General features: G+C 43.2%; 2 protein-coding genes across 6 annotated transcripts in view; both read left to right on the forward strand.

Annotated features, from left to right (window-relative positions):
* Positions 1–6,909, forward strand: part of Cpne4 (copine IV) — a 467,844-nt gene extending 460,935 nt beyond the window's left edge. For all 3 annotated transcript variants that reach the window (NM_001357439.2, NM_028719.3, NM_001378996.1), the window contains exon 16: positions 5,110–6,909. In NM_001357439.2, coding sequence (NP_001344368.1) covers positions 5,110–5,244 — 135 coding nt within the window. In that variant the 3' untranslated portion in view covers positions 5,245–6,909. The remainder of the gene's footprint in view (positions 1–5,109) is intronic.
* Positions 6,910–25,632: 18,723 nt separating this feature from the next.
* Mrpl3 (mitochondrial ribosomal protein L3) lies at positions 25,633–49,831 on the forward strand. Of its 3 annotated transcripts, none has more exons than NM_053159.4 (10): positions 25,633–25,877; positions 26,786–26,970; positions 27,960–28,051; positions 29,390–29,488; positions 34,264–34,363; positions 36,429–36,489; positions 43,741–43,849; positions 46,140–46,217; positions 47,527–47,604; positions 49,358–49,831. In NM_053159.4, exons 1-10 carry the CDS (start codon positions 25,786–25,788, stop codon positions 49,508–49,510), a joined length of 1,047 nt encoding a protein of 348 aa, NP_444389.2. In that variant the 5' UTR covers positions 25,633–25,785; the 3' UTR covers positions 49,511–49,831. The 3 variants fall into 3 exon arrangements, with proteins under 3 accessions (NP_444389.2, NP_001351441.1, NP_001351442.1); NM_001364512.1 differs by having other exon boundaries at positions 26,880–26,970; NM_001364513.1 differs by lacking the exon at positions 49,358–49,831 and having other exon boundaries at positions 47,527–48,832.
* Positions 49,832–72,089: the final 22,258 nt, after the last annotated feature.

The following is a 72,089-nucleotide window of genomic DNA, read 5'->3' on the forward strand; positions in this document are numbered from 1 at the left end:
CAAGCAAACACTCAAGATAATTGCCTAGTATGATATTGAGAAGATTCTCATAACACTCTTACATTCTGGGGATAATCACTAAGCCCATAGAGTCAGAAGGAGATTGAGATTGCCACAAACCCCACCCCAACACAGATTGTGATATCCAACATTAAGACTTTCTTGGGTTCATTTAAGGCCTTTCAGAGATGCCCAGGATATGTCTGGGAGACCATTGAAGTATAGTAGGTAGACATATAGACTGCAAAGGACTGTATTCTTTAGTTTGCAGGCCCTTGTAAGCATCATTGAACAACAGAGCACATCTATAGCCCTTGCTCTCCACTAAAGCCCTGGATTCTCTTCTGCTGCTGTTGCCACTATTGAGGGTGGGGAGGGGTGTCTAAACATGAGCTCCTAGCAGAAGGAAATATGCAAGTCTTCAGTGTCCTTTGCTTTGTCTCCTCAGTACAGGTTACCATGAATGCACAAATGCATGTGTCCTTCTGGAAAGAGCCCTGTTAGCTTCTACAGCAGCTCCTCCCTATGTGGGTAGGGCTCCATTACTCTTGAGATACAAGAGAGGGAGGCATGGTGCCATGCAATCCAGTGCAGGCTTTTCCACAGCACCGTGTAATCCAATGCAGACTCTCTCCACTAGATGCATAGTTGGAAAAGCCATTTTGCTCCAAAGACTCTCCCTCAAGTGAACTTCCAACATTCTTCACAGCCAACTTACTGGTTGTGTCCAAGAACATCAAATCCAATTTGGGCTCACCCTGGGACCTAGCCACACTAAGTAGTGACAATCTCAGCAACAGAGCTATTCTCAGTTGTCCTATTTTCTGCATGTGCTCTCCAGGCATGGCTCCCTGCACCTCTGTCTTTCTGTGACAGGCAGAATGACAGTGTCATTCTCTTCTAGCACCAGCCAAATAGCCTCAGCTGAACCTTCGGTCCTATGACCTGTCCAACTTCTAAAAGAAGAGACTGTACACTCCAGGCCTCCCCAAGTCTCTTCCTTGCCATACTGCCACGTGATCACTCTTCTCTTTTTAAAGAGGGCCTCGGTGTAATTAAAATCATCAAACAAGCAGGAAATCAATCCGCTGCTGCAGATCTGAGTGTAGAGGGCATTTTCAAGTGGCAGGGGAAGCTGATCTCACCATGAGATCTAAGGTCAGTGCTATAGGAAAGAATAACTGCCCAGCATCCCATCTTCCACTTTCCCATGGAGAGAGTTTCTAAAGAAAGGTATCTGAGGCTCGTCCAAAATTTCAAGTTGTCTGCTACAGACAGCAAAGTATGGCATCAAAAAGGTCTAGCATTGTTCACATGGAAGGGTATCCTGGGGCCGACTCAATCTGCTGCAGCTATGTCACGTGGCATTCTTCTTCCTAACACCCCTAGGGGAGAGGGAAGGCTGATCTCACAGGGTTTGCTGGTCTTCCATCAGCCATGCCAAATCCCATGGGGCTGAAGCACTGGGGTTCTTTGCATGGCCACACCCATGCCAACAATGCACATTGACTCAGGACTTTACACACTCAGGTTCCGCTGCTCTGCACCCACTGGGACCCAAGTGAGATAAGAAAGCATGAGTCCAGGCTTTGGAGAATTTTCTGGAGACTTGCAAAAAATCCATATGCTAAGCAGCCCATGGGTGGATAATAACCTACAGTTATTCCCAGCGTATATGTGTGTATAGTATGTGATGTATATATGTATGTATGTGTACATATGTGCATGTGTGTAGGTTGGTATGCCTATGTCTATGGAGGCCAGTCACTGACATTAGGAATCTTCTTCTATCACTTTCCACCTTAAATTTTAAGAGAGTCTCTGACTGAACCCAAGCTTATTTGCCAAGCTGGCCAAGGAGCTCCAAGAATCTGCATATCTCCCTCCCCACCCAGCACACCACAGCCCAGCATTGCAATTACAGGTGCACAGGAATGCATACCGCACTATTTACATGAGGGCTGGGGATACAAATTCAGATCCCTGTGCTGGCCTGGCAAGCACGTTGTTGACTGAGACATCCCTCCAGCTCTGTGTCCAACGTTCTGACATTGCAGCATGATATAGAGTTTATGTCTGAGAACCATGCAGTGGAATTCCAAAAACTGCAAAGGAAACCCTCATGATTTGAAGTTTATTACCTTAGCTTGATTGCCTTCATCCCCATCCTCAGCTACATGCAGCTACACGTCGCTGCTGTGACCTGCAGCTCGCGGGTCCTACACCCCTGAAATGACTTCAGAGCAGAGACAGACCCCCAGACAACACCTTCCAGTTTAAGCTAGGCATTGACAAAAAAAAATGGAAGATTGTTGACAAGAACTAAAGGGGGACTGGAAACAAAAGAATTGTCCCAAGGGAGAACTGCCCCAAGCAGGACAAGGACACGGTGCCCATCTTATACTCTGCGCTGTATGTGCATTTGCAGTCTCCCTGGGGTGACACAGGCAGAGTGACAGGAGGATTTTCACCTACCTTATCTTCATGGGTTTCAAATTAGATTTTGAAAAACATTTCATTATCCAAACTAATCTACTCAGAATTCAATAAGCCATAAATAAAAGGGAGGCGAGGAGCTGATATTTCATAGACACCAGTAACCCATGAGTTGCCTTTCTTTTGTTGCTCTGTGTGCTAACATGGTGCGTTAAAGTGCATAGGGACAGGCTCTGAACTATGTGGTTCTGGGCAGATTGCTTAACTTCTCAGTGACACAGACTTTTAGTGAGATGAGGCAAATGCTACAGATGCATTGGATGGTAGAAGGTGGAGTTTCTTCTGTACAATGGTTAGTGTATACTGCCCATATTACTGCTATTAATTGCCAACTGATTTTGTGTTTTTGCCTTTTTTTTCCTATCCAACTCATGTTCCTACACCAAGCACCCATGCCAACACAGATATACAAGGGGCTCCATTAGGCCCAGAGCTTTCCAATGAGCTAGCCACTAACCACAAGTGGATCTTTGCATTCAGATTCATTAAAATTGGAGCTGGAGAAATGACACAGTCTGTAAAGTGCTTGGTGTGCAAATGTTAGGACCTAGTTCAATCTCTAGCACTCATGTACATGTATTTAGGGCAGAGCACACAGGACTGGGGAGCTCCCTGGAGAAAACCATCCCTCTCAACAGCCATCAATGTCCAGTAGTTTTTCATCTAGGGACAGGGTCTTCTGAGATTCCACCTATCTGCACTGGCATGTCAACTGGTGTTATTCATCAGCTCTTGTTTAGGTGACCATATTGTTGAGCTCTAAGGAGTACAGCTCCCCTCTCATGTATGAACGACACTATCTCAGCAGACCTCCTGGTCATCTGTCTCTTATAATCTGACCACCCCTCTTCTGAGATCTGGGTGTAGGGATTGTGCTGTGATTACATCAACTGGGGCTGGCCGTTGACTGTTCTTTGCATTTTGACCAGTTATGACTAGAAAGCAACTGTCACAGAAGGTTATAGGGGAAAAAATGTCTTTGATGAGGAGTGAGCAAACCTATTCTTATGAAGCTAAATATTAGCAATGATGGCTCAGACCACTCCTTTCTTGGTTAATTCCAGGGTGTGGAAATCAGTGCTGTATGGCCTCCTTTGATGGGTCTTCATGATGATAATAGGGAAGTCTGTTTCCAAGAATTATCATTCTCATTGAAGGGAAAAAAGAAAAGGAAGAGGAAAACAGAGACAACTAAGTCTGTTCCCCTGAAGCAGGAAGAAAGGAGTTCTAAAATTCATCTAGGAAAAGTCCTCTTATATCTCATAGGGAAAATTAGGTCATGTGGCGTCGATCCCTAGATGTAGAAAAAGCTGGGAAACCAAGTTGGGTTTTGGCCTTCTAAACTTTGTAATCAAGGAGAGGATGGAGATGAATTCTGCTCCTGCCTCCATGCGTGCGTGACCATTAGAAACCAAAACTCTTCATGATGCTTCTGGGCTTCTCAGCTACCAGGTTTTTTCATTTGTTTGTTTGTTTTGTTGGGTTTTTTTTCATACTCCATTAGACAGCATGGCTTCTGTTTCCTTCTTATTTTGCTTCTGAGATTAGAGCTAGGTGTTGAATAGTTTAAGAAAGAGAAGATTAGAAGCACAGTCCCTAGGCCAGCTCTCCTTTCTTGAAAGTCTCAAATATTTGTTAAATGGTCACTCTGCCAACCTTCCAATTCCTTCAATAGCTAACATGGTGGCTCAGACCATTGAAGCAAATTGAACAGGGGTTATGAAGTCAATACCAAGGGTCAGATCCAAGAGTCAGGCCAGCTATCTATGACCCTAGAGTCCACTATGCTCTTGACCTCAATCATTCTCTGCTACAGAATCAATACTACAAGGGCATTCAAGATCCTCACCCCAATCTCACTTTCTAATTGAATGACTACCCAAACTGAGTACCTACTACCACTACCACAACCACCAACCACCACCACCACCACCACAATCACCTTCACAGTCCACCCCACCTTCCACCACCACCCCTCACATAGGAACGAGCATTCTTTCTTCAGATGCATTTCTTCATTAGATGCTTTGCTGTCTCTAGAATCCTCAAATCCCACACCCAACTCCCCAAAATTTTAAATACGTGTCCAAGCTAAATATTGGAGGCATGCTGGCATTTCTTCTGTGATGACTTGGTCTCACAGTGTTTGTGAATTTCTATAACAGCACATCTCAGATTTCAGTAGGAATCACCAGAGCATTGTGTTAGAAATACAGATCCCCATCCAGGGGCATCTGACTGTTTGGAAGTATCTGTCTGATGCGATAACACTGGTGGGCAGTGTGTACAACCTGACACCTCATAGATGGGTTGAACTTGGCCATGCCAAGTCACCTTCACACGACTTTTACTCATTCCAGAGTTCCACCACTTCTGGCATAGCAACCGGAACATAGGTATCTAAAAATGAATGCAAATTTTAAAACAAAGCAAAACCCTGCAGGACAGTTCATCCTCAGATGTGGGTTTACATTTGCAGACACAGAGCGTGAACACTGAGTGGGTGATAGTTGGATGACTGAGGGAAGGAAGGTGGCCGCTCAGGGCAGGGCTCAGATCTTTGCATCTGTGTCTCATCCGCTTCAAATGATGGTTGTTTCTTCTTCCCTGCAGGCATCGCCAGCTGCCCTTGCCAAGAGTGTGTTGGCTGAAGTCCCAAATCAAGTCGTAGACTATTACAATGGTAAAGGGATTAAACCAAAGTGCTCATCGGAAGTATATGAATCGTCCCGGACACTGGCACCGTGAACTACACTTTTACAGAATTCTGAAGCACTGTTTATCTATTCCTGTACTTTAAATAACAACAAAAACAAAACAAAAAAAAACAATAATATACATTTAAAGATAGCACGTTTTGGTGATTTTTAATTAACTGACTTTTTATTTTATTTTATTTTTTGCATGTGTAGCCCAAGGCCTGGATCTGTTAAACCCTTGAATTGTTAAAGACTTTTTACAATGAAATACAGTTATAACACACTCTTTACAGCATGTCGCCTTGAAATTAAAATGGTATATGTATCCATTTTTATACCGGTTTGTTGAAATTTTGCTAAATTTCTTATTATCTTTACACTGTAAAGCATTTTGAAACATTTCGTGAATGTCGATAGCCAAAACGTATATTTGGCTTAATCTCCTATAGGATGAGAGACTTTTCAAAATGGCAGATGCATGGACTGTATTTTGCATGTTTAAAATAATTATAATAAAAATAACCTTACACTGTTTTTGCAGTTGTTATCTATAATCTCTCCCTGCTGAGAATGGTCTCTCTCTACTAAATAAATTTATGTACCTAGAGGTAGTCTTTTTTGAAGCGGGCCTGGGTTATTTATCCCAGTACCCATCTTTACACACTCCCATTGACACAAATTCCTGGACAATCTTGTTCTAATGAAGCTTTCTAATGCGGGGCCTGAGGTTCTGCACATCTCACAAGGTCCTCAATGATGCTAGTGCATCCCTTGCATGGCATGAGGACTAATGGGGCTCTGAACTTGAGGCTTTCACCTCAGAGATCATGCCAAACAGAACAGCTCCTAGCCTGCTTGCCCATGGCACCTCTTCCACCCACCAGGCTCCCCAGTAGCTTAGAGGACCAGCCTGTCTCCAAGATGAGACTAGAAAGTAAGGAGACTGATTCCAGAAGCTGTCCACCCGACATCCCGGCCTCGCTGTTTTATAGCCCCACCTCTTCCTCATCCGGACTGAGGAGCACGCCTTCTGGTTTGCTCCTGCTTGGCTAAAAGGGGCAGCACAGCTCTCTGGATGGGTGGTTCCATTTTTTATGCCAGTTCCTAGAAATTATTTCCCAAGATTCCTCCCTTGGATCTTTGAGTGGGATCCTCTTCATGCCAAATAGCAACATGGCTGTCCAACTTTCCGTTCTAATCGCTTGGTCTTTGAGCTCACTGTGGGGGCCTTTTTTGACCTCTTTTGTATCACTCCTGAGTACAATTTCCATAAGCAGAAGTGCCCTGGAATTGTGTAGGGTGGAGATATTTTGTCTGAATCTAAGGAAGTCTAAAACCAAAATAATGACTTCCTCTTCTCTTATGATATTCTCTCCGAGAAATGGACAAATGTTTTATAAGCTATAAAAGGCACAAAATGTAACTTATTTTTGGTCAGAAAAATAGAGAAGTGTATCCAAAGCAAAAGAAATCTGTTGTTGGGGTAGTTTGGGTTCTTTTTCTTTTTTTTTGAAGCGGAAACAATAATAATTAATTAAGCAAATCAAATGTCTTGTACAATTTCCAGAGTTATAATTATAGATTATCTTGCAAATACATGTCAACCAAATGCATAACATTTTGGGAATGATGGTTTAAAAAATGTACGACAGAAAAAAACAGTCACAAATGTTTAAATTGTATTGTTTTCTGAATAAATTGGGTACTTACAGAATCTTTCTAGGAGTTGTGGTCTTCTTGCTCTTTTTGAAGCAATTTCCTGTCAGTGAGTTGTGTATGTCACATGCTTGAGGGGCCATCAGGGGACACTGGTGCTTCACCATTGCTTCTAACTTGAAATAGTTAAGCTCTATATTACAGAAATACCTAACGACTGTTTCTAACCCCAAGCCTGTGTGAGAACAGTCATGTCTATGTACCTGGTATGTAGGAAGTACTCAGCTAGTTAGGCAATGCAGAGGTGAACAATAAAATGAATGAATAAACAATTAGACTTGTCAATGCCGCCTCTGATCTATATATCTGACCTGTGATAGATTTAATATGTGGGATGAGTGTTTGTGACTGTCCTAAAGTGGCGGCGTGCCATGTTGTCCCATGATATCCTCCAATATCTCCTGGGATGTCTTCACTCAGTGTAGACTCCCTGGGATGTCGAATTAGTAAGGACAGAGTCCAATTTGCCTGACAGACATTTAGGAAGTTTACTTCCCTTTACATAGCCAGACTCAAGTTCAGGCCCCTTCCCTGCCCCCAAATAGTAAAAATAGTACTGAACGATCATTTAAGGGTATCTCATCCCAGATTTCTACAGCAAAATAACACACAGTAGCTTGAATAGCAGAATTTTATTTTTCATGGTTTAGGAGTCTAGGAAGACCAAGATCAAGGTGTCAGCCATTTGGATTCTAATGGGACCTCTCTTTCTTTCTTTTTTTTTAAATTAGGTATTTATTTCATTTACATTTCCAATGCTATCCCAAAAGTCCCCCACATGCTCCCCCACCTACTCCCCCACCCACCCACTCCCACTTCTTGGCCCTGGCGTTCCCCTGTACTGGGACATATAAAGTTTACAAGACCAATGGGCCTCTCTTTCCACTGATGGCCGACTAGGACATCTTCTGATACATATGCAGCTAGAGACACGAGCTCCAGGGGAGTACTGGTTAGTTCATTTTGTTGTTCCATCTATAGGGTTGCAGTTCCCTTTAGCTCCTTGGGTACTTTCTCTAGCTCCTCCACTGGGGGCCCTGTGATCCATCCAATAGCTGACTGTGAGCATCCACTTCTGTGTTTGCTAGGCCCCGGCATAGCCTCACAAGAGACAGCTATATCAGGGTCCTTTCAGCAAAATCTTGCTAGTGTGTGCAATGGTGTCAGCGTTTGGAGGCTGATTATGGGATGGATCCCCGGATATGGCAGTCTCTAGATGGTCCATCCTTTCGTCTCAGCTCCAAACTTTGTCTCTGTAACTCTCTTTCTAACTCACAGTTAGACATTTAACTTTGCCTTAGCTTCCATGATATAGAAAAAAAAAAGAGTTCTCTGTTTTTACAAGAACACTAATCCCCCCACAAGAATGTCTTCCTCATTACCTAGCCATCTCACAAAGCGTCTACCTGCTAATAGTATCACAGTGGGTACCAGGTCTCCCATATGTGAACTGTGGAAGGGCACAAACATGGTCAGTAACAAGAGGTGACTGTGAAACTGATGTCACTCTAAGTTCTTTTTTTTTTCCTTTTTTTTTTAAATTAGGTATTTTCCTCGTTTACATTTTCAATGCTATCCCAAAGGTCCCCCATACCCATCCCCCAATCCCCTACCCACCCACTCCCCCCTTTTGGCCCTGGCGTTCCCCTGTACTGGGGCATATAAAGTTTGCAAGTCCAATGGGCCTCTCTTTGCAGTGATGGCCGACTAGGCCATCTTTTGATACATATGCAGCTAAAGACAAGAGCTCCCGGGTACTGGTTAGTTCATATTGTTGTTCCACCTATAGGGTTGCAGTTCCCTTTAGCTCCTTGGGTAATTTCTCTAGCTAGGGCTCCATTGGGGGCCCTGTGACCCATCCAATAGCTGACTGTGATCATCCACTTCTGTGTTTGCTAGGCCCCCGCATAGTCTCACAAGAGAGAGCTATATCTGGGTCCTTTCAGCAAAATCTTGCTAGTGTATGCAATGGTGTCAGCATTTGGAAGCTGATTATGGGATGGATCCCTGCATATGGCAATCACTAGATGGTCCATCCTTTCGTCACAGCTCCAAATTTTGTCTCTGTAACTCCTTCCATGGGTGTTTTGTTCCCATTTCTAAGAAAGGGTAAAGTGTCCACACTTTGGTCTTTGTTCTTCTTGAATTTAATGCGTTTGGCAAGTTGTATCTTATATCTTGGGTATCCTAAGTTTCTGGGCTAATATCCACTTATCAGTGAGTACATATTGTGTGAGTTCCTTTGTGATTGGGTTACTTCACTCAGGATGATACCCTCCAGGTCCATCCATTTGCCTAGGAATTTCATAAATTCATTTTTTTAATAGCTGAGTAGTATTCCATTGTGTAAATATACCACATTTTCTGTATCCATTCCTCTGTTGAGGGGCATCTGGGTTCTTTCCAGCTTCTGGCTATTATAAACAAGGCTGCTATGAACATAGTGGAGCATGTGTTCTTCTTACCGGTTGGGACATCTTCTGGATATATGCCCAGGAGAGGAATTGCGGGATCCTCCGGTAGTACTATGTCCAATTTTCTGAGGGACTGCCAGACTGATTTGCAGAGTGGTTGTACAAGCTTGCAATCCCACCAACAATGGAGGAGTGTTCCCCTTTCTCCACATCCTCGCCAGCATCTGCTGTCACCTGAATTTTTGATCTTAGCCATTCTGACTGGAGTGAAGTGGAATCTCAGGGTTGTTTTGATTTGCATTTCCCTGATGATTAAGGCTGTTCTTGTTGCGTATGACTCACTTATTTCTCTGGAGTTTCGGGGATCATAGTATCAGGTTCTCTATGAGGAGTGGAAATTGGATTTTACCCACTTGCCACCCATCTCCCAGGGCAGGCTTCTCAATCCATATCTTCTAAATAGAGAACTCACAGGCAAACCCTCTACTGAAACTGGGTGGGACAGAGTCAGCTTTTCAGGCCCTGGTAGCAATTTGGCTAAATCTTGTCTTCTGGAGTGAGTGCTCAGAGGAGTCTGGGGAGCCGAGCCCTCCATGCTGTAAGCCAACTACTGTTCTCTTCGACAACAGTGCTCCAAAATCAGATATAAAAGCCAGACACCATTGATGTCTTTGGTTCTCTTCTTAAACCTTAGATATTGAAGGCTGTCTCTTTTTTTGTGACCAGTTTTAGCAGGCAAAAAGAAACCAAAGAAATACATATGTGTGTAGTTCATATAAGTAACATGTGAACATATTTTATACTCACATGCGCACACACACACTTGGGGGTAGGGGTAAAGGGGGTATGCAAATCTAAAGAGTTATCACGTGACCCCAAAGAAAGGTGGCATCCACAACACATATACAGCCAGAACAAAAAGGGCACCTGTTTAATATCTGAATATTCCTTACTAATTTGTTTGGCAGAGGGGAAGCTATCCCCAGGTCTCTGCCCTTGTCAGCTAAGCAGACTGATATCAGTTAAAAACAGTTTTTGCTCTAAGTTGAGCCCCACCCCCTTTTAACTGAAATCAGCTGGCTTCTGGCAGTCACGTGCTTCTGACTACCCAGAATGGAAGCCTTGGCTTTAAGGCAAATGTGGAAGCAAAGGATTTCCACCGACACTATGAAGTACATAGAGTCAAAGGAAGAAGTCTAGCAAAGACTGGAAAGACATGTACTGCAGGCAAAACTGAGGCAGAAAAGCTCCCTCTGAATACAGTGCCCACGTGTTTTTCACATGGTGCTCTAAAACAGCAAAACAAGGCAAAACTGTTCCCTTGATTGACAGGCAGCAGCACAATGAGGAAAAATTTTAGTGAAATGAGATAGATCAAAAAAGAATGAGCAAGAACTCAGGAAAAACAAGGTTTTAGGGAGAAATAGCTTAAATGGAGGAATGCTGTCACTAGATTGGAAATGTCCATGGCTTCCTTAGTGAAGCAAGAATCTGAATGGCTACTCTGGATCCTGAATCCAAATTCACGTAGAAATCTCCATCTCTACCCTCTTGGCACTGTACTCAGCCCTGCTTATATTAATAACAGACCCTTAGGAAATCTGTAAGAAAGTGGGTTAAATTGCTTGTCATGCATCAAAGCCTCGAATTCAAATCCACAGAACCTAATTGAAGTGATACATGACAGCTTGTGTCTGTAATCATGACACTTCTACTGTGACATGGAAGGTGGAGACGAGAGACTCCTGGGGGTTCACAGTCTAGCTATCCTGCTTTACACATCAGCAAACTCTGGAAGACAGCCTCTGAGTAGAAGATGATGACGGACATCCAGAATTGTCTCCAATGTTGTGTGCACACACCTGCATTCATCGATACAAACATATATACGTACACATGCACACGCCAAACACACACATAAAGACCTTTGCCCCCAATTTTGGAACATCTCTCTCATCTGAGGATTGCCATCTTCCTCTCATGGGCTCTTCTCTTTCCCCCAGCATGGGAGCAGCAGATCCTCAGGACACTGCCAGGTCTTTCCACCATCTAGGCACTAAGGGTACCATATAGACCAGACACTACATATGTGGATGCTTCAGGGATCTGAGCAAGCCATATGAGTAATGCAGGACCAGAGGGTAGGAACGGAGGGCCAAGGGAAAGCCTGTGCCCAAAAGGCGGCAGCCACAGCTCAGGGGACCAAGCAGAAATGTGGACCCAGTGCAGACTGTCTATCTTCTTTTCAGCAAAATCGTAAACTCTGTGGCTTTGCATGAAACCCGTTAATATTACCTATTAGAAACAGGATAGGAGTCAAACAATGCCAGTCAAAAGAGAACTAACACTAGGTTTAAGTTGACTCTGGGGGCTAGTATGACAACAAGGGGTCATCTGGCCTCCTCCCCATCGGGTCTCATGACTCTCGAAGACTACTAGTGTTCTTTTCTGAGTTTGTGTCTCTTGATATTTGTATTAGAAAGAGAAACTGGAAGTCAAGCATGGCGCTGCCCACTTGTCTAGAGACAGACCCATGAAGCCTATCTAGCAAGTTGGAGATTAGTCTGTGTTACATGAGAGCTTTGTGTCAGAAGAATGGGGAAGTTGAAATTGAAAATGTAGTAAGTAACAAAAGTCAACTCATTATATCTTTTTTTAAAATTTTTTTAGTATGGAATAGAGTTTATTTAGGGCATGGGGAGGGGAATTAAGAGAGTATTAGAGGCAAAGAAAGGCAGAGAGAAGGAGAGAGTAGAGAAGTAGAGGCTGGCCATGGCCACATGGAGAGAGGGGGAAAGGGAATTCAGAGAGAAGGGACACAAGGGGGAAAGAGGCAAGAAAGCATCAAGAGTGTAAGAGGGTAAGAGCAACTCATTATGTCTTATCAGCAATAAATACTTAAGAGACTGGAGAGATGGGTCAGTGGTTAAAGAGTAAAGCAAGGGCCATGTAAGTTTGAGGACCAGAGTTCAGATCCCCAGAACCAATATCAATGCCAGGTAGACATGACACCCCACCTGTATCTCTACTCTCTGAAAGTGGAGAAGAGAGATCCCCCGAGCAGGCTGGCTAGTGAGACTAGCCATATTGGGTTTGATGGCGAAACTCTGCCTCAAAGAACAGGATGGGAGGGCTATCAAGAGTGATGCCTAGCTAGCATCGACCTCAGCTTTCCACAAGCATGCTCACACACATGTTGTGAGCACCCCCCAACACACACACACACACACACACACATACACATGCCCACACACATGCAACACACATACACATAAAAATGGAAAAAGAAATAAATATTATAATTTTATTTTAAAACTATTTTCAAAAGATAAGAGGAATTAGACTGATAGTCTTCAAATTTGGCAAATCTTCAGTGATGTTCTCATTTCTACTTTGCATTCAACCTCTTGTTGGGTTTTTGTTGTTGTTGTTGTTGTTGTTGTTGTTGTTTTATATTTATAAGCACATATTAGTGGAACATATTTATATGGTGCAGGGAGATGTTTCAATACATTTTTCTATGATTAAATCATGGTAAATGTTGTTCCAGGAAGCATTTGTGAACCCCAAAGACCACCAAGGAGCCATCTCTGATGTAATAGCATTAGGGTCTCTATTACAAGCTCAGGCTTGTGCTCTCCTCCAACTCAACCCTGACACAGCAGAATAGGAAGGGAAGGCAGAGCAGCCTTGAACACTCAGCAGAACAAGGTTGTATAGGGAATGGGAGCAAGTGAGGGGGTGTCCATCCTGCCAAGCATCTAACTGGATGTCTATTGTAAGCAGACAGGTGGGTGCTCTGAAGCAAGAACATGAACTAATTACATCTGAAAGAGTCAGACTAATCTGTTGCTAGAAAGTAGCTATGGAGTAACTCTTTGGTATAGACCAAGGACAAGTCATGGGGTCCTTCCTGGTAGTTAGGTGCAGCTTGGGTTCTGTTGCAGGTCAAGTTCTCAGGGTTTTTAATTTTTCTTTAAGATGGAGGCCAGTCCCAAGATGGTATAGGTTTGGCCTCTCATGATGAGCATATCCATCACTTTCAATGGTTATTCTGTACTGCAATAATTCAGTCAAAAATTTTAATTCTATTCTTTGAGGTAAGATAGGTGAACCCTGAGGACACTGTGTTAACTGACATAGGCCAGGCACAGAAAGACAAGGGCTACATGATCTCCAGTGACTGTGGAGTCTAACACAGGCGGTCTTCCAGAAGGAAGGAATAGAACGTGATTACCCAAAGCTGGGGCTGTAGAAAGGTGTAGCAGATAGGATAGACAGCAAGAGACATGATGCTCTGTGTGAACTCCAACACTGAAAGTCACAAACCACGTGTGTCTCGGGCTTTCTAGTGCTGTGACAGAACACCATGACCAGAAGCAACTTGGAAAGGAACAGGTTTATTTCAGATGATAATCCTCAAGTCACACTCTTCACTGAGAGAAGTTGGTGTAGAAACTTCTGGCAGGAACCTGGAGGCAGGAACTGAGGTAGAGACCATGGAGGAATGCTGTTTTCTGGCTTGTTCTCTGTGGCTTGCCCAGCCTGCTTTCTTATAGAACCCAGGAACATCTCTCCAGGGGTGGCACTGTCCTCATGCTTGCCCACATCAGTCATGAACCAAGAAAATGCCCCCAAAGAGTGCCTGAAAGGTGAGTCAGTCTGGTGAAGGCAATTTCTTAACTGATGGTCCTATTTTTAGCTTTTGGTTGTAATCAATCACATTATGTTTCCATCTCATTCAAAGTCAATCCAGCGCAGGATTGTAAATGTCGAACAGGAGATCATAGCAATAAAATTTACCTGGCATTTGTCAATAGCTTCTTTGCTTATGAAGGATTTTGTAATGTCATGCATTGGTAATCTAGAAAATGTTAGTTCACTCAGATGTATCAGATAGTCTAAACGCTTACACAGTTGATTTAACAACATCAAAACATCGCATGACCTACTGCTGTCTAATAGCACTTTATCTCATCAAGAAAGTATTGAGAATCTGTCAAATATTGGCAGCACATTTAATTTTTTTAAATCCTAATCCTTGCTAGAAAGCTCAAATGTTACCATTGGCAATAAGCCCTGTCGGATGTTCTTCTTGGAGCGACAGGCTCACTTCACTCAACTTCAAGAAAAATGTATCCAAACATTCATGTCTGGATAATCTGTCAATCCTTCTTTTAAAAATGTTTTTTGGAAGAGTGATGTTCTGTGGGGGAAATCCACTATCCCAATCCCAATACAATCGTGGGCTTACTTTTCCTGTGGGGATCGTTTTAGGTAGAAATGAAATCCAAGTACTTATGTGTGTTTTGCAATTTATCACCAAGCCTATTAAATGGACATGGACTTGGGAACACCAATACTTAAAGAAATTGTTGTGTGAGAAGATGTTTCCTGGGTAAATGCTTCACAGATCCACTTATACCAAACAGGGAGCCTATGAGAGACCAACATGTAGATACCACACAAGTCTGACTTGGTGAACCGTGAGTTTTCCTGAGGTTACTGATGGGAATATGAGCAAGAGATTACTTGCAGGAGCAGAAATGACTCAAAGATATCTGCACCACCAAAACCCACCCCAGCATGGTGACAGCTCACAGACGCTGGGAACCTGGAGAACACCGGTGGCAAAGCCTGTAGGCAGCTCAATAGGTTAGAGAGTGTCCTTTCCAAGGGATTTAGGACACCTCTTCTGGGCAGCTCTTAGGCATATGCCCCACCTACCTCTTGTGTGTGAAGGTCACAGCAAAGCATCAGAGCTTGTAGGGAAATGATGCACACAAGGTAAAATGAAAACTAGAAACTCTTAGTTGGGCTGGTTCAACCTGCTAGAGTCTGACACCAGATGGTTCATGTTAGACATACTTTAAGTACACTATTACTTTGGGGGAAAAGTTTCCTGGTAATAATTATCAATCTTATCTGCACAATAAGGCTTAAGGCGTGTGAGCACATGGAAACTCTTCTGAAAAATGCATGAGATGGTGAAGATGTGTTCCATAGTTTAAGAACCTAGGATCTGATGTGCTCTCTGTGCGAGATAGTGTAGTAGCCAGCAGGCTATGAAGTACACGTGACATCTCCCCTAAGGATGAGTTATACTGACTATAAAACAAAGATAAAGATAAAGATCTAGGGAGGGAGAGTCTGGGATACACATTCTGGAGGATTTGGGTGAAGTCTGGTCCTACAGATAGCAAAGGTCACCAGGTCATTAAAAACATCCACTTCCATCTTCTGAGTGGAAAACAGCTATACATTTCCTCCATTGAGGAGACAGCCCTGATAACTAATGGGGTGGTTTCTCAAGTACTTAACTGTGAACACCTGTGTCCTCTACACTTGGGTGCCTGCCCCACCTATCCCTTGGTTATGTGATGCTGTTATTTTCTTAGCAAACCCCATTTATGTGACCCTTCTGAAATTCTTTCCTGTGGTACACTGTCCTTGCTACACCTCGGAGGAGAAAAGGGTGTCTCCTTGGTATGTTTAATGATAGGGCCAGGTTCTGTTTTTCTAGCTTGTCTGTGACAGGATGCTTACCTGAGCTTCCTTGAAAACCTAGGATAGATGAAAAAAAATTATGATACATCAAAATAACGTTAAAACTGGACACTGTGCTTATTGTAAATAGTTATGGTTCGTTAGGTGCACTGTCAGTAAATCCTGGGAGAAAAGTAAAATTTCCATAAAACCTTTACTTATTTATCTTATATTTTCTGATAACATACATTTATCCCCAAAATTCTATCCTCCTATGTCAGTGTCAAAATGAATTGTATTAGTCAGCATTCTCTAGAGTCATAGAACTTATGGAAGATTTTCTATATATATTAAGGGAGTTTATTGTGATGACTTACAGTCCATAGTCCAACTAAACACAACAATGGGCAGCTGTGGATGGGTATTCAAAAAATCTAGTAGTTGCTCAGTCCCACGAGGCTAGATGTCTCAGCTGGTCTTCTGTAGAAGTAGGTTCCAACAGATGTGCTGGCAGGTAAGTGCAAGCAGTTGAAGAAGAGTGAATCTTCCTTCTTCCAATGTCTTTATGTAGGTCCCCAGTAGAAGGTGTGGCCCAGATTAATGTGTGTACCACCACACCTGAATCAGGGACTTGTTTTGTCCCAGGCTGATCTTGAACTCAGAGATCTCCTTGTCTCAGTCTCCTGGAATTAAAGGAGCGTGCATACTACCTTCCCTGGGCCTAAGCTTTCCATAGCCACTGTGCCTCAAAAATCTCCATGTCAAGATTCAGGTCAAAAACTTGTGTCTTCCAACCTCAAGTTCTCGATCACAGGTGTGCCTTCCAACTCTGGATTGGAGTTCGTTCCAGACATAGTCAAGATGACAACCAGGAATAGCCACCACATGAACCTAAGTGGGTTTTGTAAAGAACATTTTCTCTTTTTTTATGCATAGGCGTGTTTTGCTTGAGTGTTTGTAAGTGCATTCATATACTGTGGTTGGTGCAGGCACCATGTGGGTGCTGGGAATTGAACCTGCATCCTCTGAAAGAATATGTGTTCTTAACTGCTGAGCCATTTCTCCATTCCACACCCTCTCCAACCTCACAAGTGTTCTTCCTATAGTAAATGCAAAGGTTCTGACCCAGGGGCAATTGAGATCCCCTTTGGGGATTCTTAGCCTCATAAATAAAAGCCTTTAAACAGGGACACAGATACAAACTCGAGGACAATTTTATTAGTGCTTAAAAGAAATACCCCAGGGCAGGCAAACTCTAAAACTTAGCAGCTACCTGGAGGAAAAGAGAAAAGAAGAGATGCAAACACCACACCATTTTAAGGTGGAATAGATATGAGATACAGACACAACTCAGGATCTCAATGAAGGACTTAGTTATTCCGTCCACCTCTTCAGCATGGTAAGTCCTACCCTGGCCAAGTGAACGACCTGACCCAGCTGGAGTAGATCTCCACTCAGACTGGACAGTCTGCTCTCTTGACCAGGAGATTTTTACTCACGTTCTATAGCCTTCTGTAGTTAAGCGGATCACCATACAAAAAGTTGAAACATAGAACTATATTCCATACCCTTTACTTGGGGTGGGGGGTCTTTAGAATGGGTAATGTAATTCTGAACCTCTCCCAGGTTCACTGAGATTTTGTGAGTGCAAGCTCTTCAGCTAAAACTGTGGTGCTTTCCGATTTATTTTCTCTGTACTTTATATGTCTGTGTGAACATATACCACATAGGTGGGGGTGGTGCCTTCAGAGGCCACTTGGAGTCACAGGCAGTTGTGAGCTACCTAATGGGGATGCCAAGAACTGGACCCAGAGTCTCTGGAAAGGCAATAAAAATGCTCACCCACTAAGCCATCTCCTGCCCCTTATAGATAGATGGTTTGTAACTTTAAAACTCCAGTGTAAATTCATAGACAAACATGAGGCTATTTGATGTTTGAGACCAGAGAAGAATGCTTAAATTATAACCTCCCTGGTGGAACAAAAGCAACATTTTTCCCAGAAAGGAAATAGGGCTTCAAGTTCTGGAATCATCCCTAAAATCTTGCCTGGAATTTATGAAGGGAGGGAGAAGGATTTTAAATATATATACATATGCAGGTTTCATCTAGCACATAATGTCCTTTTCTTATGTATATATGCACATACATTCATTGGCCTTCGCTTTTGTGAAGTTGAAAGCAGAATTGAATTTGAAATCTTTCCCCTTAGGATGGGCAGACACCAGCTCGCTCATCACCCCTCCCCTCTAAATGCTCAGGATAAGGTTTCCAAAAGGAGAATTTATCTCCCTGATGATTAAAAGACTTTGTCCACTTCAAAGGGAAGATATTTTCTCCCCTCTCCTGTATTAAATGGCCCCCACCTCATGTAACATAAAAACGCTAAAAAAAGGACTTCCTGCATATATTAACAACACAAAGGTAAATCCTTGGCAACACTAGGATCCCCTGGGATCTCAATCCTTCCATCCTGGAAAGCAATCAGAATGCCAAATGTCAAACACAGGTGGACTGGAGTGTGGAGGATTAAAATTATGTATGCCCACGGGGACTGAATTAGGTTGAGAAAATAATTTCATAATCGCTCAGATTAGTTTATAATTAATTTACAGTTTAATATGAAGCAAATGAATTGAAAGTGACTAAAAATATCATTAAATATAGCTGCAGCTCTGCCGGTCTCTTTGTTTATTATCTTTGGATCAACGTGAGCTTAGCTGAGCTGGCACTCTGCAGACACTAGTTCATTCTCAGGAGTGTGTTGACTCATTTTAGAAGAATGGATAACAAGCAGGCCTGACCTTCCAAAAGAGCAGCATCTTTATGGTTACCAATGACAGTTTCCAGGTCAGACTGACACCACCACCTCCACCACCATGTAATTATCCACTCTGATCCTCACGCTTTTCATCCGTGGAGATATAATAGCAGGGCGTTATAAATCATTATTTATGACAACCCGGGTTACCAGTAGAGTTATAGAGATTACCAGGCTTAGAGACCACTGAGGACGGATGGTTTTGTGGTCAACTTTGGATCCCACCTCATATTTCCCGGAGAGATGTCTCAGTGGTTAAGAGAATTTATTATTCTTACAAAGGACCCAGGTTCAGTTCCCAACGCCCACATGGGGGCTTATAATCACCAATAACTCCAGTTCCAGGCGATATGATGCCTTCTTCTGACCTCCCTGTGTGCAGGCATGTGGATGATACATAGACATGAAGGCAAAACACTCACACAGAGAAGGTAAATAGAAATGTAAAGAGGAGTTCATGTTTCCATCACCAGGTACGCTCTCCCTCCTGCTGGGCGGGGCTGACGTCCACCATAGCTCCCTACAGCTATGTCAATGCTATTTCTTGCACCTTTGTGGCTATCTTGCCATGCTGGTGGTTGCCATGGCTCATGGTGTTGCCTCAGGCCAGGGAACTTTAATTGCATTCTTTCTTTGAAAACTTGATTAGTATTTCCCAAAACTATGAATACTAAACTGCAGGAGAGAGGTTGTCAGTTCAGATCTAACTTGAATCATCAGAGTCCTGTGTCTTACACAGGTGATGTCTTCAGCAATAGGGGCACAGCTTCAAACCCTGTGAGGCAAATAAGGGCTACATCGAAAATATGTATTGTCTGGGGAGTCGCTTGGAAGTCCGCTGAGAGACACTTTCTTCTAGAAACTAGAAATGGAGTCATAAGCAAAACTACAATAGCATTGTCAGTGAACATGCTAACCTGGAAAAGGGAGAATTTCCCAGGCTCGCACGCCCAGGCAAAGGACTTCAGGGAGCTGCTGACTGCTGGAGGGAGGAGAATAGCCTCTTTCGTGGATAAGCTCTCTAATTTGTTGCTCTGTGCAGAATGGTCAGCTTTTTGACACTAAATACACACAAGCAAAAAAGGACTCAGCAAGTTGCATTTATATGTATTTGAGCATACGTGTGTGGGGAGGAGTGTTGTGGGTGTGTGCACGTGGGGAAGGGGAGTGTTCCTGCACGCATACCCAACAAATATAATCAAAGAAAATGAGACTATCACCTTGAGAGTGGGAGAGAGATGGAGGAGCTCAAAGGAGAGTAACTGAGCGGGGCTTGGAGGAGAACAGGGAAGGAAGACATCTTGTCATTCTATTTCAATTTAAAACATTGTCTTTAAAGAAGAAAATACACCATCCTCAATGGTGGGCACCTGTATGGTGGTCCAGATCCACAGGACTCTTAACAGACCAACTGTAACAGGTGTATGAATATGGTGGGGGATAATGATGGTGGAGGGTAAAGAGGCTGGGAATGTGACAGCTTTCCCAGTGAACTACAGTCTCTTTGTTTTACTGGGGCCTGGACCCAGTGCCAGATGTAGGCTAAATGAGCATTAGCCTCCGAGCTACTGGCTCAATCAGAAGAGCCTTCAGTTTCATTGAGAAGAGATGTTTAGGAACTTGAGTCTCCTCACTATGTAAAACAGAGGATGTTGCAGCTGTGAAAGGACATGCTTACACTCAAGGTAAACACCGAGAGACGAGAGGAATTAATAGCCAGTGTTGTCAGTCACAATGAATGGCTCAGGCAGAGACAGAGCCACAGCTAAAAGAAAATTGGAGGGGAGGCCCAAGCAAGGAGGGCCATCAGATGCAAGGAACTGTCAGGCTAAATGACCTAAATGTTAAACTCTTGTTTGGCATAACTATTTCCCCCATGGAGAGACTGCTGGGACTCCAGCAGGATATAGAAAAGAGATTAGATGAAACCCAGTGATTTCAGATGGAGACTGCTTGATCCATTTGGAGGCAATTTATGTAATGGTGACCAGAAACTCTAGGTGTGATAGCCATTGGCTCCAGTGAAATGAATGCTTTGTGCAGTGGAGACAGCGAAATTCTTGCTTTAAGAACCCATTTTGTTCCATTTTGATATAAAGTGAGAGTGAAAGCCAGGCCCCATGGTGCTACGCGACTAATAAAACTGCAAAGGCATTTCTTTCTGGGCATAGAAGATTATTTTAAGCATTATCTCCCTGCTCCTCCGTTACTAAGGGAATCCTGTCTCAGCTCAGCAGTGCAGATGGGCAAGTTGCCATGACGATGCTTCTAGGCCTGATTGGAGTCTAAATGCCACAGACGGAGAAACCACTGTCGCCACATGACTCTGGAGCAGCCTGGCAGCCCTCTTCCCAACCTTTGTCGTTCGCTCACTCCCCGTGGACCTACCTCAGCTGCTTGCCCCCCGAGCATGCAGACACAGCTGGAAATGATGAGGACAGCAGCCTGCCCTGTCTGATTTTTGTCCCAGTCAGTTGCTCACCCTCATGCCCATTGTCATTGTCCTCCTGCCCCTCAGACACATGCACTCTTTTGCCCTTTCCTTTGTTTCTCTAAATGGAAGAGGTACTATATGTATATCTAGAAACTTCTCTCATGAGCAAAGGAAAATATGGTACAAATCGCAGTGCCTAGCTTGTTTTCAGACTTAGTCTGAAATGTTTCACAGGATCACTCCGTCATGGCACTCAGCCATCAGTCCTGTCCCTACAGCCCAAAGCCAACCCTACTCATCTACCTGGACATATGATGTCTGTGGCTCTGAAGATGCTCACAAGGTCTTTCGGCTCACGTGCTCTTTTTATAGTGTAGCTTTGCCATGTTCCCATTCAGGGTGACCCTTGCCCTTGTGGTGGAAGTAAAATCACACCACGTGTTTCACACAGCTAGGTCAAAGTGGATTGCACAACCTATGCGTGTTCAAGGCTTGCGCTTAGAAGCTAACCACCATGTTGTGAGGAAGCACAAGCAGAGACTAGACATGAGTTTCAGCCACAAAAGCAATATCTGCCCGTCTACCATCATAAACAGAGTAAATAATAAGCCTGAAAGCCAAGCTGGCATCAGCCGTCATCTTCGTTCCAACCAATGCCTGAGAAACTATAGAAGAAACAAGCTATCTTTACCATGTCCCTTCTACAACCCTGGCAAAGGGAATCCTTACAGATAGTACAGCAGTGGCTGTTCTGAGCCCAGAGTTTCAGGTCAGTTTCTTGTTTTTGCAGTAATTGTGTTCCTTTCTTTATAATGTCCATTCTCTACTCCTGGAAAAACCTTCCTCTCGCCTCAAGGGATAATTCGCATTACCTCTTCTGTGAGAATCCTCTTCAAGTCGTTTGTACATCTCCCTGTGGATACACAGTTTTGTCTGTTTGCTTCTCCCTTCTTCCCTGCCATGAGCCACTTGAGTACTGGTGATTTCACAGTAGGAGCCAAACAGTAAAGCTGGATGGTCTGCTTGGGTTTGCTTGTCTGTTGTTTGCTAAGTGGGGAAGTTACCTATTCTTTGAGTTTCATGCAATTGCAAATGTAGATGGTGAGCATTGCAATAATGGTCTGGCACCAGGAGGGAAGCAAGCCAGATGGCCTCGACTGGAGCCATGTGTTTCACTGGTGTGTGGTGTTCTGTTTTCCACTGCTAATACTTTTATAACAATAAAAAAATTAAAGAAATGCACATTGGTATCATATTAAATCTCACAACTACATTAAAAAATAACAGAAGGAGACGAGATTCTGGAATACTTTTTTAAAATGTCAGACATAGCCACACTGGTGGTGGCTTCCTCTAGTTGCTGCCGTTCCTCTCCTCCTTCTTTCCTTCTCCTCCTTCTTTCCTTCTCCTCCTCTGCCCTCCTCTTTTGTGTCCTCCTCCTGTTCCTCTCCCACTCCAATTCCTCTTACTCCCTTCTCCTTCACTTCTTCCTTTTGCTTTCCTCAAATTAAATATATTTCCATTTGATAGTTTCCTGAAACCCTGAAGTCTGGGCCTGGCATAGTAAAAATAAAGATTATGTCCTGAAAATCTTATGGCAAAGCTCGAATGTATCTTGATCTTGCATTCCTGGTTGAATGGGCATCTGGGGACTTTACACCATGGCCTTTTAGGCTTTTGGTTTCAGCCAGCAATGGAATCTCCAAGTCCAGAATCTCTTATACTGCATTTTCTCTCTCCCACCACCAGAGGTGTTGCAGCTTAATAACACCGCTAACAATCTGAAAATATTCTAATTCACCACATCTTAGGAAAAATAGAATAAGGCCTAGGATAATGTAAAGACTAAACTAATTTATTAAAGGCTTTTAATTTCAAGTATAATGTATGTTATTAAATGACTCATAAATGGCCACTAAAATATAATCACCTGAAGATGAAATTGTTGTTGTTCTTATTATGCAATAAGCCAACCACATGGAACGCATCACAAATATCATTGAGACTCTGTGGCAGAAGCACATGGTAGGAACACACAAGGACAGTATCTCTAGTGAAGCTTGGCTTGGAAACACACTCTTATGATGGATGGTTTCTCTTTTCTGAGCATGCATGTAGTAATTCAGAATGGGGAAATAGCTTTATTCTTACTTTTATGAGCAGAAAGTTTCTTTCATCAGCTTTGGTCTGAATTAGTGGGGTAAGGACCTCAGAAATGTCATATTAAAAAGAGACTGGGGCGGTTATCTCTGCTCCAGTGAGAAATGAAGTCTTACCAAGGCAGAGTGGCAGTTTCTTAGGAGTAGCATCACAAGTTATGGAAAGCTTGAAATCTGATCCCGTATCCCCTAAGGAAACCAGTGCTAGGTCTCTTGGGACCTGGGACTGTCACTTAGAAGTACACAGCAATGACTAAATCTAGAGTAACGACAATGCCGTGCCCCAGTTGTCAATCAGGACAGCAAATTATGGTTTTTCTTCAATTCACTTTGGCAGTGGCGCCTATCATTGGTTTCATTGACACAATGTCCCCATTCTGGGTCAGGTAAAACTTGGCACAAGAAACAAAGGTTAACCTGGATGCTCCCTCACCCCAGTCCATTGCATAGGGTATACTTACTTGCTTTCCTCTCTATTGCTAGAGGAATTCTAAGGCCAGGACAGTAACACAGATACTCCTGAGAAACAAATAAAATGTCTAGAAAAACATCCCTGTTGTGATACTGCCACTCTTTAGACACTGTCTTTACCTCTTACTAGCTGGGTAATATTATAGAAGTAATGCAATCTCCCTTTGCCTAAGTTGGGATAATGACAGTATCATTGCATGAGGTTATTACAAAAATTAAGTGGGAAAATATACTGAGAGAATGAAATGAATCCTCTTACCACCCATACTGCTGTCTTTACATCCAAACATCAACACGGTATTTCTAGAGGCTGCTAAAAACATGACTAACAGGTTCACCAATTGTTCTCAACCCATAATTTGGTCTTCCTGCCACCAGAACAAAAATTAAGACGCCTAATTGCTGAACTATCTTTAATTCTTCATAGCATCCATTTTGAACATATGTTCATTTCCTTGATAATACATTAAAAAACACCTGGAGTAAGCCCAAATCATGTAATAAAGCTCTTCAACTTACTTCTACACTGACAGCCCCAGGCACATAGTCCTTCTTGTTGCATTGAGCTACTTAAACTGGCCTTCCTACAAGTTTAGTGACCTCCTGGATACCATTGACTGATGGACACATACAATACTGAACACAGACTATTGTATACTATAGACATACAAAACACTAGATATTGGTGATAGTAGGTTTTGTTTTCTCTTATTCTCATGCATAGTAGATGTCAAGGCTCAATGAATATGCCTATCTTAAGTATCTGTGAAGTCAGGTAGCAAGGACAGAGTGATGCATTCTTTTCTCTGAGTCTCAAAATATTACTGAGAAGCTGTCAAGGTACCCACAACAGCACTTAGTGGAAGAACAGGCAACGATTTTGAGCCCTCACGTCTAAGCAATAACTCTCTAAACTTTCTAAAGCAGGTTACCCAGGTCTTTAATTTTCTTTCTTCCTTCCTTCCTTCCTTCCTTCCTTCCTTCCTTCCTTCCTTCCTTCCTTCCTTCCTTCCTTCCTTCCTTTCTTTCTTTCTTTCTTTCTTTCTTTCTTTCTTTCTTTCTTTCTTTCTTTCTTCCTTTCTTCCTTGCTCGCTTGCGCTCTCTCTCTCTCTCTCTCTCTCTCTCTCTCTCTCTCTCTCTCTCTCTCTCTCTCTCTCTAAAGAGGAAGCTGAAAGGCCAAATTGCTGTTTCTACTTTTCCAAAAACACTGATGTAACTGAGATAGGGTTTTTGGAGTAGAGAAATGAATGTCTAGCACATACAAGGTAGGACGACCTGGGGCATAGAAGATACAGTACTGTTGTAGCTGTATCACGATCATTCTGAAACTTTATGGTAACACTCTTTCCTGAAACAATTGCACCTGGTCTCAACTCTATGAGCTGCCTCTCTAGACAATTCCGGTTTAAGGTCTTTGATGAGTTGAAGAACGGCCTGGGACTGTTTGTGCTCCAGCCCCGAAAGTTGCATGTGGTCCGGTTTTGTTGTTTTTGGTTTGTTTTGTTTGTTTTGACCCCACTTTATTGTTAGCATACATCAGTCCTATTTCAGTGTTAACTCTGTTCATCTGTTTTTGGCATGTACATAAATTTTAAGTACTTGCTCCCTTAGTTATAATATAGAAATAACTTCTTTAAAGGGCTGGTCTTGGGATTAACCAATATAAAATTGCCAAAGTGCGACTTACTTAGCACAGTGAGTTTTCCCACAGTGAGTATTATTGGAGGTGACTTCTCTTTCTTTAGTTTACAAAGAAATTTTTATCTTTTCTTGTCACATTCTCCTAAAGTTTAAAGCCCCAAACGTTCTTTGCCACCACTAGAGTCAACCATCTAATCCATTGGCAAAGTAGAGCCATTTGGATACGGAACCATAGTTACAGGTATGGAGTCTTTACCCGGACCGCTTTGAGAAACGGACCGGAAGTGGCCCGGCTGTGCTTTTCCTCCGCGGAGGGCATTGGCGGACAAACGGCGTGACTGCTGTCCCAGGCCTACTACGAACTCCTGGGGTTTGGGTTGGGGACTTGCTGAAAGCTCCGCGGCGGCGCGGCGGGAGGTGTCGCGAGCCGAGCCCTGCCCGGCCACTTCCATGCCGGGTTGGAGGCTGCTGGCGCAGGCTGGCGCCCGGGTGCTGGGCTGTGGCGCCAGAGGCCTAGGTGCTGACCCCGGCTTAGAGAGAAGGTGGGTATGGGCAAGAGGTGGTGGCGGGGGGCGCCGCCCACTCAACTATGTCCTTGAACAGAGATTTGGTTTTGCCGCAGAGGGTTAGAAGTGGAAGGGGCCATGTGTTCAAGGGGGTAGCATAGAAAATTAAGAAAGCATCGTTCAATCTAAAGCCTTGAAGGAGTAGTGGGGTTTTGTTTTAATGTTCAAGGAATTAGGGGTTAGCTGCGACTATTAGCAGCAGCAAGAATGTCTTCCAACCAGCCAGTGCTGGACTAGACGTTGTGTTTGTATTGTAACCTATATTAGGCCTTGTGTCCGGTGAGCAGACCACTGTCGTGAAAGTTTTTCAGATAAAACTGAAACTAAAGGGAAATAGGTTGTCCAAAGTCACTCAGCTAATGAGTAGAAAATCACTTGTAATTCTAAGCTGGAACTTCCTCACTACCAACCAAAGTAGACTGCCCAGAGGTTTATTTAGGTTCTCATCCACCCCCACCGTATGCAAAAATTAAACACACTTCCTTCCTTCCTTGCCTCAAGCTGCTAATCTCCTTCTTAGTGCATTTGCTGGACAGGGGTTGTGTTCTGTGGTTTTTAGTTTTGTTTTTAAAACTGCTTATTTGGTAGTTTGTTAACATTGGCGATGCCACTCCATTAGAAAACTGTCAAGTACAGATTCATGTGGGTTAGTAGTCACTCATGTGTTTCTTATTAGTTAGGTAGGATTGTTTATTGTTAATGAAAAGATAAATTTAGCCTTCAGGGTAACCATTCTTGGTTAAAGCAGAAGCCCCCGTGTTATTATAAGAAGTGTTAGGGAAAATGGACAAACCACACCATTCCCTGAGGCCGTGAGTGCATTATCTAACTGTGGCCTCCCCTACATTAAATGGAAATAATGACTTGATTGTTTTTGTTTCCAGAAAGAATATCTTGTTCTTTGTTAGAAATCTCCACAGCAAGAGTAGTACTTGGTGGGATGAACATCTTTCTGAAGAAAATCTCTCCTTTGTTAAGCAACTGGTCTCCGATGAAAATAAAACCCAGCTGACAAGTAAACTGAATCCCTTGAAAGATGAGCCGTGGCCTTTACATCCCTGGGAACCAGGTGAGGTGTAGGGATTTGAGATGTGACCCCTTAATTACAGTATGGCTTGATGCATGAAAATGGTGACATATGACATCTTGAATTTTCATATCTGTTTCATTCTGCTTTCGTCTGCCAGCTTATTTGTTTCCAGATAAGTAAAAGACCTCAGGAAGGTGTTTTGTAGGTGTGAGGTGAAGCATTCTGCATATATTGTCTTCTTTAGATACAAAGAATATAAAATGAAAGGTAGAAACCAGGAAGAAGAGGCTGGAAAATCCAGTGTAAACTGTCCTGTATTAATACAGCTACTTTCAGTTGGGATGCTTGTGTGCTGTTTGGGAAGCATAGTTCCAGAATCAGCATGTCCTATGGCATGTATGTATGGCATGTATGTATGGCATGTATGTAGTATAATACACTAAACCCATTGGTGGCCAGACCAGGCAGGATGGGGCTTTTCCTGTGAACGTGTGTTCTCTGGAGTTATTGAGACACTTTGTTGTCTAGTGACAAAAGTTCAAGTCTAGCCTGGCTTGAGTTCCTGAGTTTGCAGCTTCTAACTCCTGAGTGCTGAGTTATAGGCATATACCCTCAGACCTGGCTTATGCAGTACATGAGATCAAACTTAGGGTCTTGTCCTTGCAAGGCAGGCACTCTGCCAATGGAGCTACAGTGCCAGCCCCAAAAGTTCTTTATAGAGGACAGCTTAGTAGAAGAGAACTTGTGGCATGTATGTAGTATAATACCATTTAATGCCTTAGAATTGGAATAGATGTTTTCTCATTGATAATGCTGGACAGGAACTAAAACTACAAAAGAATAATAATGGAATTATATATATTAATACTATTATTATATGAATACTGTTATTTTAAAGCTGAAATGTTAGAATTATCTTACATTTGCTAATTTTACAAACATTTATTAACCACCAGTATATTGTACCTAATATAATTGAAGATAATTACATCTGTAAGTAGTCTTGAATATATTATATTTGTTGGCAGGTTCTTTCAGAGTTGGCCTCATCGCCCTGAAGCTAGGCATGATGCCTTTATGGACCAAGGATGGTCAAAAGCATGCAGTCACATTACTACAGGTAAGAAAACATGCTTATAAGGGATATGTGTGTGCCAAGATCTGTGCACATAACCTGCATTGGTTGAAATGTGTATCCCAGACAGAAAACGGTGTGGTAAAGAAGAATATGACAGATAATAGTAAAGAGCTTTGCTTCTGACGGTTCCAGGAAAGTTGATTCTAGCCTAAACCAGTTTTCTCACAATGGGATTAGAATACTTGGAGTAATGCCTAGGCAGGGTAGGGTAGCATAGAGCCTCACGGATCATCCACTTAATTCATTCTTAGAAAGTGTCTCAAGCCCATCATGTTCACAGTAGTTCGTTCAGGCCCTGACTGTGATTGTGATCTCCTTGCTGACAGTCAGAGAGGACTCTGCTTCCTCCGGGGAAACCACATTTTATTCACCAAGAGCAGTCATTCTGAAATGGTTAAGGACTCAGGCTCTGAGGATAAATCCTGGCTCTGCCACTTGCTATGTTCATGAGTGCTCTAGCCTCTTCTCTAAGTGATATAATTCTATAAGAGGAAAAGTTAGGCCTCACTGCACACTGTTACTGTGAGGACCACAAGAGATGACAAATGTCAGCTCCTAGAGACGGTGCATAGTGTCTGGAAACTTTCAACTGCTTTCACTATAGAGAAAGCACAGATGAAGTTAGACCATTACTCTAGATCATTCTGGACAGCTCAGTGTCCTGGGTCTAATCTCAGAGGTGTGATGATGGTTAAAATATAGGCTGTGCACGCTTAGAATGTTAACAAGGTACAGAGCCTTCATGAACTATTATGGTCTGAGTGTGGATCAATAATGGCAGACTGGTACAACCGCACAAGAAGCAGTTTATTACTGTGTGTCAAGTTTAGGCCTATGAACCCTGTAGTCATTGTCTCGATGGGTTCTCTGGGAAGTCCCGGAAGGTGTATGCCATGGTTCTTCTTCAGCACTGTCTCAGGCACTATGGTGTTTAATACCCTAGAACTGGAATTCCTAAGTGTTCATCAGTGTGGAGAACAGGTGATGACCATTCACACAGTCTGGGGCAGTGAATGGGGTTACACATAGCAGGAAAGTGAGCTTCGCAAATGCAGTGTTGAGCGAAAGGCAGCTCTCCTTACTTAGCCAGAGGTTTAAAGTCTGGACTGGGACTTGGGTTCACTGTACCGTATTCCCAGGGGATGCTCATGCTGATTGGGGTCACAGTTTGAGAAGTGAAGATTAGGGAGAGGCAGGCACAGTCATGGGATTATAACTCTTTTTTAAAAATAATTATTTTTGCTGTAATCCTGACTGTCCTAGGTACTCACTGTGGCTGGTGGATCACGTTACAAGCTCAGGTTTTATGTTTGTTTTCAGGTACAAGACTGTCATGTGTTAAAATACACTCCCAAGGAAGACCATAATGGAAAAATCGCAGCCCTGACAGTGGGCGGGAAAACCGTGTCACGCTTCTATGTAAGTCTATATTTTCATTCCTAAAATACTACATGTTATTAGTTTTAGCTCTACATACGTTCATGTTTGCAGAATGTTCTGTAGTCACAAACTGACACTGACCCTGAGGCCTGTCTGGCTGGCAGAGATTTTGGGTTGACTAGACTTCACAGAGCCACAGTGTTTGTACATCGGTGAAGCGAAGGTTAACGTGCTCACTGCCTGTGTTGGGTTCATCACAAGGACTAAACAAGCTTCCTCTAGTTGCCTGGACTGCCTGCCGTACACTCAGCACATCCTGGGTCCATTTGTTTGATTTTGGTTTTTTCATTTGATATAGGGCTTTCCTGCATAGAAAAACATAGATATTTTACCCTTTTTTTTTCTTGTATGAAAAAAAATCAATTTTACACTTAAAACCAGAAGTTCATAAAAATTATTGTTACGTATTTTAGAAGGAACTTTCTGTTTGGGATGCATATGAACCCACATCAGATTTCTTTTTAACAGATCATTGTTTCCTAAGTGCAGTGTTAACAGAATGCTGACTATGTAGCGTGTTAGAAAAATGCCCCCAATTAATATCTTCAAGGGCGAGTGAACACACCACTCATCTCCAAACAAATTTAGGTTTTTGTTGTCATTTATGAAATAAACATGGGCAAAAATCAAGATGTAACCATACTGTCTGTCACATGTAGCTCATATTTCTTGCATGCTCTTGTGTGACTTTTCCTATGGAGACATGAATGAACTCACCTCAGAATGAACCCACAACAGAGCAGAGAAGCTAAGCAAAAGCCCAGCTTGTGAGCCCGTGAGATACTGGGATCACTTGGAGCAGTATGTGTGAGGGTTGCACACAGGAGCATGGACAGCTCAGCCCAGCCCAGGCTGGGTAACAGCTAAGAGTCAACAAGCCTGGAACACTCGCTCTGCATTAGGTGTAGACAACTCCTGCAGGCAGCTGGGCTAACCAGGGTGCCATAGATGTCTGCTATCTCCACGGCTCTCAAGAGGGCCTCGTGAGTCCTCATGAGATGCGGTTCTGCTCTGACAAAACTGGGAGGTTCATTTACTCCTGAGTCTCATGGAAGGAATGTGTCACTAAGAGGAGATTGGTCCATGGCATGGAGGTGCTTGCCACAGTTAACTCATTGAGTGTTTACTACATGCCAGGATCATGGTGTGAAGGCTTTTGCATCCATTATCACATGTAATCACTTCAGCCTCTGGCACAGAGGAGAGATCTTCTGGTCAGGACTTGGCTGACCACTGATAAGAACAGGAGAGACTCCATGACCCTACAAACCTGATGTTTCTGGATACTAACCCCTGGGAACCTCAAGCTGCTAAGAGGGATGAATGAAGTAGTTCATAAATCAGCATAAATGCTCCAGAACTGGAGACACCCAGTTTGGGGGAGAACCTGAGCAATTCTCAGGAGACCAAAAGCGACAGTGGGTGTTAAAGGGACGCTTGTGGGAGTCACTTCTTTGTTTTTATACAACTAATGTCTTTTCCATTATCAGTTTTGTAAATGTATGACCTTATAGTCTTGACATCTATAAATTAGCCATCATTTGGGACAATTTATTCTACTCTAAAAGATGTATCAGTAAGTGAGTCTTCAGACATAGCAGAAAACAGGGCTGGAGAGATGGCCCAGTGTTAACACTAGCTGCTCTTGCAGAAGACCCAGGTTCAGTTCCCAGCACTACATGGCGGGTCACAGTCATCTGTAACTCCAGCTCCAGGACATCCTAATGCACTCTTCTGTCCTGTGCAAGCTCTAGGCATGTAGATGGTGCACGTACATACATGCAGGCAAGACATACACATATAAAAATGAGTCTACATTGTTTTTTAAAACTAAGTAGGAGATGATGAAGACATGGTGCATAGGCAGAGCGCTGATCCTGGGTTCCTCCATTTGCGCCTCTTCACCACCACCCCCCTTCAGCATCCTTTTACTCGTAAAGATAGGATTTGGAGATCTCTAAATTCTTTTCCAGTTCTGAAGCTTATATCAATTCTGAATCCGTTAGCTCTTAAAGAAAGTGTGCTCGGGAGCACAATTTAATATAGTCCCTTTATGTAATGATGAAGATGTGTTATTGATCAAACACAACAGCATTTGCAAAATAGCTAGTACTTACTAATACTTTTTTTCAGAAAGGTTAGTATTCTACTTTCACATTTGAGATTGCTGTTCCCCTCTCCTGCGTGTATAACCTTACAGTGTTATCTGCGGTGAGCGTGCAGCACAGTGAGGATCTGGAGGGTCACGAGCTTTTCTTACACTGTGGGGGATGCTAGCCATTCAGCTACGTAAACCTTAAGAGTGGTCACTTCTCAAAGGTCTGTTAGAGAAGGGGGTTAGAGAGGATGAGTGTGTAGCAAGATGATCAAAATATGTGCGATTATCACAGTGAGACCCACTACCCTGTGTCATTAATGTGTACTAATAAGAAAAAGAGAAAGTTACTTTGCCAGTGTGGGAAGCACTCATCATTTATAATTAAAGTGTTTTTGTTTAAAAAGGAAAGAAATTTTCCAAACTAAAAATGTACCAGCCACTTACATGTTTAGCCCTCAGGGGAGCTGCAATTAGACTAACGATATAGAGGGTTTGTTTTTATCTTTTAGTTTGCTTTTTGGTTTTTTTTTTAAAAGACCTATGAATATCAAATATTGAATAGTTGGGCACTCAAAATAAGTTGATTAAAATAGTTTTATTCATAATAAGGCTAGAACTGTTTTTTAATCTACAAGGAATTTACACCCAAAAAAAGTAGGCTACTTTGTTTTTGCTATTTTTGTACCTTATAAAAACTGACGTGGCGCATAGTGTCTCTTTGTAAGAACAGTAAATGGCCCTAAAAGTTGATTAAATCAATTCATCTTGGGAGCAGAGCAGTGTTTTCATTGTAGGGAGGATAATTGCTGAGGAATTCTGCAAGAGACTCAGCCTCATGGACGGGGCTCCCCACGTGTGACAGTGCCATCAGCCTCTGCACTGCCTTTCTGAATCATTTCTTTGGAAGTTTGGAAAGGAAGCGGGCAGGGCCGAGCAGACTGTTCGAGCACTTCTGCTGTCGCTTCTGCTGAGCATTGGCTGTGCCCATGGCTAAGACCTAGTTTTATAAGATTGTGATTTTAGTTGAAACAGTTATTCAATTTTAGTGAAACTGAAAAGCAACTAAGACATATATATTGTCTTAATTCTTTTATGTTGGAGTCTAGTGGTAATGTAGGCTATGATGTTCATTTTAGCTATTTTGTATCAAAACATCAAAACATAAGGGTTTCTTCTCAGAAGTTTCTTGGAATACTCAAAGTCTTATGTTAACAAAATAACATTGTGCTTGATAAATCAACTGAGCTATGTGAATGTTGAAAGCAAATTTGAAAACTTAAACCAAGTACATTTGAATTTGAAACACAAGAAAGTAACAGATTTGTATGGAAAGCCTCTTCTCTCTTGCAGGCGTGAGTGTGAAGGAAGGTGAGAAAGGGCGTAGGAGTTCTCAGCAATCGAGAAGGGGAAGGGCAAAGAATGATAGGACCTGTCTTTTGGAGGGAAGAGAGGGAACAATAGCTTCTCAAGAGAAAAGTGTTCACTGCTCAGCCCCATTAGAGCAGCAGTGTTCACTGCACAGCCCCCTCAGAGCAGCAGTGTTCACTGCATAGCCCCATTAGAGCAGCAGTGTTCACTGCTCAGCCCCATTAGAGCAGCAGTGTTCACTGCTCAGCCCCCTCAGAGCAGCAGTGTTCACTGCTCAGCCCCATTAGAGCAGCAGTGTTCACTGCTCAGCCCCATTAGAGCAGCAGTGTTCACTGCTCAGCCCCATTAGAGCAGCAGTGTTCACTGCACAGGCCCCTCAGAGCAGCAGTGTTCACTGCTCAGCCCCCTCAGAGCAGCAGTGTTCACTGCACAGGCCCCTCAGAGCAGCAGTGTTCACTGCACAGGCCCCTCAGAGCAGCAGTGTTCACTGCTCAGCCCCCTCAGAGTAGCAGTGTTCACTGCACAGGCCTCTCAGAGCAGCTGTGTTCACTGCTCAGCCCCATTCAAGCTGCAGTGTTCAGTGCACATCCCCATTAGAGCTGCAGTGTTCACTGCTCAGCCCCCCTTAGAGCAGCAGTGTTCACTGCACAGGCCCCTCAGAGCAGCAGTGTTCACTGCTCAGCCCCATTCGAGCTGCAGTGTTCAGTGCACATCCCCATTAGAGCTGCAGTGTTCACTGCTCAGCCCCCATTAGAGCAGCAGTTTTCACTGCATTCAGGATACAGTCCACTGAGCTGCAGGTATAGGTGATTTAGCAATAAGAAAGACTGTAATATGTATCACAGTGGATGTAGATAAATGGTCTAAGGAATAAGAAAAATAAGCTGACAAAATGGTTCTTTTGGACAGTAAACCGGGAGGCCTGAATTAGAGAGCAGCTCATCTGAAAATCTATTGGAAACATCCTGTGAAGAAGGAGACTAGTGTAGACAGAGGACCTGAGGCCAGTGTGGATGGCTTTCAAACCAGCAAGGGCAAGGGCGGCCAGGCTGAGACTTGTGCACACGGTTGGATGTAAGCAGCAAGGTGATTTGATCTTATGTAGATAATTAGTTTAGATATAATCTCATCTCCCTTTAGTGGTGGGAATTAGATGGTGTTGATTCAGTAGGGAATAAAGTATGCTTTGATTTTTCTATTTTTCTGTGTGTTTGTAACTTGGTTTGGGGCTCTGCACTCAGGTCATTTGTGCTGTTTCATGCATCACATGTGCTGCTCTTCCCTCTAGAAACCTGACTCTAGATTGGAATTTTACCGAGATCTTGGACTGCCACCAAAACAGATACATAAAATCTTTCATGTGACAGATAACGCTGTAATTAAGCCAGGTAATCTGAGGTCGGGAGAGGAGGGAGGTAAAAATACCGAATATGTGGTTTGTTTAATGTCAGCCCTTTCAGTAAAGCTAAACAAAACACAAAGTCCCAAACATGTATTTTTAAATATAAAACCTATCTGATTTAATCACTAGGAACAAACAGTCTTTGTTTCTGGTAAGTGGGGAAAGCTGTAGGATCCTCTTTGTTTTCCCTGAGAGGGAGGAACTCTGGTGCAAATGTGGGGAGTGACACGTTTATAAAGAGCCTCTCCAAGTAAGCGCTCTAGCTTCAAAGTGTGTTCATGGTTGCAGGCTAGGGCTCTGCTAGGAACAGTTACACTCCCTGAAGAGAGAAATGCAGCCTCAAACAGAGCCGCAGACGTAGCCCTGGGAGAGTTAGTTATCTCCCGTGCATGGAATGTCAGCTTAAGGACTGGCATGTGATTATACTGATTCCTGTTGATGTTCGGCCTCGGGAGAGCTCCATGGTATTTGAACTTACATTGCAGCAAAAAGATAGTGAAATTTTTAAAGTTTAAATTTCTAACTTGAAGGCAAAGTAATTTTGAATTACAAAATTAGTATAAGTCATATCATTTATTGGTCTGATTTATAATAGTATTCCACTTTAAATATAAAGGAATTGTTCTGAAATACTTTGTTCTGAAGAAAAGTTTAGTATCCACTTTGATATTAGCAGATTTAATTTGTCCAGGCCCTCTGTTCATGTTTAGGATCGTTGTAAAAGTCAAGTTCATGTTCATTTTTGCTGGAGTTCTAACCATATTAAATAACATTTCTGAGTCAGTGATGGTCACATTGCAGTTTGAGTTGTTCAGCCTTACAAAAATGAGGTCTCTGTAATCCCTTATTTTTCCCTTTTTTAATTAATATTTTTGATGGATAAATCATTTGTATTTATTTTATAGAATATAATGTGATATTTTGGCATACATAGAATGAAGTCTCTATTTAAATCCCCTTTACAAACCTAGATTAATCTTACCTTAAAGAAAATGCTCTCAGCTGGGCATGGTGGCACACGCCTTTAGTCCCAGCACTCGGGAGGCAGAGGCAGGCGGATTTCTGAGTTGGAGGCCAGCCTGGTCTACAGAGTGAGTTCCAGGACAGCCAGGGCTACACAGAGAAACTCTGTCTCAAAAAACCAAAAAAAAAAAAAAAAAAAAAAAAAGAAAGAAAAGAAAAAGAAAATGCTCTCTTAAACTCCACTGAACCCCTCCCTTTGTACTAATTAAACAAACTAGGACCTCCAGTTCATTCTCAGCTACATTGGTCCCTCTTTTTTTAATCTTTTGTTTGTTTGTTTGTTTGTTTGTTTGTTTGTTTGTTTAAAGGGTTCTTAATTGGTGATAGAGTGCTGACTCTTACCCAAGATAACAAATTTTTAAGGTCAGGGCTGAGCCTTACAAGTGCTGAGTATCTATAAAGACAGGTTTTGTCTAACCCAAAGACCTAAGCCTATGCTATGTGAGAGAGACTTTATCAGTATTGTGCCTAGAGCAGAAATAATCTGACATGAGCAGGTGCCATATGAATATATACACCATAATCCATACCCAGCAGAGGAGAGACTGAGTCAGGTTGGCACAGTTCCTCGTCCTCTGGATGATGAAAGACTGCATCAAACCCCGCCTGTTCCCCTTATGTAAGTGGACACTATATTTTAATTCAGCATACCTATTCACTGAAACAACCAGGAATCATTAAACGTTGCTTGCCAGCAAGGGGACAGTAACTGCCACGGACTCACTCATTTAGAGCAGCTCCACCTCGGCTCCATGAAGGTGCTGGCCTGCAGGAGTAGTCTGGAGGCTCAGTGGAGCACCAGGAGCCTTGCACGGGGCGGGGACCCCTTGTTCCTTGGCTTTCTCATCATTAAGTAGGCCCTGTTTGCAGATGGCTTTAGGGTTTGGGTATCTCTGATGCTCCTAATTGCTGAAGATCTGTGAGCATTTGAAAGCACTGCTGATAGCTATCTGGGCCAAGTATCTGTGGATGAAGTCCTTTCTGTTGCTGACAGATAACATTGATTTCTCGTGTTCTTTTTCATGCAGGGACCCCTCTTTATGCAGCTCACTTTCGCCCTGGACAGTATGTGGATGTCACAGCCAAAACGTAGGTCCTCAGTGGTTCTCCTTTGCTTTGCTTTTCTCCACAGGGTAAAGTTCAGAGCGGGTGAAAGTACAGTCTCGAGAGTCAGCTCATAGAGACAGACTGCTCACATACGTCTGTGTGTAAAGTCACTGACTGCTGGTTTCATATACAAGTGTACATTAGATGAACTGAGATGTATGCTTCCAGAAATGGGCTCAGAGGAAGATCACATGACTCGAGTGCTTTCCCAGTTAGGTCTGCTTTAAAGACCAAGATCTAATTGTGAAACACAGCTGAGCAGGGGTGGTGGGCGACCCCAGTGACTACTGCAGTTTGACTCCAGGTTCTTTCTAGTCACCGGGAGTTGTAAGATTTTATACTATTTGTAAAAGTGGTTGTTGTGTTTAAGTGTGTCTTAGTGTAACTGTAAGACATGTTTGCAGTTGTTTTAACAGAAACTAAAGGAGATCCCACACCTCAGGTCCCCTTAGGAGCACGATTTAGATTCAGGGCTCTTAGTGTGAGGTAATGAGTCTCTGCGGGGAAAGGTAAGCCCTCGTATATTCCAGGGCCTAATGTAGAGATGACCGTTTAACTGCCATGACAGAATGCTGACCATGGTTCATTTAGTCTGGACTAGAATTCTGGGGACTTTAACCACTTCTGCCTCGAGATGTAGCAGTGTCTCTGTGACTCCACGGGCTCTTCCGATCTTAGAGAAGTTACTGCTCTGTAATGTGGAGTAGATGCTTGTCCTTGTAGATGCTTGCAAACTGGATTCTGCTGGCAGATGGAACTCACACAACCTAGAACAGCCAGAATTAAAGCCCCGGTTGCTATGTGTTGTTCTCTCACCATGGATCCTGACTTCAGTCTTCTGTGTTTGTTTTCTCAGTCACATGACAATGTCTACAAAGATAGCAGCACCAAGAGCCTTCAACAAATAAAGGTGTCTGTGGACTCTGGGAGAGGGCAGTTTGTTTGCATTTATTTTGTGATGGTGACCAAACAGCAGTTTTCACCCCAAGAAACTGATGAGTGTGGCCTTAGGTTCCTTACAAAGAACCTGATGGCAGTTGAGTTTCCGCACCATGACCACCTCCTGTCAGACATAGGCCACTGCCAAAGCTGCTAGCTGCCTTTCTTTGTCCAGCTCTGTAGAAGTGAAGTGGGATAGACTGGTGGTCAAAGAGTCTTTAGGAGATTCTCAACCTGTCCCTTTTGTTCTCCCCAGTAAAGTCTCCTTCTTGTCTCTTAGAGACTGTTCTTCAGCTTTCCTGAGCTTTGTTAGCTAGCAAGTGAAGACTCGGTTACAGACCAGATTATTTTACTTTTAAATTTATGAATTACTACCAGTCCTAAGATGCCATGCATTAATCCTGTGAGTTTATATACAGTGCTGTGTGAATCGCATTCCATACCTTGCAGGACGTACAGGCTGCTCTGAGAAGGCATGGAGTCAGATGCCTTGGTCAGCAGGTGACTTGTGGCCAGGCTTGTGACTGGTTTGGTATAGAGCTTAGTTTTTCCAGGCCTGTGCTCAGTAGATGCTTTCAGCTCATATACTGCTGCTGAGCTGCGGAGTGTCTTTCTTTCCCCCTTCTGGTAATTCCAGTCTTCTTGGATAGAGAGGAAAGGTGGGGGTGGGTTTTGTCTGGTTGGGTTTTGTTTCATTTTGTTTTTGTAAGGTTCTATTTCTAGAAAACAATGATTTGAAGTTATGTGGCAGCCTCCAGGATAAATAGCAAATGATGACTAGGGGGACGGGTTCCTTAGGATTGAAGTAGTGATGGTCTGCTGGGAAGAAAGCAGACCACACCGAGGAGGTCCTTGCCACTGCATGGCTGCGGCACAGCATTCGGTTAACTTCAGTATGAGAGGTGAGTTGCCCTGTGGAAGCTCACTGTACGCTGGTCTGTGTCTTCATGTAGACTGACTTCCCCGACACCGGCTTGAGTTAGATTTCACATAGTTTTGTCTTGAGTATTTGCAGGGACCGTGCCACTGTGTTAGCATGTTGCCACTGTGTTAGCATGTTGCTGCTGTCCGCCTAGGGTTTACATGCCTGTAGGCTGATTGCTTCAGTTTGAACTCCAGAGAGTGCAGTGTTGGCTCCTTAGCTGTGCGGCTTTTACCTGTGCTATCTTCCTGGGCTGTGGCGTGTCTGGACAGCCCACAAGTATTTGCTTGTTTTTCGTTTTCCCTTTAAGTTCTTTAGTGTATGTCCCTCGATGCTCCTCATTTGGAAGGCACTTCCTGTTTTGAATTTAAGCTCTTTGGAGCCTATGAGAGAATTGTTTTCCCCATTAACTATGAATGGAGATGTCACCTTTCAGGTATAGGTTCTGTGTCCCTTCATTTTCTTTCTCCTGTGACTGATGTGGGGACAGACTTTTCTACTTTGTCCTCCATTGCCAATCCTTTAAAAATTCAATTTACTCTCAATTCGGAGCAGTAAATTATGTAGTGAAACAAGGAGTGGTTAGATTATAAAGAGATAATATTTCAAAAATAATAAAGTGAATGGTTGTTTCTAGAGGAAGGCTAATTTGAGAGGAAGTGTTTTAGAGTTGGATCTTGGTTTATTGTTTAAACATAGTGGCTATGATTGCTTTCCTAAATTAAATCTACCAAGCAACTAAACCCAAGTCAACAAGACTGGAGATTACTAAGTAACCGGTAAGCTAGAGTCACAGCTGAAAGTCATTGCTCAGACAGCTCTGAGACCGAGGCAGTTCCTTAGCTCTTATTACTTCATCTTTAGCAGAAGGGCTTCCCGCACTTGGCTCGAGGCTGGCACTGAGGACCTACCTGCTCAGGACCGTTGTCTGCCATTCCCATGTTCTCAGCTGCCTTCTGTTTAGAGTTTAAAAGGAAAGTCCTACCCTCAGTGAGACATACTGTGAAAGAGGAGTAGAAGGCATGACCTCATTAAGAGTTCTTATACATCAAACATCTTTTGACTCAATAGCTCTAAGACAGATGTAGTCAACATGCAAATGAACGTACATTTTAAAAATGTGTTTACTTTAATGATTTATTATTTGGGTGTTTTGCCTGAATGTATGTCTGTGAGGGCAGCAAATCATTTGGAGCTGGATTGCAGGCAGGCGTGAGCTACCGTGACGGTGCTGGGAACTGAACCCAGGTTTTTGGGAAAAGCAGCTGGTGTTCTTACCACCGAGCTATCTCTCCAGCCCCAAAAGATGACTTCTGGGTTTCTCTGTGTAGTTCTGGCTCTCCTGGAACTCACTTTGTTAACAAGGCTGGCCTTGAGCTCACAAATTCATCCATTTCTGTCTTCCAAGTGCTGGGATTAAAGGCCTAAAGACATGCACCACCACTGCCCGGCCTGAATGCACATTTCTATCCCCAGTAAAAGTACTCACAAAAGCAGGTGCTCAGAGGGCCTGTACATGAGGCATTAGGAAGGAAGGGTGTCTCAAAGATTAAGGAAATGACAAAGTGAACGTTGGTGGCAGAGAGGTAGGGAGACTCCAGAGAGGGACAGAGGACAGCCATGTTTTCACAGGAGGCCATGGGCCTCTGAACACTGGCTGCATATTGATACTAAAGAGTCATTTACTTTTTAAAGACTATGGTAACCATATGTGGTTTGTAGTTTAAAAGTGTCCTTAGCTTTCCATACTGCGATATTCATGATGGAGATGGCTTTTCGGTACCCTATTGGAGCTGCAGAGCAAGAGAAACAAGATGAGACAGGGCAGGCCTGGAGTTGGTGGTCAGTGGTGGATGCTCGGGCTTCCTTATAGTCTGTTCTTCAGTATGTGCAATGATTTCATAATAAAAATTATTTTACTAAAATCCATTTGCATTTTTGGATTAGATTAATCTCAGAAAAGTTCCCAGAGACTAATTGAAGAAGAAAATAGATTGCAGAGGTTTACGGTTAATTTGATGAGAAAAGAGAAGGAAGAAAAAGATAGATGTCACTGAAGCCAGTGGGAAGGACAGGACTTGGGGGCGGGATCGTAGAGGTGTCCTAAGAGAACTGGGCAGAGACGGTTCTGAGCAGAGCAGTTTTCTCATCTCTGCCCACCTCAGACGCTTGTCCCTGCCATGCAGTGTAAAGAAGTATCCGATGATTTGATTTAAAACCATGTATGTTGTCGATACTTGGGCTGTCGTCATGATATGACAAGGAGATGAAAATCTAGTGACCTCTAGAGATGAATGGGATGAGTTGGGAAATAGTAAGTTACGCATTGCCTTCTGGAAGGGTTTACAGTTATAACCAAGCCTTTAGAGCAGTGCTTCTCAACCCCCTCATGCTGGGACCCTTTCATGCAGTGCCTCATGGTGTGGTGACCCCCACCATAAAACTATTTCTCTCTGTTTCGTAACTATAATTTTGCTACTGGTATGAATCGTAATGTAAATATTTGATGTGCAGGATATCTGATATGTGACCCCTGTGGAAGGTTTGTATGACCCCCGGGGTCAGGACTCACAGGGTGAAAACCACTGCCCTGAACCTTTCTTTCCCTTTTCCTTTTTCCCCACAGCATGACAGTGGCAGTGATGGGTGTTAGACACACTTCTTTAGGCTGGGCCGTGGGCTAAATAAGGCATGATCTCTGCCCTGTGTGCAGCCCATAAGAGAACACGGGCCAAGGAACAGCGGCAGGTCTTCTAAGTTAGAGAGACCTTTAAACAGTCTAAGCATCTAAATAAATTCATTTGTGTTGTCCTTGTTTTCAGATAAGCCTTACTAACGTTGGAATGTCTAAAGTTGCATTCTCCCTGGCTTGAATTTTCACTTGATTTCTTTCTGCAGCCATTAGTTAAGCTACACTGGGTAGCTAGGAAGAGTGGTGCACACCTGCAAAGCCAGTCCTGTGGGAGACAGGAGGATTGCATGAGTTCTAAGCCAGCCTGTGAGACAGTACGCTGTAGGCCAGCCAGGGCAATTGCCTGTCTCAGGCAAACAAGCAGGCAAGCAAAGCCCCACAGTGGGGGAGGAGGGTGGAGTTGGGCATCTGCCTTGGTGTGGTTTTCTGTAACTTACACTGTTAAGCGCTAAGCTAAGTGAAGATGAGTTCATCCCTCGCTCCCTCCGCTCCTGGTTCACTTTTGTTCTGAGTTGGTTAGCAGCTGGAGAAGTGAGACGCTGGCTACCTGTGCTTCCGGGAGCAACAGGTGCACCCTGGCCTCCGCATCCTGAATTAAGCCCATAATTGTGGTGTCTCTTGTGTTTTCGCCTTTTGTTCAGAAGTTATTTACTGAGGAGGTTCCCGATGTACACAGTGGGGCTCATGAAGTGTTCCAGACCCAGACTGGAAAACAATCTGCAATTAGCTGACACATAATTAGCACTTTCAGGGTACCGCTTTCATCTTGTAATCATTTACTCTGAAATGAGCTCAATTATCGTCTGTAATTTACCTGCTTGCGAGTTTTCTGGTGCATGCTCTCACGCTGACTTTTTAAGGCAGATAATCAGTTTGAGAACTCAGAAGGCAGTAGTGAACTTGTACAGAAGGCAGCCAGTGTGCGAAGGTGGTACTTTTAAAGCATGTTTCTGCAAGATGGCACTGCTGGTCCCACCTTTCTGCACTTAGGCGCTACTTGCTAAATGATGGAAGACTTCCAAATTACTCTTCACTTATTTCTCTTCATTTTTAAATTGCTAAGCTTTTTACATTACTTTGCAAGTATGCACTGAAATTCATTGTTAAGTGTAAATATGAATAATTTCTGAAGCATAGTTTCAGTATTTGATCCTTATAGCTTCTCTTCGGTGTTCAGCTCTCTATAGGATTATGCAGTAATTTTTCCATTGAATATATGTTCCTATTGTGATAGGAATGCTCTTTTTTTTTCTTAGTTATTGAGGAATGAGAAAGTATATGCTGGCAGAAAGAGGTGCATGCTACAGTTAACTTACTAACAAGTCAGTGTGGTTTGAGTACACGCCTGAGGGGTTCTGTGTATAACTTTGAGTTGTTTTTATGCTAAGTCCTTGATTTATCTAAAACTGTTATCCAAGTCCTTCCTGTCTGAGAATTCTTTCTTAATAAGCACAGGGCAAGGTTCTGGGGGGAGCAGCGTGGTTTTCATGCTGTTCTCTAATTGATCTTAACAGCATCTAGTCATAGCTACACTGCATTACGTTAAATTAAATTGCTATTGTCTAGTGAAAGGTGAAGAAAATCTGCACTTTAAGAGCACATAGATGATGCCTGTAGTAGATCTACAAGTCCCCTGGCCCTGCACAGGATCATTTGGAGGGATGTACTTGACATTCAGAGATAGCCTTTAGTAATGTTTAAACTTGGTGGTGTTAGTTTGTTTCTCAAGCTAACAGACTCTGCACAAAAAGTATATTCATCTAAAAAATAATATTTAAGTTGTTAAGAGACTACCTTTTTCTACTTTTGCTTTTCCACTAGCTTCTTTTTCACCACAGGTCAGGATCCATCTGGTGCCATCTAAAGCTACTTGCCCAGCATCTAGAGGTTTATTTATTCAGTGTTCTGATCTGTGCACTAGCTGTTGCTTTCTGACTTGTTGTCCTCACACAGTTGCAACCTCAGTGTCTGTGGTTAGAAATTGAGCACACTTGCCTAACTGCATCTGGCTGAGGGTCTCTCCCAGGCCATAGTCACATTGGGTCCTGACTAGAGAAAAGTTGCCTCCAAGCTTACTAGCATAGTTGTTGACAGCAGCAGGGCCTCTGCTGTTGCCTGGAACAAACCTTGTTACTTTGTGGTCCATAGGAGTGCTCATATACTGAAAGCTGCTGCTTGTAGTGCCTAGGAAGCAAGAAAAGAGAGTACCAGAGGAGGGTCTCTTATAAGCAAGGCTCACATGGACATCTCATCTCAGCATATTATATTCATTGAACCCAGTCAGTCCCAGGCTCCTGGGAAGAGGGTTGAGCCCAGCATCAGCCCTGGGGAGGGGTCTCTCGGGTCCGACCTGCTGGCTGCTGGCCATGCTTGTCATGAGATGAAGCTTCTAGAGCTTTGTAAGCACCCCGAGATTATGAGGGTGAGCTTCATAGGTAAATTCCCCAAACCTAGCTTGCTGTTGTCTTACAGTCTTGACGTAACATTTTATACAGAGCTAGGTTCCAGCGGGAGGTGCAAACCAAGACAGATAAAGAAATGTTCATTTGCAGTTTGGCTGGTATGGCCTTTTCTGGTTATTTAGATAAGAAGACTTGTTAGAACTCCAAAGTGCTGTCAAAAAGTAGTCAGAAATATTTTATACTCCATTCATTATGTAAATTCTAACTTTTCTCCCCAGTATTGGTAAAGGTTTTCAGGGCGTCATGAAAAGATGGGGATTTAAAGGCCAACCTGCTTCTCATGGTCAAACAAAGACCCACAGGAGACCTGGCGCTATCTCAACTGGGGTGAGTATAAATAGTGGCGCTCACTGAAGGAGGTGGGACTTGGGCTGGGGCTCGTTCTATAGCCCAGGTTAGCCCAGATCTTGCAGGACTCTGCTTAGCCTTGGGGGTCCTGGTAGCTGTCAGTCTTCCGTGGGCCTGGCCTCACCCATTTTTCTAGTGCATGAGTACCTGTGGGCAGCACTCTCTGTTCCTGTCTTCTCCGGTGTCCCATCTGAATTATTACAGCACCTGAAGGTGGCCACCACCTCACATACTAGTTTTGCTCTGAAGGAAGCAGTTGTTTCACATTGTCAAGGATAGCGTATAGGAAGGGGGAAGCCATTGACAGAAACAGAAGTAAACAGTACTGCACTAAGAATGCCTCTGCTGGTGGCTGAGGTCACACACTCCGTTCTCACAATAAAGCACATCACAGCTCCTGCCCCTCAGGTACTAAGTCCTCACTTACCAGATTGTGTTCCAAGTTGCTGAGTTTTTGTCACACTGTCTCCTGAGAGCTGAGGAGAGGTCTGTTCACAAGGCTGCCAGGAAATAGGGTCAGAATCCATGATGGGTGCCCGGAAGCATGCAGCCCTGATGAAGGTGGCAGCAGGACCTTGGGGAAACTGCAGGCATTGCCTTCCACACCGCAGAGCTGCTTCTGGCTTTGCCCTAAGTGTGTTCTCCCCAGGACAAGGCACGAGGTGCTCCTCCTTGTTACTTGGAATAGCAAACATGGATGCCCACAGGGGTTTGTGTAGGTTAAACTCATAGCTCTATTTAAACAAACAAACAACATTTTCTTAGAAGAGAAATGGGTGAGACCTTTAGGAAACAGTGGTGACTTGCAGCAGACTCAGGGTGTGTGTATTTCGTTCGTCCTTGCTAGTAGAAGGGCCGGGAAGATGCAGTGAGACTGCCTGCCTCCAGGTGATGGTGGGCAGGCTCAGTGGAAGATGCTCTTTGTATGCTGAAGTGTTTACCCCTGGAGCCTTGCTAATGGTTTACAATTTCAAAATAAAAACCTTTTGTTCATGTTTGAGGGGAGTAAATGCAACATGAAATATAATTAGGAAATGAGCTTGAGTGTTTCAGCTGACTGGCAGCCACACTGAAGAGGAGGGGAAGAGTAACTAAGTCAGGTATTTTAACATAGCTGCCTGGTTATCTACCGTGAGTGTAAGTGTAAACATGTACTCTTTGGGCTGGAGCAGTTGAGGGATTGCTGAGCAGCAGTGAGAATTCAGCACCTGAGTAACAATTCGGATGTCCAGCAAGTGCCCATGGCTCCAGCCCCAAGGGATGTTACACCACAAGTGTAGAGGCACGACACAGTACACACATGCACAGATACACAAGTAAGGAAAATCATACACAGCAAACACATACAAGTGTTACATTTAGATTTGCTTTTTGCACTGATGGCAGCAATTCATAAATAATTTTCTGTGAATTGTAGGATTGAGCAAAAAAAAATACATATATTGGTGATGGAAGCCTAGAATCTTGTTCCTCCGTTAGAGAATCCTGTGTCATCAGTCTGCTCCAGCCTTGTGTGTGTTTTCATGAGTGTGTCTGTCTGTCTGTCCGTCTGTTTCTTCACTTTGCCTGCTGCAGTGACCTACAGAAGTGCTCCAGTGCAGTGGGTATGCCTAGAGTGCAGGGTGTGGTCTAAGCATCCTGCCCCACAGACAGGAAGCCCTTCAGTGGTTAGCTTATTTAAAACTCCAGCACTGGAAGGACACAGTGAACCCAAGATGCCCTAGACAGGAAAACCAGGAAGTGCTTAGACATGGGAAGGAGACACAGACGCCTGCTTAAGGAGCTTCCCATTTAGCAGAGCTGAGACAATTGTGGCTTAGAGCTGAAAATTCATGGAGTACAGAAGCTGAGGCAAGAGAATCAAGAATTCAAGGCCAGCCTGAGCTATATATATAGCCTTCTCTCAGGAACAAGCAGTAACCCCTTACCCCCCAAAGAGAAAGGGGTTCCTGCTGATATAAGTGAATTGCATCCATGAGTATATAAGAAAGAGAACAAAATGGTTCCTGCCAGCTGGCTAATCCCTGTAGACAGAACAATGGCATCCTGCTGCCTGGTGACTGTCACAGATGATGAGTTCCGCCAGCATTGTCAGTGGATACAGATCAAATGGTGGAAGCTTGAGAGAAGCTGGACTTACATCCGCTTTCAAGTCAGATTGCAGATTAACCATCAAGAGAGAGTGCTAGCAGTAGAGGGGACCAGTATGCTTTATACATCCTTGGAATCAAAGTTACTGTAAATGTGAACTTTGTCTTTTGTTATTCAGGATATTGCCAGAGTCTGGCCTGGAACTAAAATGCCCGGGCGAATGGGAAACCAAAACAGGACAGTGTATGGACTGAAAGTAAGTCTGTAAAGTGCTAATGTAAGTTTACATGCAAAGGCCAGAGTGTGCACTGTGTGGTGTGTGTGTGTGTGTGTGTGTGTGTGTGTGTGTGTCCTGAACAAGGGTGCTTTTTAACTGTTAAAGGTGTAGGGCGTGGGGTTAAGTTGTAGATGTGGAATTAGAGTCATTCAAAAGAATGAAATGAGTTGTACTGTACTGGGCTTCTATATGCTTATACTTTCATTAAAACAACAAACATGCATGTATTTATATGTATATAGCTCAAAGCATAGAAAGAACAAAATAAGCTACCATAGCAACAACACCCGGAAATGGTCACTGATATTGTGTGTGATTTTTCCATTTTTATTCACACATAAAATGTATAGATTCTGTATATATGTTTTTTATAATTATATCAGGGTTCTGGCGGGGGGACACTATTTGGCTGAGTGGGTGGATGTGTGACTGAGTGGACAGTCTGATGGATCCATGAAAGGATGGTTCTAGGGTTCCCTTCTGGTTGTTATATGGATGCTGAGAAACCCACTGTGGGCTGCCTCCAGGCTGAGGCCCTGACTCACTCCAAAGCTCAGCCAGGAAGCCCAGTGATGGGAGTTCTCAGGCTGGAGCAGAAGTCCGGAGAAGACTAAAGCCCAAGCACGGGTGGACCCTGGGTCCTTGGTGCAGGGGGACTGGAGTTGAGGTGGCTGGGACAGACTTCCAGGACAGAGGGGACATACTTCTCTCAGCCGCTTTCGTTTACTCTGGGCCCCTGATGGGATGCGAGTCATCGACTGAGTAAAAGTCTACGCTGAGACTCCCTCACAGGCATACCAGCTCAGTCTCCTCAGCCCAGTCAGTCAACCCTGAAGTCAGTTACCAGATAAGTCGACGTCTCTTTCCCACCATTTCTATTTTACCTCTGTCACGGTGTTCTGGGTGGCATTTATTTTCTTACTGCCTTTATTTTATTTCATTTTTGACTATTACTTTGCAGTTGTGTGTTTGTTTTGCTGAGATGTTTTTAAAGGCAGTCTGCTTAGCCTGCTTACTTTAGAGATTAGATTCAGGCAGTTAGGAATTCCCAGTGGCTAGTGTAGAACAGTAATGGTAGCCACACTAGAGCTGACCGCACCTCCTTCTCAGTCAGCAGACTCCATGGAGCTGAGGGAGTCGCCAGCTGCCACACTCAGGAAGTGAGGTGCAGGTCCTCGCAAGTCACTAACACAGGGCCGAAAGCTTTCAGCCTCTGCTTGGCCTTCCATGCTGGTGTGGTCGACTGGAGAGCGCTTCCATCTCACTGTCTCCTCGTTCCTTGTTGCAGGTGTGGAGAGTGAACACCAAGCACAACATAATCTATGTCAATGGCTCTGTGCCTGGACATAAAAATTGCTTAGTAAAGGTATGTACGGCTGTCTGCTAAAGGTGCGTACAATTCTCCTCCTCGTTGCCCGGTCCTTTCCATGAATTCTCTCCGCTCGCTCGCTCGCTCGCTCGCTCTGTTCTGCAGCTTCTAAAGAAGCGCCTCTGCTGCCGCGTGCCCTGCCCCGGCTCTCTTTGTAGGAGCGTCTCAGAAACAACAAAAGCCGCGCTGGAAATAATACGCTGCACACTGGAGCCAGGAGTCCAGCAGTCTGTGGCAAAGAAGGCTTCAGGGAGGGGAGCCATTGCCCAGTGTCCCTCATCTGTCTTTCCAGAAATTTGGGGAAAGAATAAGAAGTGCTGAAGTGGAGGCCAGGGTCTTACTGACATGCCACTCAGTCACACCTGCCTCCCCAAACACCTGCTGTCCTTGTCAGAACTAAAGAGAAAGGGAAAAGGGAAATAAGACTAACGTGTAGACCAGATAGACTGAGGTAAAGCCTGGGCGCTTCCGAGGATCTGCCGTGTGAGTGGGCTCATAGCTGAGGTGAGCCCGTCGCTGATGCCCCAGCAGAAACAAATAGAGACCACAGTGTGAGCTGTATACTTACTACATTAGATGTGTTCATTTATACTGGGAACAGCATCAGAGCTTTGAGACGGGAAACCCTCAGGTATGGTGGATACATAAAAGTGATGAGAAGTCACTACTTGCATCCTATGTGACAATGTTTATCAGATTAGCACACAGTTTTCTTATAGGGTGTTTTCCTAGTTAAAGCTGAGCCTAAGGTTGGGCATTGGAGAAAACGGAATGTGATGGTTCCCTGGGCAGCGTCTTGGCCACTTCCCGATCAATTGTAATGAGGGGCATTAAAATAGAACTCTTTTTATATACTTAGTTGTTCCTAACAGCTGCTGACTAATTTTGACTAAATTATTTATTTCTCATTGTTAAAATGAACCAGCCCTATTTTATTGTTTATGTAAGTGTATTTTTTTTTCTCTGAATTGAGTCTACAGAAGCTTTGAGGATCCCAATATTATCCAAAACTAAAGTTCAGCATCTTGGATCTTATCAGCACCTCTGCTAAGGGACATCTGCTGTGAATCCAGACATAATCTGAAAGTTTTCAGGCCATAAAATGTTCTCAGAGCTTCTGTAAACACTTGTGGGTTTCTTTCTCTTGTTTTTGCTGAATGTCGTCATTCTGTCTTTAACTTCTCAGTTAGAATGCTCCTTGCCAAATATAAGCTACTTTCTTTAATAAAATTGTTATGTCCTTTTTTGTGTTGATAGACTTAAAACTAACAGAAATAGAGTAAATTCCATGTTTTTAAGCCTCAACCTCCAAAATTGTATTAGAGTGTAGAAAACAAAGTAACAAATCAGGCAAACAGAGCGCACAGCAGACTGGACGTTGCTAAGTGTTAACTGTATTTAGTGTCAGACCTTTATGTTTGAAAGATAAATATGCATACAAAAGATACTTGACATGTACTTCTAAACTATCCATCCTATTGGACAGTTAAATACATACTTACAGGTCACAGTAAAGTACACAGTGGTCAGCAGTGGCTTTATTCTCAGGGGCTAGCTGATTCAGTTGAGGAAAAACAATTAACCAAAATTCCTAGAATACAAAGAAATACAGCAGAAGAGCTGTTCGCCTCTGTGTGGAGTGGCTGCATTCATGCTCAGACGTGTAGAGCGGAGACTCTTTGTCGGAGGTCCCTTTACAGGCCAGCATTGGTAGCACATATGAATGAGAGGTTTTTCCTTATTCTCTCAGATCAAAGACTCTACACTGCCTGCATACAAGGATTCCTGCAAGAACCTGCCTTTCCCCACCTACTTTCCTGATGGAGATGAAGAAGAACTTCCAGAAGATTTGTTTGACGAGAGCGTGTGGCAGCCCAGTGAACCTTCCATCACCTTTGCCTGATGCCCGGGTGTGGCAGGACTCTGTGCTTCGTGCACTTTGATGAACCAGATCAGGAATGGGAATCGCATTCCCGCGGCTTAGTCATGAGAGCATGCTCTTGTTTTTATCAAAGGACACAAATGAGTCACTGAGCCCTCCCTTCAGCCTGGTTAGCAAGGTTACTGCATTAAACAAACAGTCGCATAGACTGAGTTTGTTAAAATTAACAATTTGTGAAGATCAAGACGCCTGTCATTTATAGGTGTCATTCTTTAGACATATTTCCCAGTCTAGGTTTGCGTTTGTTTTTATAAACTTTTATTAAAGATTTATCTCTCAATGTCTGGTTGTGAAACAGAACCTGGAGGAACTACATTGCTGCCTGTTGGATAAAAGAAACCATTTCTTAAAAATATAACATTCTTTTAGAGTTTAGAAACTTAATGGGAGGAGGACTTTTTTAAATCTAAATTATAGAAACCTACGTGTTAAAATGAGGACTTAGTGGATACAGAGCCCAGCATAGCCTGCTGTCTGTGGAGCAGCCACTGCTGGGCTCTGCTGCTGAGCATGGGGGGACATATGGGCAATTCACTTCTCAGAACTTGGCTCCTGACTTGAGCGTGAGCCTGACATGCCACTTCTGTTTTCTCTTGAAATCAGGGATCATATTGTAACCAAACTGCATTCCAATTAGCCATTTGTACCAACACTGGTGCAGGTTATTAACTGTAAAATGGGGCTAGTACTGAGCCTTGAGTAATTGTGTAAGCCTCGGAAAGGCCAGCTATTAGCCAGCATGGTACACACCTTATCCCAGCCCTAGAGAAGCTGAGGAAGGTAGTGGATTTGAATTCAAGGCCAGCTGGAGCTATACAACCAGACTGTCTAATAATAAAACATAAGGGGAACCAACCGGTCAAGGGTACTAGCTTAGTTAGACTAACTATGAGCCGTCACCTTTTAGATCGATAGAACCTCTATCCTCCCTGTTAGAGCAGCCAAAGCTGGAATCTAAGGTGGATCAGCCTGTCTCCATGATAGCTCTGGCTTTACTGGATAATACCAGTTGTCATGGCCTGAACTCTGAGAACATTTCTCCCTGGACAGGGAAGGGAACTTAGATGTCAGTAGTAGTTGGCTTTAATTTATTTAATTTGTTTGTTTATAGTTTATTATATTTATTTTATTTATTTAAGGCCTTTAAGTACTGAGGTGTAGATGAAGGGTAGCCTATGGGAATGGCATTTACAACTGTCACAGGTTAGGTTGAATGGCATCGGACAATGTCTCAGTATGTGGTGGGGATGCAGATGCAGCTATGGCCAAATGTTTTCTTTGGTGTTAGGAGTGTTAGAATTTACAGTCACACAGGAGCCAAGTCAGCACAGAGGGTCTCATCCACAAACTCTACCAGTCTGGGTGGTCAAAAGAGCTCCTCTTTGAAAAAGAATATCAGTCACAGTGAGAGCATCTCTTGGTCGCACGAATGCTATACCTTCCTGATTGCAATGGGAGGCACTGCCAGCCGTGTCAGCAGAAGCCAGTGTGGGAGGAAAAGCTGGGCAGAGGCTACTGACTGCATCATTGTCTGAGCCTCTGAAATAATGCTATGGAAGCAATCCTAACACATGGCTCGTCACTGTCACAGTAGAAATGTAGCATCAGCCCAGTGACATTGTCTCCTAGTCTAAAGCACACTGGGTGTGGTGCCACCTAATCAGATTTTCCTTGGGAGGAGGATGTTAAAAATGTGTTTTGTCACCTGCTTTGCTGAAGTGTCACTACTTTTGAAGACTGCTAGGACAGGAAATGCATCAGGAGGGGTGGACTTACATTGCCTATCCTGTTTTGATAATAGATCAGTGGGAAAAAACTCTGTGAAGAGGTGGCATGTGTTGCTGCTACCTACTGAGCTAAACTTCTGAACTAAGAAAGGATTTGGAGACACAAAAGTAGGTCACCATACTATAAGGCTGAAGTAAGCAGGCACCTTCAGTGGCTCCATACTCATTTGTCATCATGGCTACCTGTTCTCTATAGATGAAATCTCCCTCATGAGAGACTACCTGACTAGCCACAGATTAGTTGCTTCTGCTTTGGGGAATTTCCATTAATTTTCCATCTGCTGTAAGGCCTCTTCCATGACCAATAGATGACAGTGGTCACTCAGTGTGGGCTGCCCCAGACAGCTGGCATGTGCCATTCACGTTCTATCTCCACAGCTGCCTAGGATTCCCTGAAGGGAGAAGACTTGTCCTTGCTGTCTTAGCTGAGTCCTAGCCTTCGCCTTCCACTTTTCTGCTTCTAAATATGGTTAAAAGTCCATGCCACATATTTCTCGTTCTTTGTAGATTAATGAGGTGGTCAGTTCAAGTTAGATGGCCAGTTTAATCATAATGAGTCCATACCACCATAAAAGGTAAGAAATGAACTCACCTGGCCACAGTGCCCTGGTGTGGGACGGCCGCGATTGCTCATCTTGGCATCTGAAGAAGAGAATGAAATTGACAGTTGTGGTCTTGATTTCTCTAGCTAAAACAGACTTCATGTGGTCCTGAGGTATGTTTCAGCATTTAGACGGTTTGTTGTTTTAAGGAGAAAGAGGATCCATCAGTTCTGTTCTGACTATAACACATCCATCAGTTCTGCTTTGTCTGCAAAAGAGTTAACTAAATACTGCGTCATAATCCTGGTAGAAATGTGTAGTGGCTGTGTCAGAGATGAATAGTAATAAATGGCTTTTGCAAGTGCCCAACATAAATTGCCTCATCAAAGATGGTGTCCTGTTTACATGATGAAGCTAAGATGACATCAGGCATTCTAGTTGACTATTCATCTCTTCTGCCAGCTGCAGGAGCATTGAATCTGATGTGTTCCCAGACTGGCATGCTCACCCCTCAGGAAGTGTCACAAAGTAGTAACAGCAGCCAGCCTGCTGCTAAAATACCTCCACCTCCACCATCAGGTTTAGGACAAAGGTGAGGATACCAACAGAAAAAATGGATGTTTAGAAAATCAAACCAAGGCTAAAGAAGTGGTCAAAGAAAAGATTCTATTCCAGAAAAGGAAAAGAGGTGTTCTATAAAAACTTAAAACTTGCCACATGTTAGGGGAGTAGGGGGGCAGCACCTCCTTGCTTGTGTGGTTCATTTCACTAACCAGCTAACTATGGAGTGAGGGTACCTCAGATGCTTGGCCATCGCACAGTTGACTTAATGGCCCCAAACCCCCTTTAGATACCTTTGTCCCCGAGAGGGAAGGTCCAGGTTCTGTGGTTCACAATGAAAACCAGAATGCTCAGGAAGGGACACTGGGCATTGCTTACGGAGGCAAGCAAGCCTCATGTCACCTAGCTTGTCAGTTCTCTATTCTGGTCCCAAGTTAAAACTTACAGAGCTTTGAAAAACTCAGTTCCATGTTTTCAGATTCTTAGTGAGAGGGGAGGGCCTAAAACTGCCTTTTAGAAGCTCTCCCAGATGACACCAGTTTATAGCCAAAGGCACTGGCCCAAATCAACATGCTCTATTTTATAGATAGTCATAGTATTTATAAAACACAGGGCAGTTAACTGGGAGAGTCCACTTAAGTAAATTTACCTAGAGAAACCATTGTAAAAATGTAACAATAACTGTCCTATGTGTACATGCTATTGCATACATTGAAAATTTCTTCTAGGAGGAACTGTGATCATATCTCACAAAAAAAAGAGAGGGTTTTGTTTTATTGTTTTAGAAATATATTGTCCATTTCGATTGCTCAGAGTTCCAAAGTGGTGTTATCTGTGTTTGCTGTTTTACTGATTCTTGTAGCATGCTTGCACCGAGTATAACAAGCTTAGAAAAACACTTAGGAAAAACAGAATATAGATTTGTTTTTTTCCTGTTATAATTCTGCTTCTCTTTCTGCAAACTGGAACAGAGCATGGCTGCTGTCTTCTTTCTGTGGCCCAATACCTTAGTACAGTTTTAGAAGAGCTGTACAGAGAAGGAGAATCGCAGTGTGGACTGAAGATAGACAGTCAATGGGCTGTCCCACCCAGGCTACCTCACCCACTCCCAGCCCCAAAGAAACAAAGAGCTTGGCTTTCTCTTGAGCAGCCACATCGTCAGATGCTTTACGGTCTCATGCAGTCTTCTCCAACACTGGCAAGCAGGTTTTTGCTTTGAGGTAGAGTCTGGCTATACATGGATCCCAGGTTCACCTCAAACTCCTGGCAGTCCTACCTCCCACCCCCGGCATCCACAGTGCAGGGGTCACAGCCACGCATGTGCAGTCATCTCAGCTTCACAGGTAAGCACGCTGAGACGTAGAGGCTATGTAGTGAGTGGCTACTCCGTGAACTGCCTTGGAAACCTACTCTACTCCAACTCATTCACCCTGGGCAGACTCTGGCTTGTAGTCCCCGAATCCGGTGACCAGACACTGAAGGAGGCCTTCCTCTGGAGGAGATAGACATTCTCTCCCCGTTGCTGTGCCTGTAAACATGGCTAAGCAACATTATCCGGGAGGCAGCCTTTCCCAGAAGGAAGAAGCAACCCCAGGCAATAAAACACTGTGCAACTTTCTTTAAGAAAACACATCCTGAGGTCCAAGAATATCAAAGCAGTCCTAACAGCTAAAATTGCTAAGCCTTCTTTCCTAAAGGCAAAGGCTGAGTCATGACCACTTCAGCAAAGAACTCATGAAGCTTCATAGAAACAATGTCCCAGTTTTATGTCTACCTGGTGAGGAACACTGGACAGGCAGACCCAGGAAGAATGAAGAGTTGGTTTCTCCCATTTAGTTGGTGGACTGAGTGGGTTTATGTGCAGCATCAAATTCAAGTCTTCCACATCTCTCACCACCGGGCAACAACGTGTCTTGACTTTTCAGGCACTCTGTGGTGAGGATAACTCCATTTCTTCACCGCTGCTCTCTGCGGAGCTATTGCCAGGTCAAAGCATGTGCCATCTCTGTTATACCCTGAGCTTTTGAGTTGCTTAGTCTATGTTGAGGCGAGGATGTGTTGTCTCAGGGAACCCACTGAAGGAGTAAATAAAGAATCTTGAAAAGAGCTAGGTGTGGTGACACACGCCTTTAATCCAAGCAATTGGGAGGCAGAGGCAGGTGGATCTCTGAATTTGAGATCAGCCTGGTCTACATAGTGAGTTCTATAACAGGACAGCCTATGGAGATATTCTGTCTAAAATAAAACTAAGAATTTTTTTAAATGTTTTAAAAATCCTTGAAAAAGTTATTATGAAGCAAGTATTCATTTTGATTTTTAAACTTTTTTTTATTTTTAAAATTGATCAAAAAACCCAGGATGGTGAAAACAATTCTCAACAATAAAAGAACTTCTGGGGGAATCAGCATTCCTGATCTCAAGCTGTACTACAGAACAATAGATTTAAAAACCACACGGTATTGGTACAGAGACAGACAAGTCAATCAATGGAGTAGAATTGAAGACCCAGAAATAAACCCACACACCTATGGACACTTGATCCTTGACAAAGAAGCCAAAACCATACAGTGGGAAAAAAGAGAGCATTCTCAACAAATGGTGCTGGTTCAACTGGCAGTCTGCATGTAGAAGAATGCAAATTGGTCCATTTTTGTTTCCTTGTACAAAGATCAAGTCTAAGTGGATCAAGGACCTCAACATAAAACAAAATACACTGAATCGAATAAAAGAGAAAGTGGGGAATAGCCTTAAACACATTGGCATAAGGGAAATTGTCCTGAACAGAGCAGGCTATAAGATCAACAATTGACAAATGGGACTTCATGAAACTGAAAAGCTTCCGTAAGGCAAAGGACACTGGCAATAGGACAAAATGGCAGCCTATAGGTTGGGAAAAGATCTTCACTAACCCTACATTCTATAAAATACGTGAAGAACTCAAGAAGTTAGACTCCAAAAAACCAAATAACCCAATTAAAAATTAGGTACAGAGTGAAACAAAGAATTCTCAACTGAGGAATACCGAATGGCTGAGAAGCACCTAAAAAAAATGTTCAGCATCCTTAGTCATCAGGCAAATGCAAATCAAAACAACCTTGAGATTCCACCTCTCACCAGTCAGAATGGCTAAGATCATACTGACAGAAGCCTGTTATAGCTGTCTCTGGAGAGGCTCCATCAGTTCCTGACAAATACAGAAGTTGATCCTCGCAGCGTAACATTGGACTGAGCACAGGATCCCCAATGGAGGAACTGGGGGAAGGACCCAAGGAGTTGAAAGGGTTAGCAGCCCCATAGAAGGGACAACAATATGAACTAACCAGTATCCCCAGAGCTCCCAGGGACTAAATCACCAACCAAAGAGTATACATGGTGGGACTCATGGCTCCAGCTGCATGTGTAGCAGAGGATGCCCTAGTCGGACATCAACGGGAGGAGAGGCCCTTGGTCCTGTGAAGGCGCTATGCCCCAGTGTAGGGGAATGCCAGAGCCAGAAAGTGGGTGGGTTGGGGAGCAGGGGAAGGGGTAGGGGATAGGAGATTTTTGGAGGGGAAACCAGGAAAGGGGATAACATTTGAAATGTAAATAAAGTAAATATCTAATTGGAAAAAAAAGAAATGTTCAACATCCTTAGTCATCAGGGAGGTGCAAATCAAAATGTCCCTGAGATTGTACCTTATACCAGTCAGAGTAGCTAAGATCAAAAATTCAGGTGACAGCAGATGCTGGTGAGGATGTGGTGAAAGAGGAACATTCCTCCATTACTGATGGGATTGCAAATTGGCACAACCACTCTGGAAATCAATCTGGTGGCTTCCTCAGAAAATTGGAAATAGTTCTACCTGAAGACCCAGCTATACCACTCTTGAGCATATACTCAAAATATATTCTACCATATCACAGGGACACATGCTCTAATATGTTTTAGCAGCTGTATTCTTAATAGCCAGAAACTAGAAGCAAATCAGATGTCTCTCAACTGAAAATGTGGCACATTTACACAATGGAATATTATTCATCTATTAAAAATGAGGACATCATGAATTTTGCAGGTAAATAGATGTAACTAGAAAATATCCTGAGTGAAGTAACCGAGACCCAAAAAGACATGCTTGGTATGTACTCACTGATAAGAGGGTATTAGCCAAAAAGTACAGAATACTTAGAATACAGCCCACAGACCATAAGGAGTTTATAAAGAAGGAAGGCCCAGGTGAGGATGCTTCAATCCCACTTAGAAGGGGGAACAAAATAGTCACAGGGGGCAGAGAGAGGAAGGCACCTTGGTAGAAGAGGGGTGGGGGAGAGTAAAAGAGGGAGTAAGATCAGGTGTGGAGGGAAACAAGAAAGCAGCTCAGAGGGCCAGGAGAATAAATGGAAATATGCAGCTGCCGGGATGGGGGACAGAGGAAACCTCTAGAAAATTCCAGAGTCCTGGGATGTGGAGGCTCCCAGGACTCAATGGGGATGACCTTAGCCAAAATGTCCAATAGTGGAGAGATAGAACCTGAAGAGGCCACCTCCAGTAGATAGATAGGGCTCCCAGTGGGATGGGGTCACCAACCCAGCTTTAGAATTTTTGACAAAGAATTGTTCCTATCTAAAATAAATACAGGGACAAAAATGGATCAGAGATTGAAGGAAAGGCCATACAGTCACCAGCCTAACTTGGGATCCATCCCATGGGTGGGTGCCAAACCCTGACACTATTACTGATGCTATGTTGTGCTTGCAGACAGGGGCCTAGCATGGCTGTCCTCTAAGAGGCTCTACCAGTAGCTAATTGACACAGATGCAGATACTTATAGCCAGCCACTGGACTGAGGTCAGGGACCCCTATGGAAGAGTTAGGGGAAGGATTGAAGGAGCTGAAGGGGATGGCAACCTCATAGAAAGACCAACAGTGTCAACTAACCTGGACTCATGGGAGCTCCCAGAGACTAAGCCACTAACCAAAGAGCATATGTGGGCTGGTCTGTGGCCCCTGGTACATTTGTAGTAGAGGACTTGTCTGGTGTCAGAGGGAGAGGATGTGCCTAATTCTGTAGAGACTTGATGCCCCAGGGAAGAGGGATGGCAGGGGGTGAGGTGAGGTGCGGGTGTGTGGGTGGGGGAGCAGCCCTCAGAAGCAAAGGGGAGGAGAAAGGGGATGAAAAACTCTGGGAGAGGTAGCTTTGAGGGGGACAACATTTGGAATGTAAATTTTAAAAAGTTATCAAGCAAAGGATACAAATTAAATTTGTGCCATGGGAAAATTAAACTCATGTTTTTACCTTGACACAAAGAAATATGATTGTTTTAGATTGAAAACCTTTCTCTTGCCTTCCGCTCGACTCGAGACTCGAGTCCCGGGCTACCTTGCCAGCAGAGTCTTGCCCAACACCCGCAAGGGCCCACACGGGACTCCCCACGGGATCCTAAGACCTCTGGTGAGTGAAACACAGCGCCTGCCCCAATCCAATCGCGCGGAACCTGAGACTGCGGTACATAGGGAAGCAGGCTACCAGGGCCTGATCTGGGGCACAAGTCCCTTCTGCTCGAATCGAGCCCCGGGCTACCTTGCCAGCTGAGTCACCTGACACCCGCAAGGGCCCACACAGGATTCCACACGAGATCCTAAGACCTCTAGTGAGTGGAACACAACTTCTGCCAGGAGTCTGGTTCGAACACCAGATATCTGGGTACCTGCCTTGCAAGAAGAGAGCTTGCCTGCAGAGAATACTCTGCCCACTGAAACTAAGGAGAGTGCTACCCTCCAGGTCTGCTTATAGAGGCTAACAGAGTCACCTGAAGAACAAGCTCTTAACAGTGACAACTAAAACAGCTAGCTTCAGAGATTACCAGATGGCGAAAGGCAAACGTAAGAATCCTACTAACAGAAATCAAGACCACTCACCATCATCAGAACGCAGCACTCCCACCCCACCTAGTCCCGGGCACCCCAACACAACCGAAAATCTAGACCCAGATTTAAAAACATTTCTCATGATGATGATAGAGGACATCAAGAAGGACTTTCATAAGTCACTTAAAGAATTACAGGAGAGCACTGCTAAAGAGTTACAGGCCCTTAACGAAAAGCAGGAAAACACAGCCAAACAGGTAGAAATCATTAAAGAAAAACAGGAAAACACATCCAAACAGGTGATGGAAATGAACAAAACCATACTAGAACTAAAAGGGGAAGTAGACACAATAAAGAAAACCCAAAGCGAGGCAACGCTGGAGATAGAAACCCTAGGAAAGAGATCTGGAACCATAGATGCGAGCATCAGCAACAGAATACAAGAAATGGAAGAGAGAATTTCAGGTGCAGAAGATTCCATAGAGAACATCGACACAACAGTCAAAGAAAATACAAAATGCAAAAGGATCCTAACTCAAAACATCCAGGTAATCCAGGACACAATGAGAAGACCAAACCTACGGATAATAGGAATTGATGAGAATGAAGATTTTCAACTTAAAGGGCCAGCTAATATCTTCAACAAAATAATAGAAGAAAACTTCCCAAACATAAAAAAAGAGATGCCCATGATCATACAAGAAGCCTACAGAACTCCAAATAGACTGGACCAGAAAAGAAATTCCTCCCGACACATAATAATCAGAACAACAAATGCACTAAATAAAGATAGAATATTAAAAGCAGTAAGGGAGAAAGGTCAAGTAACATATAAAGGAAGGCCTATCAGAATTACACCAGACTTTTCACCAGAGACTATGAAAGCCAGAAGCGCCTGGACAGATGTTATACAGACACTAAGAGAACACAAATGCCAGCCCAGGCTACTATACCCGGCCAAACTCTCAATTACCATAGATGGAGAAACCAAAGTATTCCACGACAAAACCAAATTCACACAATATCTTTCCACGAATCCAGCCCTTCAAAGGATAATAACAGAAAAGAAGCAATACAAGGACGGAAATCACGCCCTAGAACAAGCAAGAAAGTAATCCTTCAACAAACCAAAAAGAAGACAGCCACAAGAACAGAATGCCAACTCTAACAACAAAAATAAAAGGGAGCAACAATTACTTTTCCTTAATATCTCTTAATATCAATGGACTCAATTCCCCAATAAAAAGACATAGACTAACAGACTGGCTACACAAACAGGACCCAACATTCTGCTGCTTACAGGAAACCCATCTCAGGGAAAAAGACAGACACTACCTCAGAGTGAAAGGCTGGAAAACAATTTTCCAAGCAAATGGACTGAAGAAACAAGCTGGAGTAGCCATTTTAAAATCGGATAAAATCGACTTCCAACCCAAAGTTATCAAAAAAGACAAGGAGGGACACTTCATACTCATCAAAGGTAAAATCCTCCAAGAGGAACTCTCAATTCTGAATATCTACGCACCAAATGCAAGGGCAGCCACATTCATTAGAGACACTTTAGTAAAGCTCAAAGCATACATTGCACCTCACACAATAATAGTGGGAGACTTCAACACACCACTTTCTTCAAAGGACAGATCGTGGAAACAGAAACTAAACAGGGACACAGTGAAACTCACAGAAGTTATGAAACAAATGGACCTGACAGATATCTACAGAACATTTTATCCTAAAACAAAAGGATATACCTTCTTCTCAGCACCTCACGAGACCTTCTCCAAAATTGACCATATAATTGGTCACAAAACAGGCCTCAATAGATACAAAAATATTGAAATTGTCCCATGTATCCTATCAGACCACCATGGCCTAAGACTGATCTTCAATAACAACATAAATAATGGAAAGCCAACATTCACGTGGAAACTGAATAACACTCTTCTCAATGATACCTTGGTCAAGGAAGGAATAAAGAAAGAAATTAAAGACTTTTTAGAGTTTAATGAAAATGAAGCCACAACGTACCCAAACCTATGGGACACAATGAAAGCATTTCTAAGAGGGAAACTCATAGCTCTGAGTGCCTCCAAGAAGAAACGGGAGACAGCACATACTAGCAGCTTGACAACACATCTAAAAGCCCTAGAAAAAAAAGGAAGCAAATTCACCCAAGAGGAGTAGACGGCAGGAAATAATCAAACTCAGGGGTGAAATCAACCAAGTGGAAACAAGAAGAACTATTCAAAGAATTAACCAAACGAGGAGTTGGTTCTTTGAGAAAATCAACAAGATAGATAAACCCTTAGCTAGACTCACTAAAGGGCACAGGGACAAAATCCTAATTAACAAAATCAGAAATGAAAAGGGAGACATAACAACAGATCCTGAAGAAATCCAAAACACCATCAGATCCTTCTACAAAAGGCTATACTCAACAAAACTGGAAAACCTGGAGAAATTGACAAATTTCTGGACAGATACCAGGTACCAAAGTTGAATCAGGATCAAGTTGACCATCTAAACAGTCCCATATCACCTAAAGAAATAGAAGCAGTTATTAATAGTCTCCCAACCAAAAAAAGCCCAGGACCAGATGGGTTTAGTGCAGAGTTCTATCAGACCTTCAAAGAAGATCTAATTCCAATTCTGCACAAACTATTTCACAAAATAGAAGTAGAAGGTACTCTACCCAACTCATTTTATGAAGCCACTATTACTCTGATACCTAAACCACAGAAAGATCCAACAAAGATAGAGAACTTCAGACCAATTTCTCTTATGAATATAGATGCAAAAATCCTCAATAAAATTCTCGCTAACCGAATCCAAGAACACATTAAAGCAATCATCCATCCTGACCAAGTAGGTTTTATTCCAGGGATGCAGGGATGGTTTAATATACGAAAATCCATCAATGTAATCCATTATATAAACAAACTCAAAGACAAAAACCACATGATCATCTCGTTAGATGCAGAAAAAGCATTTGACAAGATCCAACACCCATTCATGATAAAAGTTTTGGAAAGATCAGGAATTCAAGGCCCATACCTAAACATGATAAAAGCAATCTACAGCAAACCAGTAGCCAACATCAAAGTAAATGGAGAGAAGCTGGAAGCAATCCCACTAAAATCAGGGACTAGACAAGGCTGCCCACTTTCTCCCTACCTTTTCAACATAGTACTTGAAGTATTAGCCAGAGCAATTCGACAACAAAAGGAGATCAAGGGGATACAAATTGGAAAAGAGGAAGTCAAAATATCACTTTTTGCAGATGATATGATAGTATATATAAGTGACCCTAAAAATTCTACCAGAGAACTCCTAAACCTGATAAACAGCTTCGGTGAAGTAGCTGGATATAAAATAAACTCAAACAAGTCAATGGCCTTTCTCTATACAAAGAATAAACAGGCTGAGAAAGAAATTAGGGAAACAACACCCTTCTCAATAGTCACAAATAATATAAAATATCTTGGCGTGACTCTAACTAAGGAAGTGAAAGATCTGTATGATAAAAACTTCAAATCTCTGAAGAAAGAAATTAAGGAAGATCTCAGAAGATGGAAAGATCTCCCATGCTCATGGGTTGGCAGGATCAACATTGTAAAAATGGCTATCTTGCCAAAAGCAATCTACAGATTCAATGCAATCCCCATCAAAATTCCAACTCAATTCTTCAACAAATTGGAAGGAGCAATTTGCAAATTTGTCTGGAATAACAAAAAACCTAGGATAGCAAAAAGTCTTCTCAAGGATAAAAGAACTTCTGGCGGAATCACCATGCCAGACCTAAAGCTTTACTACAGAGCAATTGTGATAAAAACTGCATGGTACTGGTATAGAGACAGACAAGTAGACCAATGGAATAGAATTGAAGACCCAGAAATGAACCCACACACCTATGGTCACTTGATCTTCGACAAGGGAGCTAAAACCATCCAGTGGAAGAAAGACAGCATTTTCAACAATTGGTGCTGGCACAACTGGTTGTTATCGTGTAGAAGAATGCGAATCGATCCATACTTATCTCCTTGTACTAAGGTCAAATCTAAGTGGATCAAGGAACTTCACATAAAACCAGAGACACTGAAACTTATAGAGGAGAAAGTGGGGAAAAGCCTTGAAGTTATGGGCACAGGGGAAAAATTCCTGAACAGAACAGCAATGGCTTGTGCTGTAAGATCAAGAATTGACAAATGGGACCTAATGAAACTCCAAAGTTTCTGCAAGGCAAAAGACACCGTCATAAGACAAAAAGACCACCAACAGATTGGGAAAGGATCTTTACCTATCCTAAATCAGATAGGGGACTAATATCCAACATATATAAAGAACTCAAGAAGGTGGACTTCAGAAAATCAAATAACCCCATTAAAAAATGGGGCTCAGAACTGAACAAAGAATTCTCACCTGAGGAATACCGAATGGCAGAGAAGCACTTGAAAAAATGTTCAACATCCTTAATCATCAGGGAAATGCAAATCAAAACAACCCTGAGATTCCACCTCACACCAGTCAGAATGGCTAAGATCAAAAATTCAGGTGACAGCAGATGCTGGCGAGGATGTGGAGAAAGAGGAACACTCCTCCATTGTTGGTGGGAGTGCAGGCTTGTACAACCACTCTGGAAATCAGTCTGGCGGTTCCTCAGAAAACTGGACATAGTACTACCGGAGGATCCAGCAATACCTCTCCTGGGCATATATCCAGAAGATGCCCCAACTGGTAAGAAGGACACATGCTCCACTATGTTCATAGCAGCCTTATTTATAATAGCCAGAAGCTGGAAAGAACCTAGATGCCCCTCAACAGAGGAATGGATACAGAAAATGTGGTACATCTACACAATGGAGTACTACTCAGCTATTAAAAAGAATGAATTTATGAAATTCCTAGCCAAATGGATGGACCTGGAGGGCATCATCCTGAGTGAGGTAACACATTCACAAAGAAACTCACACAATATGTACTCACTGATAAGTGGATATTAGCCCCAAACCTAGGATACCCAAGATATAAGATATAATTTGCTAAACACATGAAACTCAAGAAGAATGAAGACTGAAGTGTGGACACTATGCCCCTCCTTAGATTTGGGAACAAAACACCCATGTAAGGAGTTACAGAGACAAAGTTTGGAGCTGAGATGAAAGGATGGACCATGTAGAGACTGCCATATCCAGGGATCCACCCCATAATCAGCATCCAAACGCTGACACCATTGCATACACTAGCAAGATTTTATTGAAAGGACCCAGATGTAGCTGTCTCTTGTGAGACTATGCCGGGGCCTAGCAAACACAGAAGTGGATGCTCACAGTCAGCTAATGGATGGATCATAGGGCTCCCAATGGAGGAGCTAGAGAAAGTAGCCAAGGAGCTAAAGGGATCTGCAACCCTATAGGTGGAACAACATTATGAACTAACCAGTACCCCGGAGCTCTTGACTCTAGCTGCATATATATCAAAAGATGGCCTAGTCGGCCATCACTGGAAAGAGAGGCCCATTGGACAGGCAAACTTTATATGCCCCAGTACAGGGGAACACCAGGGCCAAAAAGGGGGAGTGGGTGGGCAGGGGAGTGGGGGTGGGTGGATATGGGGGACTTTTGGTATAGCATTGGAAATGTAAATGAGTTAAATACCTAATAAAAAATGGAAAAAAAAAGAAAACCTTTCTCTCTATTATGAAGATAATACCACAGACAATTAGAAAATACAAGTTAAAAAGATAAACTTCATGATCACTCTTTACAGAGTTACTAAGGCTACTTACATCTCTTCAAACTTTTAAGACACCTGACACGGCCAGTCATTACATTCTCTCTCTAATTACCACAATGAATAAACTAATAATGAATAATGAATGATTGAAGAAATGAACACATGAACGTACTAAGATTGTAAAGTCCAGATCTGTAACTTTGTTACTGCTTTGCATCCATCATGGTAAAGACCCATCCTGACCAAGAATTATCAATGGATATCAAATTAAGAGGAAGAGATAGATCAATTTTGTTAGTGACTAGGAGATTGTATTGTCTTAAAGATTCTCTTCACTGATTACTTATTAGTTGTAAAGTCAAAAGACCTGAAGTGATATTACTTCAAAGGGCAGATGTCCATCATACTTCACAGAGTATGATACACTGAAGAAGACAGACCATTGTTACTCATGTAGTAGCCCACCTGGGAATCCCTAACTCAAATCCAGTTGCTAAGAAATGTAGTCCCCCAAGAGGAAAAGAAATAAGTAACAGAAGGCATAAAAGTTTATGCCTTTTAGAATAACAGACTAGCAGAAGCTGAAAGAGATAAGTAAAACTATAAATTTCATGCAACATGATGAGAAATTGCAAATAAAACCAGCCAGAAAGGAAATGGAAATTGATTATTGTAAGGAGCTAAGGTAAATACTAGAGAAATTAAATATCTGCTTCAAGCTTTCTATGACCATCTTTTCTGTTTCTGTTGCTGTGATAAAATACTTGGCCTTTGACTCACAGCTGCAGTTTACACTTCGTCATGGCAGGGAAGTCGTAGCAGTCGAAGATTGAGAGAACTGATCACATTACATCGTAGTCATGAGCAGAGAGCAATGGATGAGCGTATGCTAGCACTCGGCTTGTTCCATTCACTCTCCACAGTCCAGGACCCCAAGATGGGTCTTCCCACCTCAATTCAAGGAATCAAGTCAGTCCCTCACGTTGAGGCTCTGGAATCGCCACGCAAACCACTCAGACTCTGGTCTCAGTTAAACAGGGCTGGTGTATTGAACACACACCCCCAAGACTGATCTACCAGCAAGACAGCCTAGACTCGGAAGTTAAAACTGGACCTCGAACATTTCTCATGGCCAGTTTATAAAGGAAAACAAACAAACAAACAAACAAAAAACCCACAATGAGCTTATACACAGTATGGCAAGGTGGTTAGCCCTGACTCAAGCTATTTTTGGCTAGCTAGACAGAACAATTCTAACTGATCTTTATTCTGATTGGTCCTAAGTGAAGGTTCTGGTTGTGAAGTTTCTTAAGATTAACAAACCTCAGAACATAACAGGATATGTGGTCAGCTTGACCCTGCTCTGAGTCAAGTGATTTTTCTGTCAACAATATAAAATATCAGGCAGGCATATTACAGCAAAAATGTGAAATAGCTGGCAGGGATGGAACAAATAGTTATACAGCTCTACTAGGGGGGCAGGCCTCAATACCTCGCACATTCTCAAAGATTAACCTTCATCTAAATAGTGTCCCCAGGGGCTTGTCTCCTAGGTATTTCATTAACAATACTAACCATCACAATGACTAAAAGAATTAATAAAGCAGAAGACAGTACTGAAAATTTCATGCAGATTACATCAAATGTAAGTGGATTAGAATTACCTAAAAATATAGAGATTGTTACATTAGATAAGAATCTAGTTGCAAGGTATTGATGACAGAGCTCTTAAACTCATAAAGGTTTGATGTCTTTTGAAGAGGAAAAAATGTATACCAACAAAACAGTAAGAAAAAGAAAGCTAAATTAGGTGTGGTGGCACAAGCCTTTAATCTCAGCACTTGGGAGGCAGAGGCAGGTGGATCTCTGTGAGTCTGAGGCCAGGCAGATCTACAGAGTGAGTTCCAGGACAGCCGAGGCTACACAGAGAAACCCTGTCTTGAAAAACTAAAAATGAAAGGGGAATAAAAGCTGTATAACACCATCTATATTAGACAAAGAGCTCAAAGCCAAAACTATTATCAGGGATAAAAAGAAGCAGCAAGCAATGATAAAAGGAAAAACCATCACGAAATGTTATGTGCCTACAGCATAACTTCAAAACACATAACCTTATGTGTTGTGCATATAGAATCACAAGAGAAAAGCCCAAATCTATGAGAACAGTAAGAAATTTAAAAATTTCTATCACATTGGTTAAACCAACAGAGGACTCAGAAATCAATAAAAGAATTAATGAATGCAATTAAAAGGTTGGATGGAGATTTATTGTACAGCTATTTCCTTGCAGCCCCTTACTCCCTCTGGACTCCTCCAGAAATTAATTAGTATTGGACTCAGCTCTGGAAGATTCATTCCAACACCAACCTGGATGAGACTATTATCATTTCTTTCTTTATTGTACCAGCGGCAGTAACAGTAGCTAAGATTTATTGAACCAGGCCAACAGATAATTAACTGTTGCCCAATTCAATCCCCAAACACTTCTCTACGGTTGTTTTCCAATATGGCAGCTACTCACCACGTATTCTGCCTTGGTCAGATGGGTTTCTGGCCTTTTCCTTTGCAGACTTGTTTGTTTCTGATACTGACTTTGTAAGAATTGCACAAGGCCACTAGAAGGTCTCTGTGTTTCTCTGTCTGTCTCTATCTCTGTGTCTCTGTCTCTCTCTTTCTATCTCTCTCTCTTCCCTATTGTCTTGCTTTGGTCCTGAGGGCACATGATCCTGGATTGTCCAGGGGAACATTACGTGCAATCCTGCTATAAGGAAGGCAGAACGAAACGCAAGAGTGGCAGTGGAGGAATAGTGGAAGCTGGAGGAGGCAAGGGATAGATTGTTACCTCCTCAGGAACTGACAGAGGAAGTACCCCTCTGTTAATACCTTGCTTAGGTTAGGCCTTCTGTGTCCCTGGAACTGAGAGAACAAATTTTTATTATTGAGCCACCAAGTGTATCTATCATTTGTTGCTGCAGCCCTAAAAAAACAAGTTGGGGGTGGGAGGGGTGGGCAGCATCCCCATCTTTCTTTCCTCCCTAAGGTCTACTTGATGGGTCAAAAGGTTGAAGGAATCTGGAGTTTGACACAGAAAGACAAACAATGGTGTGGAGTGGGAAGACCCTGCAGCCACTCTGCCGCCCTTCCTGAACCTCCACCGTCTCTGTCCTTGGTGATGAGGGTTTTCATTTCCACAGAAAGCAGAAAGTTCAGGGGCCTCAGACGAACTCAGATCCTCAGCTACAAAGTAGCATCTCTTTACAAGGGGGCAGGGTTCACTCTTAAAGTCTGATAGATTCTGCAGGAATGCTTTGGGGTAACAACCTTTCCTGAAATGTCATGGCCTACTGCAAACTTCCTCAAGCAAACATTACAGCCTGGGGCTGGAGGAGGAGGAGGCCAGGCTATTTAACTCTGGAAGGATTGTTTGTTGAGGGCTCCTAGAAGCACTAGGGGCTAAAGCTTTTTCAGAAGTCATTTTTTTTCACTGAGATGATCTCTGGGCTGTCCAACAAGTGACCAGAAACCAAAGCCTTCAGTTGAATAAGCACATAACTGGTCATTGAAACTTGCCTCTTCCCCAAGTCAGTGTGAGTGGAAAAGACACAACTAAACCAAACTAAAACCCTTCCTGAGTGTGGGAGCCACTCTCAGCCTCCTAAACCAACAGTTCTTCATGCTTTAAAAGTTTAAATGAAAACCTCCTGATTTAATGTATAAAACTGGAAAACAATCTCAGCCAAGAAAGGCAACATTGGAGAAGATTAGACAAAGAGGTGCTAAAAGGTGGCTGGAGGGGTCACTGGATCCTTGTCCCCTTCCCAATGTGGCCACACTCAATAACTCCCTTTTCTGCTCTTCACATTCTTTTAAAAAGGACTCATTACTCCTCTTTTGAGAACATACAAAAAATCATTTTGAACTATTGTTAAGGCTTACTTAGCAAAAGCTTAATATGAAAACGTACATGACCTGATTCTAGCATCACAGTGAAATGAACCCTCTAGGGAGGGATGCAATATTTCTGACTGAGAAGCTATTATTTAAATCAGCACCAGACCCCTAGTGTGGTGATACTTTGCTGATGTGGTCAGAATTCCGACATTATTCTACTGCCCCGAGCTGTCATCTCACATATCCATCAGTCATATGATTCATTAACCAATCAAATCACCATTGGACGGATTGGCCATGTCTGCCACCATTTAATCCCATTGATAACTTCTTGTCCACCACTTTCTGCTGCTGGGTGGGATAGGCCTTGGTCAAGTCACGTCAGTGGACTCTGATTCTCAGCCATTGCTCATAATTAAAACATATAAGAACATTATAGGGCCCAGTGGGATGTTTGAATGTTAAGAACACTCAATGCTCTTGCAGAGGACCCAGATTCAGTTCCCGACCCTCAGTGACTCAAGTTCCAAGTGATCTAATGGCTTCTTTGGGCTTCTGCAGACCACACACACACACACACACACACACTGCATATATATACAAGCAGGCAATCATATACATAAAATAGAATAATGGAGAGCATAAAATAGAGACTTTATTAGTAAGGGGACAGTCATGTAGTCATTGCTTTAATATATCTTCCAACTGTTAAGCCTTAAGTCTTTCTGTCATGCTGTCTTTTCTTCTTAGAAAGCTATGGTCAGAGAATGCTGTGGTTTATAGCCATCCCTCCCAAGAGCCACCCACTCTAAAAGGACCCTTCTCTGTAGCTGCCTATTACTGCAGCCAGTCTCCGTTTTCATCAGGTTGCTTCTCACTTGTGTGTTTGGATAGTCTTTCCTTGTGGATGAAATGTTTCTTCACATCAGCTCTGAAGAGATCTTGAAAAAGTCCTACTGTGTGCTTTCAAGTGAGCAAGGCTACATCTCCTGCTGGCAGCAGCATCCATAGTATTGGCTTATATTTGTGAGAGATGCAAGAGTGGGGGCATCATGAAGGCTCTGATCCCTTGCAGAGAGTCCCTAGAGACCTAATGTATGAAGCTGTAAAGATGAAGTCCAGTTGCAGTGCAGATCCCAGGATGCTGCCGATGTCAGAGCCATAGGACATCAGGAAACCAGCAGGCAAGGAGTGTTACACACCTGAAAGGATATATGTTACAGACATTGGAGCTGGAGGGTTTGAAGCTAACCAAGTGCTTTGAAACCTGGATGAGTCTATCAGAAATCACTCAGAAAGAGAGGGGATCAAACTTAAGAAAACGAGAGATGAAAGTGAGGCATCACAACAGATACTGAGCAAATTCAGAGAAGCATGAGGATTGCAGGAGCACCCAGTGACCCTAAGTATAAGTTGGTTTTGTTGAGATACTTGGAAGTGTGTGTGTGTGTGTGTGTGTGTGTGTGTGTGTGTGTGTGTGTGTAACAGGAAACTCCAAAATTTAATATGTTTGAGGATTAGAAAGAGAGTGGCCTGGCATTTATTTCCAAGTGACCTGACCCCAGGGTGTAACCTTGAGTAAACTATGTGAGTCTTTAGTTTTACTTCTTTGACATATTTTTTTTAAATTACGTATTTTCCTCAATTACATTTCCAATACTATCCCAAAAGTCCCCCACACCATCCCCCCCACCCCCGCTCCCCTACCCACCCATTCCCATTTTTTGGCTCTGGCATTCCCCTGTACTGGGGCATATAAAGTTTGCCTCTTTGACATATTTTTGTTCATAACTCAGATTAGCATTCTCCTGACTCAACCTCCTGAGTAATTCACATCCCAGAAAGATAGATAATCATCTCCCCTTTAGAAAACTACTGTGTGAATTAAAGTGTAAAGTGTCTGGTATATGCTAATAATACAATAACCTTTCCTCTAGCAGAATATCTCAGTGCCTACTCGACCTCACAATATGAGCCACATAAAAGAACTATCCATCAAATGCGTACTAAGCAACAGAAACTGGGCATCATGTATGTTGTCCTATTCAGTCTCCGTGGGAGCCTGTAAGGAGGTTGTCATGTATGCCTCCATTGGACTTTAATGTGTGTGTGTGTGTGTGTGTGTGTGTGTGTGCACATGCACATGTGCATTCATGTGGAAGCAGGAATGTCAACTTTTCAGTACCTTCCTCAGTGTCCCTCCACCTTACCTTTTGAAGCAGGGTTTCTAATTGTACCTGGACCCCACAGATTCAGGGATCCTCCAGTCTCTGCCTCCCTAGGATCAAGACCACAGGCAGGTCCCACTGCGCCTCAGTTTCACATGGTGGCTGGGGTTCAAACCCAGGTCCTCATGCTTCACAGCAAGCCCTCTCTCACCCCACCCATCTCCCAGATCCTGGCCTACATTTTTCAAGTGAGAAAGTAAAGGTTGAATGATTTTCCTGAAAGCCACGCAGTGAATAAGCATTGACACCTGCATTCAAGTCCAGGTCTCTGTGTGTCCCGAAGGCGAAGGCTTAGCGGTGTTTCTGGATAGCCTTTGGTGCTCTTTCCACACAGTTGGAGAAAGCAGGAGTGCAGAAACAAGAACATCCTTCCTGTCCCAAATTCCCAAATGTAGGAGGCCAGATCCTGAAACAAATGACCAAGCTAGATCAGAGAGACTGGGTAGCCTTGGCTTTGTGTCCATCATCCCTGCAAAGGCAGGATCAGGGCCCAACTCGCAGAATCAGGGCTTCCTCTCATCCAGTCCTGCAAAGAATCTTATTGAAGGGAGAGCCTTGTCCCACGCTAGTTACCTAAAAGGATGTGCACATATGGGTGTGTGTGTGTGCATGTGTAGGTGTGTGTGTGTGTAGGTGTGTGTATGTATGTGTGTGTGCATGTGTTCTAGCAGTGTCCTCCAAGTGTCACATGACTGTCACCATCATCAAACAGAGCAGTTGTAATGACCTCCAGGAGACCTTGTCTGGTAGCCATGGCAACAAACCAAACAAAACTAGACAGCAGGTGCCAGGTCTGGGTTTGGAGTTTGTTAGAATTCCCTTCTAAGGAAGGGGAGGGAGGTTCCCCTACCCTCTCCTAAGATTCTACTGGCTTTTCTCCCCTGCCCTAGCTGTAGAGAATCTTAGAAATGTGGAGTGAAAAGGTCAGATTTTTGTTGAGGACAGAACTCTTCAGTGGTCACCATGCTCCTGTGTATGCAACCCCCGTGGAGCCCATTACTTCACCAGGGTGGAGTTAACAGAATCTTTGTTTGGTGTGTCAGCCCCTCTCCCCAATTAGGGTGGATAGATGTTTGACTTCAACCTAAGGAGAGTCCTGTGTGTGTGTGTGTGTGTGTGTGTGTGTGTGTGTGTGTGTGTGTCTATGTATGTAGTATGTGAGTACTGTGAATGTGTGTATATATAGTGTGAATGTGTAGTGTAAGTATGTGTATGAATAGTGTATGTGTGTGAGTGTGTATATATGTTATAAGTATATGTGTGTAGTATGTATGCATGTTATAAGTATGTGTGTGTAATGTGAGTGTGTATAGTGTATTGTGTGAGTATATAATGTGTGTGTGTAGTGTGTGTAGTATATTTGTATTATGTGTGTGTGAGTGGTGTGACTGTGAGTGTGTAGTGTGTGTGAATGAATAATGTGTGTGAGTAGAGTGTGTTTGTGTGTGAGAGCATGTATATGTGTGTGGGTAGTGTGACTAAGTATGTATGTATATGCTGGGAGTGTGTAAGTGTGTAGTGTGTGTGAATGTATGTGTGAGTGTATAGTATATGTGAGTGTATGCATGTGTGTATGTGTGTGAGTGATGTGACTGAGTGTGTATGTGCATGCTGTGAGTTTGTGTGTATGTGTGTGAATGTTGTGACTGAGTGTGTATGTGTACGGTGTGAGTGTGTACATGGTGTGAGTAGAAGGCAGGAGACAACTCTTTAGGTAGGTGCTGCTCTGGCTCCTCTTCACCACCCCTGAAGCCCACCCCCCCCCCCACCTCCCATGTTCCTCAGGACTGGAAAAGCCTCAGGAAGGGCTTCGGGGGCTGGGGAGTCATGTATGGGAATGGCTCTGCAAGGAGCTAACCTTTTCCTTCCTCCATCTGCAGGTAAAAATAAATTCTGCCAACATCAATTCTTAATGAGATTAGACCCTGCATGCTAATGAAAAGCGTCTGCTAA

The sequence above is a fragment of the Mus musculus genome, chromosome 9, assembly GCF_000001635.26.
Source record: "Mus musculus strain C57BL/6J chromosome 9, GRCm38.p6 C57BL/6J".
NCBI classification, from domain to species: domain Eukaryota; kingdom Metazoa; phylum Chordata; class Mammalia; order Rodentia; family Muridae; genus Mus; species Mus musculus.

Bases quoted from the DNA above. Each gene is read 5' to 3' on its own strand.
- Mrpl3 (NM_053159.4), top strand. From the start codon at position 25,786: ATGCCGGGTTGGAGGCTGCTGGCGCAGGCTGGCGCCCGGGTGCTGGGC. The intron at 28,052-29,389 runs GTAAGAAAACAT...GTTTGTTTTCAG, and splicing joins ATGCAGTCACATTACTACAG to GTACAAGACTGTCATGTGTT. The intron at 29,489-34,263 runs GTAAGTCTATAT...TCTTCCCTCTAG, and splicing joins AAACCGTGTCACGCTTCTAT to AAACCTGACTCTAGATTGGA.